Raw genomic sequence first — 60,948 nt, forward strand, 5'->3', positions numbered from 1 at the left:
TTCTCTGTTTCAAAAGTGAAACTTAAAATAACGTTTGTTAAAAAAATGATAATATATGTTTTATGGTTTCTTCTTATAATAAAATCTGAAAATATTGTTTATAACGATGATATAAATATAACTACATTCGTAATAAGTGCTGTAAAACATTAGTAAGGATTACTAAAATGTTACTAAAACTATACCTAACCCTACTCTCACACAGAACCCTCCCTGTACCTATCCCTAAGGGCCCGTTCAGATCAAAAATGCGGATGGCCATGCGTGTGGAACGCGTGCGGACCGCAAGGCGTACGAACGCATGGCCATCCGCGTTTGTGTGCGTTGCGTGGCTGATCCCATCACTGAAAAGTGAATGGGACAGCCACGCGTTTTTGCAAAATCTGCGTGCAGCATGCGTTCCCGGACCGCACAGGTCCAGAACGCATGCAGTGTGAACATCAGACATTGCACTCTATGCAATGTCTGATGTCGTGCGTTTTGGCCACCTGCACGCGTTTCCAAAACGCGGCTGGAAACGCGTGCAGTGTGAACAGGCCCTAACCCCTAGACCCCCCTGGTGGTGCCTAAACCTAAGACCCCCCTGGTGGTGCCTAAACCTAAGACTCCCCTGGTGGTGCCTAAACGTAAGACTCCCCTGGTGGTACCTAAACCTAAGACCCCCCTGGTGGTACCTAAACCTAAGACTCCTCTGGTGGTGCCTAAACCTAAGACCCCCCTGGTGATGCCTAAACCTAAGAACCCCTAGTGGTGCCTAAACCTAAGACCCCCCTGCTGGTGCCTAACCCTAACCACCCCCCCTTAGTGTTCGCTTTATTATGTTGATAATAATGTTTTACAAATAGTGACTGTAAAAAATGTATCGCAATTTACGTTACGTACTGATTGCTTTATTTTGTGAATAATAATGTTCTACAAACAGTAAGGGATAAACTTTTAAATAATGTTTTAGTTAAATAGGATAAATATGTTTAGTATTTTTATAAACGTTATTTGTCACGGGTGCATTTTCTAAACGTAAACCATCACAAGCACAGTTATAAAACATTAACCTCTTGAGGACTGCAGGCAGGGGCGTATCTGTGGAATATAGAGCCTATGGCAAACACTAAAATTGCCCCCCCCCCCCCGTCAGAGCCCCCCTCCCATCTGAAAATAGCATCCTTTCTAGCATACATGTGTTATGGTTGCCTGTTTTTTGGCTCAGGATATTGCTGAAGTAACTTTTTTGGAAATATCTCTTTTTATTCCATCTCTGTCCTCTTTTCTAACACTAAGCCAAGTGCACCCTACATATATACATTAAGTAGCCATGTTCCCCAAATAACAGAATTAATCTGATCTGAAATCTGAGTCACAGGGGAAGGAATGGCGCCCATGGTGCTGTGGCGCCCATGGCAGGAGCCATGCCTGCACCCCTCTAGATACGCCTCTGACTGCAGGGCTAAACTCCCCTAGTGACCAGGCCATTTTTAGTGAAATTGGCCACTGCAGCTTTAAGGCCAAGCTGCAGGGCCGCACAACACTGCACACAAGTGATCCCCCCTCTTTTCTCCCCACAAACAGAGCTCTCTGTTGGTGGGGTCTGATCGTTCCCCCATGTTTATTTTTTTTATAATAAATATTATTGTTCCTGTTTTTTGTTTTTTTTTAAAAAACTGTTTCTTTAAGCCCGTTCCCTCCCTCCCCACAGCCAGCCAATTACGGTGATCGGCTGTCATAGGCTACTGCCTATGAGAGCTGATCGCTCTCTTGTCCCCCAGGGGGACAGCCGTGTCACACGGCTGTCCCCAGTGCAGCGCTGCTGCTGATTGCAGTGCCGCACAGTGTAAATAGACGGCGATCATGCCGTCTAACAGTCTCCTGAGCGGCATTAGCATGCGCGCGATCTCCTGCATCCTGCTCCTGCATTAGCTGGTCCCAGGACTTTACGCCAACCGGCGTTAGGCGGTCCTGGGGCTGCTGCGGAAAGAGGTTAAAAAGCTCCTAGCGCATTTGTAAAACGTTATTTATCTCCGGCGCCCTTTTTTCCTGCTCGCGCCCATTAAACGTTATTTATTATGGAAGTGAATGGCTGCGCCCTTTTTGTCCACTAGCTGCCTGCGCCCTTTTTTCCCGTTTCCGGTATACATACCCCATTTATACTTAGTTTGGTTTCAATCTAGAACAGACTTGGATTAAAAGAAATAATTTATAAATAAGCCTGAGTATTTTAGTCAATAAGAAGAATGAAGGAATGTTCAAAAACATTTATACACAAATATTGAGTACCCCTGACAAATACATATGGGTCAGGGGGGGCTTGAGGTGATGTTATTCACAATGGGGAAGTACATGGAAAACGTCATCTATCATAAAGGGGTGTATGATGTAATAATGTTGAGAATCACTGTTCTACATCACATGACACAGGGTAACCAATCACATGGAAAGGGATGCAGGTTAACCGCGCTGCGTAATATGTTGGCGCTTTATAAATACAATAAATAAATAATAAATAAATAACCTCTTGAGGACCATGGTGTTAAACCCCCCTAGTGACCAGGCTTTTTTCTTTGGCCACTGCAGCTTTAAGGCCGAGCTGCAGGGCCGTACAACTCTGCACACAAGTGTCCCCCCCCCCCTTTTCTCCCCACCAACAGAGCTCTCTCTTTTTTTTTTTTATAAATATTTATTTGTTTATTTTTAATATATTACTTTTTTTTTCTACCAAATCTCCTCCCTTCCCTCAGCCTGCCAATCACGGCGATCCGCTGTCTTAGGCTTCTGCCTATGAGAGCCGGTTGCTCTCTTGTCCCCCAGGGGGACAGCTGTGTCACACGGCTGTCCCCAGTACAGCGCTGCTGCTGATCGCAACACAGTACAAGTAAACACACAGCGTTTTCGCCGTGAAACAGTCTTCCGAGCGGCAATGGGCGCTCGGAGACTGAAGGCGGAGCTCCGTCCACCAAGCAGGAGATGCGCGCGCAGCCTGCGCGCGATCTCCTGCAAAGCAGAGCCCCAGGACTTTACGCCAATCGGCGTTAGGCGGTCCTGGGGCTGCCGCCGCAGCCACGCCCATCAGCGTGACGCAGTCAGCAAGAGGTTAAACCGGCGCCAAAAAGGAGCCAAAAAGTACAGTAAAAAAAAAAAAAAGTATAAACAGAGGAGACCATGCACTGAGAGACTTCTCACAGTTACTCCCATATTGCCTGAGAAAGTGGGCTCCCCCCGCAAAACGTGTCACTAAAAAGTGGAATAAAATTGTGTTCTATACTGAAATAGACCCATTGGCCCATATGCAATTCCAGTTTTCTCCTATGTTTTCTCCTAGGAGATAATTTTTCATCTTCTATTTTAAATAATTTCCCAGCACTTTTCAACTGAAAAAGTACTGAGAAGTAAGTGCAAAAGTATTTTCAAAATTATTCTGAGTATTTTCTTGCTTGCTGGTGGCTTAAAAGGCATTTTATTGACACATTTAAAAATATCACCTAGGAGAAAACTCAGGTGAAAAAGTGAATTGCATATGGCCCAATGTGTCATCTGTTGGGAGGCAAGTCCACCACTGTCTCCCACTTCTAAACTGTTTTTAGTTTATTTTATTCTTTCTGGTGCCTCTGTTTATCCTGAATCTGTCTAGTTTGTCCACCCTTGAAGAACGTAAGAATATAATAAACTAATTTTAGTAATTTTTTGCTTAGTGGGAGCTTCACAAGTATTTCATTGAAAAAAGATCTACTTGGAGGTAACTCAGGAAAAAAGTTAATAGGATATGGCTGTTGAAAGTGAAACTAAAGTGTACCAGAGACGACACGTGCATCATGAGATAAACGTGTGTGTGTACAGTTCAAAACATTAATAACCAGGCTGTTTTACTTGTTTAATTTTGCTGCCTGAAAGAGTTCATTTTTAGGCATGGAAGTGGCAGCTTCTGTCTTGTCCAAACCTTGTTGGGAATATAGTAAACATGACCGATTAGCAAATTACAGCCATAAAAGTGTTACTGGCAGAATACAACTTCTGAGAGCAGAGGGAGATAAAAAAGGAAACTAGTTCATGTATTTTTATTTAGGGACACAGAGTATCCGAGGCGCTGTGGCAGATGGGACACAGAGGCATATAACCTGCTGCAGTACATGCCTCTGTGTCCCTCCCACGCTGATCTCTGACCCTCCACCGCCAAGCCATAACCCCCCGAAATTGGCGACAATGATTGTTGCTATTCCGGAGGTTAAGGGAGGAGAGAGGTATCCCCTGCTTAAATGCCCACGGACCTGAAGACTTTCACAGCAGTCCTGTCTCTCCGTGGCCGCGCCCCCTGCTGTTCCCCCGCTTCCTGCGCACTTCTGTGTGAGAGTAGCTTCTTCTAGCGTTGTGACCCCAGGGGTCATGAAACCGAAAGTGAGGGAATGCAGGCCAATAGAGCGGCGGAGATGCAGCTACCTGATCCACCCAGCTCCCCGGATAAGGTAGCATATTTTTTTTTTTTATTTGTCCCCAACTCAGGTTCCCTTTATTAGGCTGCCACTGAGCAGAAACAACCGAATATTCAATCTACCTTAAATATTTAAATATAAAATAAAACCATGGGATTTAGGCTGCCACTCAGCAGAGACAACCAAATATTCAATTTACCGTAAATATTTAAATATAAAAAAAACTGTGGGACACCTAAGAAAAAAATAAGTTATAAGAAAAAATAAATCATTTTTAGGGGTGGGAGGATAAATGCAATTGTTTATCTCATCAGTTTATTTTCACCTCGGGTTTACTTTAAGTGAAAATGAACTGATGAGATAAACAATTGTATCTATCCTCCTGCTACTAAATATTGCTTTTAAATATCCCAGGGTTCAAGTTATGGTAAAAAAAAAAAAAAACTTAAAGTAGATTTTTTTTGTCTCAGCTCAACAAAACTGTCCCGTGTCTCAGTCTGCTAAAATATATGAACTATTATCATTTTTCATCTCTTTCCTGCTCTCAGAAGCCCAGTTCTCTTCCAGGAAAGTATTTTATGGCTGTAATTCCTTATCAGTGAGAGACGCTATAGTCCGACTGGGTCCCAACTACCAGAAAAACTACCAGTTGTATAGCTTAATATCTCTTTCATGCAGAGGAAGAAGAAAAGCAACACGCCGTATTTATTTGTGTGCTTATACGGTACATGTCTATCTCACCATGTCACATGTCACTTAAGATTCCCTTTAAGGACCAAGCCAATATTTACACTTCTGCCATGCCTTTGCTTGAGTTGACAGATCTAGGGCATTTTTTAGTCTACACAAACACATTTAGTCCTGTTCTTTTCAGGACAAAGAGGACTTTCTTTTGACATAATGTAATTATAATAAATCTGAAAGTTACTTGTGTTTTAAGAGAAAAGAGGCCTGATCCAATCCTAGGAGATATTTTTTCCATCTTCTGTTTAAAATAACTTTTGCATTCTGCAATTGAAAAAAATACCAAAATGTAGGAGGAAAAGTACTGTAAAAATGATTATTTCCTTGCTTGCAAATGAATTAAAATTATTTTCTTGCTTGCTGGTGGCTTAATAGGCATTTTATTTATAAAGTGAAAATATCCACTATGAGAAAAATGAGGAGAAAAAGTGAATTGGAAAAAAAATACATTCTAAATTTTTCAACCAAAACTATAGTAATTATCTCAAATTGCGACAGTAAAACTTTCAACAGATTATTCCATATATTTTCAGTCACAATAGTTTTTATTGAAAAATTTTTCAGCATACAAGTTATGTAAGTATCTAATGGCATAGTGTGCAATATGTGTAAAACAAATAACAAATAAACAATATATAAAAAAGTTTTTCCCACATTAACATATAAATTTTCACTATAAAAATAAACTCAGTCGTATAACTAGCTTATTATTAAGTTAAATGTCACTTTGAAATAAAGTTGCAGCTTATAATCATGGTGTAGAATAAAAAGAAACACTTAATAATACTGTGTGGATTGTAAATCCGCTTAAATCTGCATTAAATCTGCATAAAGGTACAGAATCCGCATCCAGATGCGTAAATTCAATGCTACCATGCTGAATTCCGCGTTAGAATTTAAAAAGCTTCAAAATCGCGCAAAAACGCTAAAAAAACGCGCAAACTCACAGAAACGCGCGAAAAACGTGCAAACACGCCGAAAACGCGCAAAAATGCGCAAACGCGCAGAAAGCGCGCGAAAAACGCGCCAACGTGTAGGACACACGGAAGATGCCAATTGGTGCGAAAACGCGCCATATATTTTCTATGCAGAGATGTCAACATTATGTAGATTATATATTTTTAGGTACACTGCAAGGGCACTAAATAGAGGTGGAAATTAAGATTTTAATAAAGAATAAGTGATAATTATGTGATCATAGTGATGAGGTGATCAGGAGCCGATCCACATCGCTCCTCAAACATTCCAGAAGGTGTCCGATTTCAGAGCATGCAAGACTGCTCCAGTAAAAATCTACTGTGTCAGAAACTAGCATGCATCTAATGCTGGGCATACACAGCTCATTTTTGCCTCTCGTTTCTCCCGCTCGATCGTTTCGCCGCAGTCAATTCTCTTATCTTCCACTCGTTTTTCTTATCTTTTTCCATTCACTGCTATCCGGAATAGAGCAGTGAAACCGTCGGGCTGGAGATCGGACATGTCGGAAATTATCTATCGAGCTATCTTAATGGCTCAAAAACGAGCCATGTATGCCCAGCATACGGTTAGTTAATTTTACTGTGGGCGGTGCTGAAGTGGTTTTAACAACTTCACCACTGAGAAGTTTTACCCCTTGAGCACCAGAGCAATTTTCACCTTTCAGCGCTCCTTCCATTCATTTGTCTATAACATTATTATTACTTATCGCAATGAAATGAACTATATCTTGTTTTTTCCGCCACCAATTAGGCTTTCTTTAGGTGGGACATTATGCCAAGAATTATTTTATTCTAAATATGTTTTAATGGGAAAACAGGAAAAATGTGGGAAAAAATTCATTATTTTTCAGTTTTCGGCCATTATAGTTTTTAAATAATGCATGCTACTGTAATTAAAACCCATGAAATGTATTTGCCCATTTGTCCCGGTTATAAAACCGTTTAAATTAAGTCCCTATCACAATGTTTGGGGCCAATATTTTATTTGGAAATAAAGATGCATTTTTTTCAGTTTTGCATCCATCCCTAATTACAAGCCCATAGTTACATAGTTATTTTGGTTGAAAAAAGACATACGTCCATAGTTTATAAAGTAACAGTGTTGTACCCTCCTGACATAAATATTTAAAAAGTTCAGTCCCTAAGGTAACTATTTATGTATTTTTTTTAATTGTAAATTTTTTAATTTTTTTTTAATTACAAAAAAAAAAAAAAAAAAAGGGGAGTGTGGGAGGTAATGATTTAATTTTTTGTGTATAAGTAATGTATTTGTATGTGAAAAATGCTTTAGGGTGTAGTTTTACTATTTGGCCACAAGATGGCAACAGTACCTTTTTTGTTTAATGCGATCTCCAAGCGTCCTTCCGGACACTTGGAGGAAGTACTAGGAGGCAGGGAAAGTGGTTTTTTTTCACAATGATCGCGCTGCTTATCGGAGAAGCAGCGGATCATTGCGGGGCTTAGATCAACGAACGGGAATGGATTTTCCCGTTCATTGATCTCCGGGCGAGCGGCCGGCGGCGTGTTTACGAGTGGGAGTGCGCGCTAGAGCGAGCGGGAGCGCGGACAGCGGCGGGAGCGCGGAAAGTATGGATTTCTCCGTCCCTGGGGGTGAAAGGATGGAAAAAGGGACGGAGAAATTCGTATGGGCGGGGGTAAAGTGGTTAATAATGAATAGATTTGTTTTTAAAAATGTTATAATGCTGAATAACATTAGTAGTTTGTTAGATAGGGAAGAAATTATTATTTAGTTCCTGTATTTTTTATAAATTTACTGTAATTAAATTGTGGTAGATTGTGTGAAAGTGAAGTCATATAAATGGTTAGCGTGTTAATTTTTTTTTTATTATTATTATTTAGTATTTATATAGCACCGACATATTACGCAGCGCTGTACAATGTATATATATATATATTGTCACTAACTGTCCCTCGAAGGAGCTCACAATCTAATCCCTACCATTGACATATGTCTATATTATGTAGTGTAAGTACTGTAGTCTAGGGCCAATTTTTTTTTTTTTTAGGGGGAGCCAATTAACTTATCTGTATGTTTTTGGAATGTGGGAGGAAACCGGAGTGCCCGGAGGAAACCCACGCAGACACGGAGAGAACATACAAACTCTTTGCAGATAGTGCCCTGGCTGGGATTCGAACCAGGGACCCAGCGCTGCAAGGCGAGAGAGCTAACCACTACGCCACCGTGCTGCCCATTTTCAAGAAAATTCAGGTTTGCATCTTAGGAACCAGTAGGCATCGGAGACTGTAGATATGTACAGCTAGCTAAATGCAGTTATAACTGGTTCCCTTCGAGAGAACAAACCAATAAATTCCAGGCAAGAGGGATTGTCAATAACAAAAGGAGTTCCACAAACAGGATGATTCTCCACATTTACAATATAAGTAGAACAAGCTATTTAAAAGTGCTTATTTTAGCCTTAAAAGTGAATGGGAACCGATGATTAAATAAAAAAGTCAGATACTCACCTAAGGAGAGGGAGGCTCTGGGTTCCATAGAACATTCCCTCTCCTCTCTCGGTCCCCGTTCTTGGGCTGGCTCCCTCGTAGCGGTATTCGACCATTTCAGTCAAATACCGCTGTTTCCCCGCCGAAGGGAGGCTTCGGAAATGCTTCGGGAGCCCGAGTGCTCCCAAAGACCGGCCACTCAACACTGCGCACACGGGAGCGCCCTTCTATGACGCACTCACACGTGCGCAGTATGGCACCGCCTGTCTTTGGGAGGACTCGGCTCCCAAAGACTTCCTAAGTCCCCTGCGGCGGAGGATTTGAAAAGGAGAGCTGCGGTCTGAACGAGGGCGCTGGGAGAGGAGAGGGAAGGCTCATTAGGACCCGAGCCTTCCCTCTCCTTAGGTGAGTATCTGACTTTTTTTATTTAATTATCGATTCCCATTAGCTTTAAGGTCATCAAACAAATAGAATGCCTCGTGCCTCACTCGGCTGCTTGACTCATTCATCTTTCTTCCCGCTCTTCCTCTGCTACTCCTCTCTGTAGAGCTCTGCATTGGCTACCAATTAACCATAGAATCCAGTTGAAACGCAATGCTAACTTACATAGCTCTCCACAATCTCTCTCCGTTGTACATCTTCTTACTAGTTTCCAGATACCATCCCAACCGCAATCTTAGATCTGCATATGACCTTCTTGTGACCTTTAGAATCACCTCCTCCCATTCACCTATACAAGACTTTGCACGTGCTTCACCCCTCCTCTGGAATCCCCTGCCACAACACATCTGTCACTCCCCAACCTTTAATATCTTTAAATGTGCCCAGATAACCTAAAACACACTGCCTCTAGGTATGAATATTAACTTTATTATTAATATTATGAATATATAACTTGAGGCAGCCAGTATTTATGTCAGGTGATGACTGGTCAGAGCACACATCTCTTCAATCTTGTTACTATGCATTTCATGTGTCTCTTCTTGGATGTTGGTGTGTGTGTGTGTGTTTGTCTTCTGGGGGGGGGGGGGGGAGTGGATGGGTCCCCCACCAGTGGTAGTGCCGGGGGCTTGCCTGCGCTGACTCGCCCCTACCTTTGGTGTGTTTGCTCCCAGGACGTGCATTTTGCACTACAGGTAGGTAATAATAGCAGAGGTATGGAATCTATCCTTTAGGGGGGTGGCGTGGGTGGTCCCCCCTGAACATCAGACAAGTCTGGGGATGTACCGGCCATGCTCCCTTCCTCCCCCCGAGGGGCAGTTGCAGCGCTCCCGGGCAATGGATGCATTGTGGGGGTGTCTGCGCTGCCCCCCATTTCTTGGGGGTACAAGGAGGCCTACACGCTACACCCCTGTTCAGATGCAAAGTATTTTGCGTGAGCCAACTCCTGCAGGAATGGCCGGGAGGTAGCTTTAGATCCTGCATATTCTGGTAGGTGAATGCAACATGCAAACACTGTGCCATTTTAATTAGACAATAATCAATTTCAATAAGTCAATAGCCTTGAGGCAGCCAGTATTTATATCAGGTGAGGACTGGTCAGAGCACACATCTCTTCACTCTTGTTAGTATGAATATTATATACTAACCCACCTCTTGTTTCCCCTCCTATTCCTTTAGATGGTAAGCTTGCGAGGGCAGGGCTCTCTCACCCTTTTTTGGATTTTGTTACACCTTTATTCATATTAATTCTGTCACTGTTAATACCGATTCTGTACTTTGTACTGATTCTGTATTTTGTACCAACTCTGTATTCCGTATATTGGTGTATATCATTGTCTGTATTATTTTGTACCCCATGTTTGTTTCTTGCTTTGTACAGCCCCACAGAATACAGTATGTTGGCACTTTATAAATCACTAATAATAATAATGAAAAACATAAGCGAATACAATTTATCATAAACGCCACAAAGATATAGCCTCCCAATGGCTCCAAAAATCCTATACAGTCGTTCTTGGTCAAATACGATTAACGAGAAAATTAAAGCAAATCTGGTAGACAGGAACCACCTGTTTCAAAGAGTCTGGCTCCCCTGGATGCAGAATATCTCTTTTCTGGGTATTAGGTGTGCTTTATTGAACTCTTTAAACATAAATACTTTAATGGCTTGATTCAGCAATACCTGATATATCAATGCTGCAACAGGAACTCCTCTATGTATTTAATATGGAAAGATTAAACAATCTACAAGCCAAGGAACTCAAAACTAAAGCTTTTTTCAAAATATGGAGGAACTTTATACTGCACCAATTCACTCGTCAACAAATCAAAGCTCTGATGGGGGACTTTGTTCTAACCTCCTGATATTGTTTGGAAGACATTGAGGACACTCTTGGGAGACTTAATGTCCAGTAGGCTATCTAATACTTTCTTCTGGGTGATGGACATAGACTCTTTGGGGTACTATGGCACAGTGTGAACAGGGTGGGGGTTGTTTTTTCTTTGGGGGGAGGGGTTGGGGGGGGATGATTTACTTAGTGTGTGACAATTCTCTATGCTAACCATCATTCTTACATTCATGTTCCTTTGACTAAAAAAAAATAAACAAAATTGTTTTTTTTTGTTTTTTTTTTTTACATATGATTCGGGCTGATTGCTCATATTATCATATTTGTGACCTTTTTGCCTTTTGAACTTCATTAACATCATCTCTCATGTAATTGGAAATTACATGCCATTTTAGATATTATACAGTGCAATTATTTGCGGTTGATGATTTGTCTGTTTATGACAGCCTTTACTTTTGAATTTTGTGGCAGATTGGCCTATTGTAATGTACTATTAATACACATTTCTATTTGTTTTGTTTTTTTAAACTAAAATGCCTCATTTATGCACATATTCCCTCCCTACCTATGATACTACCCCAGTATTCCTTGTGTGGGAATCCCTTTTGTTATTGAGGAATCTGTTACAATCAGATATGATAAATATGGCTCAGTGTATTAACCCTTTTGGGACGGGATGCCTAACCCCCCTTAAGGACCAGGCATTTTACATGCGGGCGGGGGTGTGTGTGTTTCTGCTACCGGGGCTTGCTGCGCATGGTGTCCCCCGTTTCCAGATCTGTGTCCCCCCCCCCCCATAGCCAGCAGCATTTACTCACCTCCCAGGCTCCAGTGATGAGCCGCTGTGGACCCCTACGCTCCGGCCGGCATCCCTGCTCGCACTGACGCTAAGTTCCGGGTCATGGCTTGATAACGTGATCAAGCCGGGACCCGGCACTTACGTCAGAGCAAGCGGGGATGCCGGCCAGAGTGGAGGGGAGCGCCAATCACCGGGGGAACAGCAGGAAGGTGAGTGGATCCTCTTCTTTCCCCCCTACCGCCGCAGCTCTTACTAGTGATCACTATGATCTGCCAGCAATCATAGTGATCATGTGATCAGAAGCCATACGCGATGGTTTCTGATCACTGTTGGCTTCTGACAGCTTAAAGGGAAGGTCCAAGCAAAAAAAAAAAATGAGTTTCACTTACCTGGGGCTTCTACCAGCCCCATGCAGCCATCCTGTGCCCTCCTAGTCACTCACTGCTGCTCCAGTCCCCCGCTGGCAGCTTTCTGACCTCGGAGGTCAGGGCCGAATTGCGTACATTTTTACACATTCCCGCTAGTGCAGGAACATTAACACATACATTTTTACGTGTTAGTGGTGCAACGCGTAAATTTTTGTTCCTGCACTAGCTGGAATGCGTAAAAATGTATGCAATGTGGCCCTGACCTCCGAGGTCAGAAAGCTGCCAGCAGGGGACTGGAGCAGCAGTGAGTGACTACGAGGGCACAGGGTGGCTACATGGGGCTGGTAGAAGCCCCAGGTAAGTGAAACTCATTTTTTTTTTTTGCTTGAACCTTCCCTTTAATCTCCCCTCTCAGGTGCGCACGATCCCAGCAGGACACTTCGTTTTCGCGGACGTTGAATCCACATCCAGTCAGAGCGGCAGCACCACCTAGTGGGAAACTATGTGAGTGACTAGTCACTAGACTGAAGAGATACTTTTAGAATAATATAATAGGCAGTAGTCTCTACCTAGTATTAGTCACCTTCTTAATGTGGAGCACCCTAATTGGGGTAACCCATCAGTATGCAAATTGCCTTATCAGTGTTGTCCTTTATGCTCATTTTTATTTGTTCAATATAGGTTCTGTCTTAGTTTTGCATATAGGGTTTTTATCTTAGTTGCTAAAGCGGCACAATGATCATCCTTACCACCATCGTACTGCATTATTTCATCAAAACCGTACTTCACTGCCTCCTGAGGGTTCTCTGAAAACACAGAAAACTATGTTGCCCACGCCCTGACCAATATTTAGTCTAGAATTGAACACTGGGACCTAGTCGCAGGCCAACCTCAATGTCTACTAACCACCTTCCTCCCTTTTAAAGTTCTGAGGGGTGGGGAAGGGTTTTAGAGAGGGGTTTGACAATTTTAATAGCTCTGAGGCCAGAATTGGCCCGCGAGCTGGAGTTTGACATGTGTGTTCTAGATACAGAGCGCATAGGCTGGGGGAGCGGAACGCATACATTTAACATAGGCACTGCTGAAATTTGGGTGCTGGAGATAGCCACAAGTAGCATATCAGTAAATTACAAACATTCTAGTATAAACAATGCCTAACTTCGACAGAAGAGTATCTGTAATCTTTACTGATATTTTACTTCTACCTAATCTAACCTTCCTCTCACAAAGCCCTCCCTCTCGATGCCTAAACCTAACCGCCCCCTCCCCCCTGCCAATGCCTAACCAACCCCTACCTACGCCTAATCCTAACCAACCTCCTTCCACCCATACTTAACCCTGACACCGCCCCCCTCTCCCCCAGCCAATACTAACCCACCAACCCACTGATGCCTAGTCATAAGTGACTGCAATATCTGCCGATACCAGTGCCTAACACTAACTTACCACAACCACTGCTGAATATGCTCTCATTTATCAGGTGCCACCTGCATCTGAATTACCCTCAAACATAGCGCAGACAGTGACCATATTAACTGTTTTAAGGCAGATCATTCATACACTCAATTTCAAATGGGGACTCAGTGGAGCCCTGCTTTGTTAAATATTGCACTAAGCATGGTGCTAAGGTTGCCAAGAGAGCAGATCTCAGCTGGTTATAAAAAGATAACATTTATGTAAAAAGAATGCAAAAGAAAAGTACTTGCTACAAAACATTTTTCTTATATGTCTGAATAAGACTCCAAAATTGGCCTGGAAATAAATCATTATGTACATACAAAATGTATACAACTTAGATTCTCTTAAGCAAAATGGAACAGGTAAATTGAAACTCCCTTTTTCCCCAACAAGCATTTTTGTAGACGTTCCTCAAAATAAACCACACATTTTATTCCAAATCCAGCTATATATATACAGCCAAATATTGTTGACTTTACATTTAGCACATTACAAAACCATTTTTTTCCCTCTTCAAGACATGGATGAGGAAAATTATCATCAAGTTCAAACACACATTTCCTGCTGCAGTTATTATTGCCTCATTATTTTATGGATACGACAAACCAAATAGGAGTGATCACAAAGAAGACACATATAAACTTAAGGAGATCCGTGCTGGCTGAGACTATACAGCGCTAACAGTCTCGGCTACAAGGCTGCCTCCAGGCTGTCAAACAATCCTTCCTGATCCTCTGTTTATTTTAAGATTATATAATTGCAGTCATAAATCATGTATAAAACCACTCATAGCTTTATTAACCCCATTTTGTCTGGCAGACTGCCAGGAAAGTAGGTCATAATTGGCAAGGCTGCACAAATCATTATGGACGTCGTCACTGAAGCAGGTACTTGGACAAGACTTCTCTGACTTTGTCAACGATGGTGTCAACTTCTGCCATGGCTCCAAGACCTGTGGAATGCAAAAGATTCACCTTAGCTGTACATCACAGAATAAGAGGCTGTGCAGAATGGTGAGCATGTGGGATTTAGAATTAACAGGGTAGCTAAGAATTATGGGACGGAGCCAAGAAAAACTGGTTGCATAATCCAGCTTCACAAGCTTTCACACGTTTTACTTGCTTATCACGGTTCTATAAATAAGCCCTGTCATTTTTTCCAGGGTTAAAACCAAAGTTTACACAATTTAGAGATGGACATGATTTGCACAGAGGCAACTGCATGTTCTCCCACTACATTCAGACTCCAGTTTAGAAAACTTATAAGGACTGTGGAGCGATTCTTTAGTTCTGAATACAGTATTTAAGTACTAAATTGGCGTTTCTTATATATGTTACAGCCACATCTCAAAGTTGGTCACTTCGGGATGTGGCCGGCCACGTAATGGCTGATGCGAAGTTTCCATTTTGATGCAGCCAATTCAAGAATTACTTACTTATTTTGGACTTTGACTGACCAGAATGCGATCTGACAAGAGCTGGCCGGCCAAGTGGAGTGCAGCGACAGAGGAGTAAACAGCTTTGGCATCATCTCCTTTACCCGCCTCCTTCCCCTGCCCCTTACCCCCCTGTGTACTTTTACATCTGTCTGCAGGGAGGAAATATACAGGGCAGCCTATGTCTGCATTCTCTCCTTCCCTGGTGTGTGTGTGTCGTGTCTACAGCTTTCATTGCAGCCTGTGCAACGGCAGCTAATACCGGTTATACAGGCTGCAATAAAAGCTCACGGAAATACCACCTGCACACAGCAGGGAGGGAGAGAGACAGGCGACTACAAGTGCCACCTGCAAAAAAAAAAGCAGCTCATCACCTGCCGTTCTGGTTGGCCAAAGCTTGAAAAAAGTAAGTGGAAAATAATATGTTTTGAACATTGGCCGCAGTAGCCGGCCACTCCACATATTGGCAGGTCAGAACCTAAAGTGGTCAGGCTTTGGGTTCTGGCCGTAACATATACGGTATACGTTCCTTTTTCTTTGCAAATGAATAAATTAATTAGTTCCTTAAGTCATAGTGCTCACCTCCGATCATCTCTTTGGATGCCTGTCTTTGTAATCATTATTGAACGACTTCAGGACCACGCTTATTGGATAATCACATCATGTTATTCCCCCCCCCCCCTCTCCCCGCTGCTCAGCTCAACTCAGAAACTACCGTAAACAAACACAAAAGGTTTCACATAGCTTGGTGCCAAAGTGGTTAACATATAATGCTGCGAAATGTTAATTCTAACAAGGAATAAGGAATGATTTATAGTTCTATAGCACAGTGCTAAACTAACTGACAATATTTGTAAGTATGTAAGTCCAAAGGGTTATCATTCTTTGCATGTTTCCTTGTGCATATCTGAAACAACAAGATTCCCAAGATTGGCCTCTCAGCTTAAAATATGTCTGACATGTTAAAATATGGCAGTCTTGCCCAACTTCTAGCCGTGCTATAAATCACACAGGAATGCTGGTAGCAGGAGCACAGCAGACACGTGGGAGAAGCATGTATGGGTCACCACTAGCTGTGTCTTCTCTGCAGTGTAGCACTATTATTTAATACATTGTTGGCAGTACTGTTAGTGGTTTTCAAAGCATTATAACTTGTGCTTCCTGCTTACATCCTGCAACGCTCTCTGTTCTTCTGTGCTGGCAGCCAAAACTACCATTGTGAAATCTTGTGAAAAACAATTTCAGAATCTCAATCAATGTAGAGCCACACTACAGCATTCATTCTTATAGTCGCCAGCTCATAGAAGGTTGCATTTCCTGGGCTTACTGCTCAAATCAAGCGAGAAATGCTCATCACAGGAAGCTCTTGCCTTTAAATAGCTCCACAGTTCCTGTTCCTCTTTCCATCTTCATACCTAAATACTCCCCTATCCTCCTCTCTGCTCCTCCATTAAGCTATGATGACTGCCTCATTCAAAATATTTTTAAATGCATGGCTCCGAGATGATATGAAGGTCATCTGTCTACAACAGTTTACAATACATTCTAAAGCTACCAAAATAGAGGATTTGGATCTTATTGTGAATGGTGATGCCTCAAGACACAGGGCAGATATTGCCAAGTAATGCAACACCTGGAGGGCACTCTATACATCAACATGCCATCCCCGACACTAGGGGCCACAGTAGCAGAAGTCGCCTGTGCGACTGGGCTGCTCGTAGTGTTGGGCGAACAGTGTTCGCCACTGTTCGGGTTCTGCAGAACATCACCCTGTGCGGGTGATGTTCGAGTTCGGCCGAACACCTCATGGTGTTCGGCCTTTTTAGTTCGGGTTCGCCCGAACAGCTCAATGCCCAGCCGAACAGGGGCCCTGTTCGGCCGAATACTGCCCCCCTATGGGGTCGCAGGCATAAGGGGGGAGCATGCCCCGGTCGCGGGGGGGGGGGGGGGGAAATTCCCCCCACCCCCTGCTAGCGCTCCCCCCTCTGCCCGCTTCCCCATACAAAAATTTTCCGTAAAGTTCAATAATACCTTCAGTGGCTGGCCTGGCTTGCACTGTGGTGTGAGTGAGGAGGAGGAGGAGTCCGAGTAGGACGCGTTGAGGCCGGGCAGCGGGCGGTTCAGCGGTAGTACCCTTGTGGTACTTCCGCCCTTTCTCTGACCTCACGTCCTCTACGTGATGACGCGTACCCTCGTATGCAGAGGACGTGAGGTCAGAGAAAGGGCGGAAGTACCACAAGGGTACTACCGCTGAACCGCTCGCTGCCCGGCCTCAACGCGTCCTACTCGGACTCCTCCTCCTCCTCACTCACACCATAGTGCCAGCCAGGCCAGCCACTGAAGGTACTATTGAACTTTACGGAAAATTTTTGTATGGGGAAGCGGGCAGAGGGGGGAGCGCTAGCGGAGGGGGTGCGGGGTATTACCCCCCCCCCCGCGACCGGGGCATGCTCCCCCCTTATGCCTGCGACCCCATAGGGCCCCCAAAAGCGGGATGTTCGGGGAGTTCGGGGTTCGGGCCGAACATGCCGAACATCTGGCCCATGTTCGGCGAACGGACTCGAACCCGAACATCCAGGTGTTCGCCCAACACTAGCTTCTCGTCCTCCCCACTTGCTGCCGCTAAGGGATTCAGATACTCACTTCGCCACGATCCAAGTGCTGCAGCTACAAACTTCTTCCTGTTCTGGTGTTCCATCTCACAGTAAGAGTGCCCTATAGGGGGTGCTCTTACTGAGAGATGGAACACAAGAACAGGAAAAGGTTTGTAGCTGCAGCACGTGGATCATGGCAAGTGAGTATATGATGACTGCTGAGCTGCTGCTGGTTCTGCTGCTTTGTCCCCCGTCCGCCTGGCTATCCTGACTACCTATACTGAAGTACCTATTCCTGACTATCTATACTCAATCATCTAATCCTAGCTATCTATACCGAGGTACCTATTCCTGTCTATCTATACCGAGGTACCTATTCCTGTCTATCTATACCGAGGTACCTATTCCTGTCTATCTATACCGAGGTACCTATTCCTGTCTATCTATACCGAGGTACCTATTCCTGTCTATCTATACCGAGGTACCTATTCCTGTCTATCTATACCGAGGTACCTATTCCTGGCTATCTATACCGAGGTACCTATTCCTGGCTATCTATACTGAGGCATCAATCCCTGGCTATCTATACTGAGGTACCTATTCCTGGCTATCTATACTGAGGCATCAATCCCTGGCTATCTATACTGAGGTACCTATTCCTGGCTATCTATACTGAGGCATCAATCCCTGGCTATCTATACTGAGGTATCTATTCCTGGCTATCTATACTGAGGTACCTATTCCTGGCTATCTATACTGAGGTACCTATTCCTGGCTATCTATACTGAGGTACCTATTCCTGGCTATCTATACTGAGGTACCTATTCCTGGCTATCTATACTGAGGTACCTATTCCTGGCTATCTATACTGAGGTACCTATTCCTGGCTATCTATACTGAGGTACCTATTCCTGGCTATCTATACTGAGGTACCTATTCCTGGCTATCTATACTGAGGTACCTATTCCTGGCTATCTATACTGAGGCATCTATCCCTGGCTATCTATACTGAGGCATCTATCCCTGGCTATCTATACTGAGGTACCTATTCCTGGCTATCTATACTGAGGTACCTATTCCTGGCTATCTATACTGAGGTACCTATTCCTGGCTATCTATACTGAGGTACCTATTCCTGGCCATCTATACTGAGGTACCTATTCCTGGCCATCTATACTGAGGTACCTATTCCTGGCTATCTATACTGAGGTACCTATTCCTGGCTATCTATACTGAGGTACCTATTCCTGGCTATCTATACTGAGGTACCTATTCCTGGCTATCTATACTGAGGTACCTATTCCTGGCTATCTATACTGAGGTACCTATTCCTGGCTATCTATACTGAGGTACCTATTCCTGACTATCTATACTGAGGTACCTATTCCTGAATATCTACTGATGTATCTATCCCTGGCTATATATACTGAGGCATCTAATCCGGGCTATCTATACTGAGGTACCTATTCCTGACCTGCCTATACTGAGGCATCAAGGCCCCGAGGTTTGTAGCTACACCACCTCCTGACACACCTACAGACATGTCCGTGTCGGTGAGATGATTAGTTCACGGCTATTCTGACCCTGGTGTTATCTGCCATTTTTTTTTTAACTTTTTGATTAGATTTGTTGGTGTCCATCGAATAACAACAAAGGTGAATCCTGAAGGACCGCACCACACAACCAATTATATAAGTGATTAATGAGCTTTATTGAGCAAAAGTTGTACAAAAATATTAAAAACAATTAAAACAATAAATCCCAGGTTGACACAATGTATAAAAGCCAGTGGCTAAAAAAGTGGACAATCAAGGCTTGAATGCATAATTGTTATAGCCCAACCCTTCACTCACAACCACAATAGTAAATAATTAGCAACGGAGATGAGAAAGTGACATGTGCAAATTGTATGTGCGAGGCACTCCTGGAAGGGAATGAACCTGCGCAGAGAAGTGCAATAGTGCATAAAAATTTGGCAGTAAAACAGTAAAGCAAAAGACCCCAAGAATGAGGAAATAACCGCAATGTGTAAAGAATAAAGAGAACGACAACCAGAAGTGAAAAATGTGGGAGGTCCGCTGGACCAAACAGCAAGTGCACCAAAGGGAAGACTCACCAAGGTTAGGAACTGGAGGAGGAAGGGCTGCGTCAGCCTGGGAGATGTGCCTTCGCGATTCGCCGCATCCAGCAGCTTCTATCGGGCATGCCCGGTACTATTGCACTACTCTGCGCAGGTTCATTCTCTTCCAGGAGTGCCTCGCACATACAATTTGCACATGTCACTTTCTCATCTCCGTTGCTAATTATTTACTATTGTGGTTGTGAGTGAAGGGTTGGGCTGGCTTTTATACATTGTGTCAACCTGGGATTTATTGTTTTAATTGTTTTTAATATTTTTGTACAACTTTTGCTCAATAAAGCTCATTAATCACTTATATAATTGGTTGTGTGGTGCGGTCCTTCAGGATTCACCTTTGCTGTTATTCGATTGATTGTTTGGAATCCTTTTCTGCACACACAAAATAACTGATTAGCAATCATGTTATGAGCTTTACTTAATTGAACTGGTGCTGCCCATAGGTGTTTGTTTAAACTGCTACTTTTGTTGGTGTCCATAATGCTGGGAATACACGTTTCGTTTTTGCCTTCGTTTAAACCTTCGTTTCGATTGTGCCTTTTGTCCTTTTCGATCCCGAAATAATCGACCGTACGGTTAATATCACCACCCACGGTTTCGTTTTTTTTTTTTCGATTCTGATGGTTTCGTTTTTCCAATGATCGAAGGCTGCAAAGAAACGAAATGTAGTACAGGGACGGACGGCATAAACGAATATATAATCGATCTGAACAGCCATCAAGCCTACCAATGGCTCGATTAGATGGATAAAGAGAGATAATATCAAACATGTTTCGATCACTAGTCGTTCGTTTTTGGGGTCTATTAATCGAAACTATAATGAGATTATGACTATTTTCACATACGTTTTCAACACTCGATTCGTTTACCGAACGAATCGAAGGCTAAAACTAAGGCAAAAACGAAACGTGTATTCCCAGCATTACCATTACAGCAAGCCCTTTGTCTACTGGCTTGATGATGGTATATTTATTAAACAAATACAGACACTTCCAGGATGTCCTCATCAGGCTGCAGCAATTCCTGTCTCTTATAATCATTAAAGGGAACCATAAGTGACCCAAAGGCATTCAGTTTAATTTACCTGGGGCTTCTTCCAGTCCTGTAGTCCATTAGGTCCCTCACTGTCTCCCCCAATCCTCCGTGTTCTGCTGCTGTGCCCCTCTGAAAGCTGTCTAACTGAGCCCTGTCACAGGCTACTGCTCATGCATGGCCTTGGCTTTAATTGCACTCCCATGGACGATTTACAAACTTCGCATGTGCAGAATGCTCCTGGCTACGGGTGCGCCATTAAGACTGGGGCCGTACATGCGCTGTAGCCTGCAACAGGGCTCAGTCAGACAGCTTTCAGAGGGGCACAGCAGCGGAATGTAGTGGGCTGGGAGGACAGCGAGGGACCTCATCAACTATGCTATGGTGAGCAGGAAGAAACTTAAGGTTCCCTTCAAAGGCACAGGTGTATTAGGCACATGAAGATGGAATACAGTAGCATGTTTAAAGAAATACATACTTATCTGAGGAAAGGGAAGCCTTTGGATCCTAGTGAGGTTTCTCGCTCCCTGTCCTCTGGTCCCACATTGCCACTCGCTGACTCTCCAGCTGATTGAGCTCACGCTCCTCTTCTGGCACAAGCTTGGCTGCTTCTGCGTAGTAGGACAGAGCCGATACTGCACAAGTGGCTCCGGCTTACTATGCAGCGGCTGCTGTGCTCACTTGTGCTGCAGATTACTGACAAGCCCTTGTCGGTAAACTCTGGAGTGCCTGTGCTCTGCAATGGGGGACCATAAAACAGCGAGGAAAGCCTCTTTATATTAGGGTCAGTGTATCACTAGGTTAGGAGTGATCAGGCAGGATATGTAACAATGGTGCAACTTGTAGAATTCCACTAGAAACAGATCAATGATAACAAAAACAGCGCTCACAGTATGTTCAAATGTGGCTCAAAACCAAATTAACAGGTCTCACCTGATTCTGTAGGGCTGCTATGGTGAAATGTCACCTGATTCTGTAGGGCTGCTATGGTGAAATATCACCTGGTTCTGTAGGGCTGCTATGGTGAAATGTCACCTGGTTCTGTAGGGCTGCTATGGTGAAGTGTCACCTGGTTCTGTAGGGATGCTATGGTGAAATGTCACCTGGTTCTGTAGGGCTGCTATGGTGAAATATCACCTGGTTCTGTAGGGATGCTATGGTGAAATGTCACCTGGTTCTGTAGGGCTGCTATGGTGAAATGTCACCTGGTTCTGTAGGGCTGCTATGGTGAAATATCACCTGGTTCTGTAGGGCTGCTATGGTGAAATGTCATTTGGTTCTGTAGGGCTGCTATGGTGAAATGTCATTTGGTTCTGTAGGGCTGCTATGGTGAAATGTCATTTGGTTCTGTAGGGCTGCTATGGTGAAATGTCACCTGGTTCTGTAGGGATGCTATGGTGAAATGTCACCTGGTTCTGTAGGGCTGCTATGGTGAAATGTCACCTGGTTCTGTAGGGCTGCTATGGTGAAATGTCACCTGGTTCTGTAGGGCTGCTATGGTGAAATGTCACCTGATTCTGTAGGGCTGCTATGGTGAAATGTCACCTGATTCTGTAGGGCTGCTATGGTGAAATATCACCTGGTTCTGTAGGGATGCTATGGTGAAATGTCGTTTGGTTCTGTAGGGATGCTATGGTGAAATGTCACCTGGTTCTGTAGGGCTGCTATGGTGAAATGTCCCCTGGTTCTGTAGGGATGCTATGGTGAAATGTCACCTGGTTCTGTAGGGATGCTATGGTGAAATGTCATTTGGTTCTGTAGGGATGCTATGGTGAAATGTCGTTTGGTTCTGTAGGGCTGCTATGGTGAAATGTCACCTGGTTCTGTAGGGATGCTATGGTGAAATGTCACCTGGTTCTGTAGGGATGCTATGGTGAAATGTCACCTGGTTCTGTAGGGATGCTATGGTGAAATGTCATTTGGTTCTGTAGGGCTGCTATGGTGAAATGTCATTTGGTTCTTTAGGGCTGCTATGGTGAAATGTCACCTGGTTCTGTAGGGATGCTATGGTAAAATGTCACCTGGTTCTGTAAGGATGTTATGGTGAAATGTCACCTGGTTCTGTAAGGATGCTATGGTGAAATGTCACCTGGTTCTGTAGGGCTGCTATGGTGAAATGTCACCTGGTTCTGTAGGGATGCTATGGTGAAATGTCACCTGCTTCTGTAGGGATGCTATGGTGAAATGTCACCTGGTTCTGTAGGGATGCTATGGTGAAATGTCACCTGGTTCTGTAGGGATGCTATGGTGAAATGTCACCTGGTTCTGTAGGGATGCTATGGTGAAATGTCACCTGGTTCTGTAGGGATGCTATGGTGAAATGTCACCTGGTTCTGTAGGGATGCTATGGTGAAATGTCATTTGGTTCTGTAGGGCTGCTATGGTGAAATGTCACCTGGTTCTGTGGGGCTGCTATGGTGAAATGTCACCTGGTTCTGTAGGGCTGCTATGGTGAAATGTCATTTGGTGCTGTAGGGCTGCTATGGTGAAATGTCACCTGGTTCTGTAGGGATGCTATGGTGAAATGTCACCTGGTTCTGTAGGACTGCTATGGTGAAATGTCACTTGGTTTTGTAGGACTGCTATGGTGAAATGTCACTTGGTTCTGTAGGGCTGCTATGGTGAAATGTCATCTGGTCCTGCAGCGCTGCTATGGTAAAATGGCAGCCAGTAACTGCATTTGTCTGGATTTCTGTGGTTTGGCGGACTTCCGCTATTTTGGTGGAAATCCATAATTTGGTTGTTTTTGGGTGGAAATTATCCTCAGGTTATGTTTGGGCAGAAATTAGGCAGCTTGTTAGTACAAGGGAACGGGAAACAATTTGTACAAAGGCTAAAGTTCAAAGTGCTATTGATACAGTAATTTAACCAATAAAAAGCATCCAAGCTGCTATGGTGGAAAGGCAGTAGTCAGTAATCCCATTTGTCCCACTTGTGGCTAGGGACCAGTCTCTAGTCATAGGCAGCTTCAATGGACAATTAGTGTACCATGTTTTATACGGGTTTGGTGCAATATATGGGGGGATTCTTTTGTAATTCATATATGTGTTGTAATATTTTTATAATACATTATAATGGATAAGCAATTGGTCTCCATCAGTTTATTTAAAACACAAACACATGCCATTCTAGTTTGATATGACTTGTGGTTTTAATGCTGATTAGAGACAGGGGCCCATATGCAATTCACTTTTTTCCTGCCGTTTTCTCTTAAAATGATAATTTTTTATTTTCTCTTTAAAACCATTTTTCATAATTTCACAATAGAAAAAGTACCAAAAGTAGTACGAAAGGTACTGAAATTATTTTGAGCATTTTCTTGCTTGCTGGGGGTTTAAAAGGCATTTTATTAACAAGGTGTGAAAATATCAACTTGGAGAAAACTAAGGAGAAAAAGTGAATTGCATATGGGCCCGGGAGTGCTGTAGCCTGGACTGTCTGTCTATGTGTGTTTGGTTGAGTCCGATGCCTGATCTGGGTGTGGCTGTCAGTCCTGTTTATAAGCACGTCCCAGAATTAGCAATGTTTGTGGTGTTTATTTCAGGTTATGAATGGCTGCCTACTCTAAATGGTTAAAGCATCTCATTAACTGTAGAAGGCCACCTACAGTGCAGCCCATAATTATTCAAACTCCTGGCAAATTTTGACTTAAAGTTACTTTTATTTGACGGAAAACTACATAGGTGCCTACAAAAAGATAATAAGATGATGTACAAGAGGCATTATTGTGGAAAAATTAATTATCAGCTTTTATTTACATTTGAGCAAAAAGTGTCCAGTCCAAATCTATTCATACCCTTCACAAACTACCACAGTCTGTGGGAAAATCCAAAGTTCTATACCATTCCAAATAATCCAAGATGTTCTAAAACATCCTAATTAGCCTGATTAATTGGGAACAGCTGTTTTAATCAACTCAACAGGTAAAAAACAGCAGCTCTCTGCAGTTGGTTTGTGGACAGTCATGCCTAAGACAAAGGAGCTCAGTGAGGACCTGCGGCTGCGCATTGTGGCTGCTCACAAGTCACGAAAGGGCTACAAGGCCATTTCTAAATGTTTTCAAGTTCCAATGGCTACAGTGCAAAGTATTATTAAAAACTACAAGATTTTCCGCACTGTGGAAAATCTCATAGGACGTGGTCAGAAGCCAAAAGTGACACCTGTGCTGGCCAGGAGGTTAGTGAGAGAGGTGAAAAAGAATCCAAGGGTCACCACTAAGGCCGTCCTGGTGAATCTGGGCTCTGCTGGGGCAATGTCTCAAGGCAGACAATCCACGGCTATTCTGACCCAGGGTTCCACGGATGCAGACCAAAGAAGACGCCACTTCTCCAGATAAGGAACACAAAAGCTTGCTTGACCTTTGCAAATGCTCATCTGGACAAAGAAGAAGACTTCTAGTCTTCTGTGTTATGGTCAAATTGCATTGTTTGGTCACAATGATGTTTCCTTCATTTGGCGTAAAAAAAGGAGAAGCCTTCAAGCCAAAGAACACCATCCCCATTGTCAAATATGTTGGTGGGGAACCTAATGCTTTTGGTGTTTTTAAGCCAATGGACCAGGGAACCTAATCACAGTAAACGGCACCATGAAAAAAAGAGCAATACATGAGTATTCTCAACGACAACATCAGGCAGTCTGCAGAGAAACTTGGCCTTGGGCAACAGTGGACATTTTAGCATGACAATGACCCAAAACACACAGCAAAAGTGGTGAAGAAATGGTTAGCAGACAACAACATTAATGTTTTGGAGTGGCCCAGCCAGAGTCGTGACTTGAATACGATTGAGAATCTGTGGAGGGAGCTAAAGATCAGGGTGATGGCAAGAAGACCCTCCAATCTGAAAGATTTGAAGCTCATTGCTAAAGATGAATGGGCAAAAATACCTGTGGAGACATGCAAAAAGCTGGTCTGCAATTATAGGAAGCATTTGATTGCTGTAATAGCCAATAAAGGCTTTTCTATTGATTATTGAGAAGGGTATGAATAATTTTAGACTGACACATTTTGCTCAATGTAAATAAAAGCTGAGAAATGTTTTTTTTCCCCACAATTACCGCATGCCTTGTGTACATCGTCTTATCTTTTGGGACACACCTACAGTATGTAATTTTCGGTAAAAAAAAAATGACTTGCTGGTTGAATAAAAGTAACTTTAAGTCAAATTTTGCCAGGGGTATGAATAATTATGGGCAGCACTGTATATTCAAAAGACAATAAGGCAGAGCTAGAGGATCCACAAACTGGAAACAGGCTGCCAAAAATACATGCGATAGGAAAGTCATATCTTATGAGGTATAAATACTACAGAACCAACCGATCGAATGCGTTATATACATGGCGTTAATTATTTCAGATTCTTTGAGATCTGTACACCTACTACATTGATTCACATATGGAAAAAGTTATTTATTATTATTATTTAGTTGTTATTAATGCCATATTATACCTGCTATCTTATCTTGATGTGTACATTTTACTGATTTATGTGTGGTTGTACAGAACTGTTTTACAAACCTGTGTGGGCTATTTTCTCACGTTTGCATGTTTTCACAGATTTTTTTTTTATAATAAACTTTAATAGGGGAAAAAAATACTACAGAACCAGGGCTGTGGAGTCAGTACAAAAATCATCCGACTCCAACTTCTCTGACTCCTTGACTGAGACTCCACGGCCCTTGCAGGGCTATGGAGTGGGTACAAAAATCATCCAATTCAGCTGATCTATGTAACCACAACTCCGACTCCAGGTACCCAAAAATTGCTTAGACTCCGACTCCACAGCCCTGTATAGAACACATATCTGGCATAGTAGAAAAGGTTCTGAAGTCAGGCATTCTGCTACTTCCATACAGAAGATTACATAAACATTAAACAATTACCACCAAATGCACTGCTTGTTACAATGGAAGTGAAATTTCTGTTCTGTAATGTGTGCCACACAGATGAGGTTGAGGCATGTCACAAATTGTTAAAATCTTTTCCGAACCAAAATACAGGGAGGCTATGAAAAAAAGCTCATTCATTTTATCCTAAGCCATAATTACTTCACTTTCCATAATGGCATCTAGCGCCAGCTCGTGGGGAGAGCTATGCAAGAAGCAAAAAGGCGCCACAGCATGCAAACCTGTTAATGGCTTATAGGAGAGATTTGTCAATACTTTACAGCAATAACAGCTTTTTTTTTTTTACCACTACCACATAGAGAATATTTTTATTATGCTGACTGCAGGAGAAAACAGTGTAAAAAATTGACTGACTATTTAACACATTCCAGCCATCAATCAAGTTAAGATTGGACTATGCTGTGAATTCTGTGAGTGCCTTACTCTACAGTGCCCAGCAAAGATTGCCAAACAAACACAAACAAATATGTTATATTGGTCCAGCATCTCAGGAATGGTATGCAACTCCTCTGCTACTAATTTATATACAGCCAGACCACCTGGTATCTTCTGCAGTATGCACATAAATGCCTACAGTCCATGACTAGGTGTGTAACATTACTTAAGAACTACAGCCCTTTATAACAGAGGATGAGTTTGTAAAATAAATCTTTCCAGAGCCCCCTTTTCTGGCTTCAAACCACCACCTAACCTCAGGAATTGTCATTTTGATTATGGCAACATTACCAAGGCAACTAACCATGCAAACAGTGCTTCCATATAACCCAATCATCTAGTGTCACACATACCATGAGGTTCTTTAACCACTTCACCTCCAAGGGTTTTTCGCCTTAAAAACCCAGAGCAATTTTCACCTGTCAGCTCTTCTTCCATTAATTTGCCTATAACTTTATTACTACTTATCACAAGGAAACAATCTATATGTTTTTTTCGACACCAATTACGTTTTCTGTGGGGGTTACTTTTTGCTAAGAATAATTTTATTCTAACTGCATTTTAATAGGAAAAATAAGAAAAAAAATAGAAAAAAATTATTATTTCTCAGTTTTCAGCCATTCTAGTTTTAAAATAATACATGCTACCATAATTAAAACCCCCACATTTTATTTGTCCATTTGTCCCAGTTATTGCAACGTTTACAATTTTTCCCTAGTACAATTTATGGCACCAATATTTTTGGGGGAAATAAAGGTGCATTTTTTTCAGTTTTGCATCTATACCCAATTACAAGCCCATAATGCAAAAAATAACAGTAATATACCCTTTTGACATAGAAATTAAAAAAGTTCAGTCCCTAAGAAAAATTTTGGGGGGGATAACTATTGGGGAGTGTGGGAGGTAAGGGGTTAATTTTAAATGTAAAAAAAAAAGTCTGTGTATGAAGAAAAAAAAAAAAGTTTGTAGATGTATTTTTACTATTTGGCTACAAGATGTCCTCACACATTACTTATTACTGTATACCTATAGTACGCTAAATAGGAAGCAATGCACGCATGGCTTCTGCCGGGTGTAAACAAATGATCGCGGCAACGCTTTGATGCCTGTGACCATTCATATGGGGACAGAGATTAATGAATGGGAGCTGCGTTCCCATTCATTCATCTCCCGGCTAACTATCAGCGGCACTAACGAAAGCGAGGGGTGCGAGCGGGAGTGCAAGGAGGGGAGGGACGTAGTAGCTACGTCCCTGTGAGGAGATATGGGTTTTTGTAGGGACGTAGCTACTTGTTCCGGAGGAGGGGAAGTGGTTAAGATCACAGGGTCATACTGCTGCGTTTATTGAATGTGATGTACCTCAAGCAATAAGTATAACACGGAATGTTACATTGGGAAAAGTCACATAAACAAAAAAAGAATAAACCTACACAGACACACAATAAAAAAAACACAGGGAACATGACTGCTGACAAATACACATCCTTAGTCCTAGTCAAGCCCCAACGCCGAGGATCTGAAGGTTATGGTTTTGGAAAGTTTTGAAATGTGGATAATAATCTTGATAAACTGTGACAGTTAAGTAATACTTTGTAATTACTTCACTAGGGCTGCTCCTACTCTCTGGAACTCTCTCCCACCAGCCATCATGCTCACCCTATCCTTAAAGGGACTCCGAGCTCTGAAAAAAAAGGAAAGTTGTACTCACCAGGGGCTTTTTCCAGCCCAGTGCTGGTCGGGAGGTCCCACGCCGGCGTCCTGGCTCCTCTCCTTCTCCCCGCTCCGGAATGGCTGGCAGGCCGCAGCCCGGGCGACACTCTCCCGAGTGTCGGGCTGCTTCTTCCGCATATGACGCGGATTACGTCACACGCCAGCCGCCTCGCATCATCACGGCGGCCGGCGTGAAAGTACTGCGCATGCGCGAACAAAGCGCGCATGCGCAGTACTTTCACGCCGGCCGCCGTGATGACGCGAGGCGGCCGGCGTGTGACGTAATCCGCGTCATATGCGGAAGAAGCAGGGAGAGTGTCGCCCGGGCTGCGGCCTGCCAGCCATTCCGGAGCGGGGAAAAGGAGAGGAGCCAGGACGCCGGCGTGGGACCTCCCGACCAGCACTGGGCTGGAAAAAGCCCCTGGTGAGTACAACTTTCCTTTTTTTTCAGAGCTCGGAGTCCCTTTAAATACCTTTAAACATGCCCTCAAAACTCACCTTCCCCCCACATCAGTACCATAATATGTTCTGCTGGGCATGCTCTTAACAGATGCACCTATTGTGTCTCTATCCCCACAATCTATCACTAACAACCACCTCAGCAATGTCTTGAGACACTTTTGCAAACTCAGCAGAGACAACCATGAAGAACAATTTTAGGAAAAAAATAAAGTATGTACGTTGTGTACACTTATGCCAAACTTAAGCATAGGAATGCAGTTCTGATCACTGACCTTTGTCTCCACACACTAATGTCTTCTCAATACACGGTATCTCAGTGTAACCAAAGCTGCAAAGATGTTCAATTTGCTGTGCTGTGATTGGATGATTCCACATGGCTGTATTCATAGCTGGACAGAAGAGCAGTGGCTTTTTCATGTCCCATGCACGAACCACACAGGTCTGCAAACAAAACACACAATCATATGTGCACTAAATAACTTCAAAGCATAACATTTACAAATACTCCCAAGATAAAGGGCACCTGTCAGTATAGAAAAAACAATGTATTTATAGTTCATATTTACATGGCAAGTTCTACAAGATTTTATGGCAAACAATGAATAATTCACATCACTTAGGGCAGGTTCACACGGAACGGACGCTTGGCGGCGTCTACCGTCAAGCGTTCGGGACCCATCGGCTAAACTCTCCCATTCAAGTGAATGGGAGCGTTTAGCATTGCACGGTTACCGTCGATTGCATAAACGCGGCGTTCTGATCCCGATTTAACGCATTGTTTCGGCCGTCCCTAGAAGCCGCATGCAACGTCCAGGGATGGCTAGCTGGCATGGCTCCATGTCCCCCTGCGGGGACGAGAAACGCCGATCGCGATGATCTCCGTACTGCCGCCACCGAACAAGACGTCAAAGGACGACGCAACTTTCTGGCCGCCCCAACGCTGCCTGCCGCCCGTGTGAACCGGCCCTAACTGCCTCTCAAACAATGTAACACTTTATAGGTAGACATACAATATGCAGTTTAGATCAGGCAAATGATTCATATCTCTCTGATGTTGTATTGACAATTTACCACCTTGCACTACTTGATGTTGTCACAGGCGCAGTAATTGGGGTTGGGAACAGCCGATTCTCATACCCTGATCACAAAAGGAGGGGAATGCGACAGTGAGGGAAACGGTGTGGGGATCGCGAACATGGCAGTAAGTAAACAGTACGCATATATATGCCCCTGATCCGCATGAGAATTATACAGGGGCATAGATATGCGTACCAAAGATCCTGAAATAGTTAAAGAACAATTTCTGTACAGACACATTGGGCTTGATTCACTATGCGGTGCTAACCTACTTAGCACGTCTAAAGTCTTTAGGCGCGCTAACCAGGGTGCTAAGTAGGTTAGCACAGGTTTTCTCAATCAGATCGCGCGCAAAGTACTACGCACAAAGTTTTGCGCGCAAAGTACTGCGCGCAAAGTCTTGCGCGCGCTAAGTCCCATAGGCTTTCATGGGCACTTCGTGCGGAGCACCCTGCGCTCTGTGCAGTGCGTGCGTAAAGTTTTACGCACATAAAGTTTTACGCGCGTAAAGTTGTGTGCACGAAAAGGTCGTTTAGACGTGCTAAGGGTGTTTTCACAGGCGTGCTAACAGTTAGCACCGCTTTGTGAATCAAGCCCATTGTGTTTCTCCTGGCTGATTTTAAAAATGTTAGCACTTTGAAAAGCGCTTGGCTAATGTATTTGAATGGGATGGAGCACACCAGAGCGATGTGCTTTTTTCCTAAACGCCGGTCCTGCAGGCAGTTGGCTGAAGGTGTAATGGTTAAGGGCTCTGCCTCTGACACAGGAGACCAGGGTTCGAATCTCGGCTCTGCCTGTTCAGTAAGCCAGCACTAATTCAGTAGGAGACCTTTGGCAAGTCTCCCTTACACTGCTACTGCCAATAGAGCGCGCCCTAGTGGCTGCTGCTCTGCTCTGGCGCTTTGAGTCCGCAAGGAGAAAAGCGCAATATAAATGTTATTTGTCTTGTCTTGTCTTGCAGGCGATTCAGCCTCAATGTTAGTGAAGGAAAGTGGAAAATCGCTCTCAAAAGTGCTAGATCAGAGTGATTTTTCAAGCATTGTTGTTACAGAAGCTGTTCAGTTCCAGCTCTACATATATAAATGTACACATATAAATATATACGGTATAAATATAAAAAAGCTACACCAAAACGCTCCATGCATGCTTGCACGCATGCTTAGAAAATCGCTAGGCACATACCTAGAATCGCCTTCAAAAATCACTTCAAAAAGCGCTAAGTGTTTGCTTTTACGCTAACGCTTTTTGGTGTGTGCACTGGCCCTATGGAGCAGGTAGAGGGAGACATGCAAGCACTTACACGCTGCACAAAGCAACCAGCAGGCATCAAGGAACATCCAACCAAGACAGATCACTACTAAGGAGGTCAACAAGATGAGGAGACACCAATACACAATGTAGATTTCCAACCAAACTATCATGAACGCTTGTTACTAGGGAGGAGGGACTATGGCACAATGCACAACGGAATGGCTTCTGGTGGGCAGGGTAACAAGGGGAATATTGCACTCGACCAAGATAATCTAGCACTTTGGATATTTCTGGGATGCATCAGGACAGCTATACAACTACAGGTCCTTCTCAAAAAATTAGCATATTGTGATAAAGTTCATTATTTTCTGTAATGTACTGATAAACATTAGATTTTCATATATTTTAGATTCATTACACACAACTGAAGTAGTCCAAGCCGTTTATTGTTTTAATATTGATGATTTTGGCATACAGCTCATGAAACCCCAAAATTCCTATCTCAAAAAATTAGCATATCATGAAAAGGTTCTCTAAACGAGCTATTAACCTAATCATCTGAATCAACTAATTAACTCTAAACACCTGCAAAAGATTCCTGAGGCTTTTAAAAACTCCCAGCCTGGTTCATTACTCAAAACCGCAATCATGGGTAAGACTGCCGACCTGACTGCTGTCCAGAAGGCCATCATTGACACCCTCAAGCAAGAAGGTAAGACACAGAAAGAAATTTCTGAACGAATAGGCTGTTCCCAGAATGCTGTATCAAGGCACCTCAGTGGGAAGTCTGTGGGAAGGAAAAAGTGTGGCAGAAAACGCTGCACAACGAGAAGAGATGACCGGACCCCGAGGAAGATTGTGGAGAAGGACTGATTCCAGACCTTGGGGGACCTGCAGAAGCAGTGGACTGAGTCTGGAGTAGAAAAATCCAGAGCCACCGTGTACAGGCGTGTGCAGGAAATGGGCTACAGGTGCCGCATTTCCCAGGTCAAGCCACTTTTGAACCAGAAACAGCGGCAGAAGCGTCTGACCTGGGCTACAGAGAAGCAGCACTGGACTGTTGCTCAGTGGTCCAAGTACTTTTTTTGGATGAAAGCAACTTTTGCATGTCATTCGGAAATCAAGGTGCCAGAGTCTGGAGGAAGACTGGGGAGAGGGAAATGCCAAAATGCCGGAAGTCCAGTGTCAAGTACCCACAGTCAGTGATGGTCTGGGGTGCCATGTCAGCTGCTGGTGTTGGTCCACTGTGTTTTATCAAGGGCAGGGTCAATGCAGCTAGCTATCAGGAGATTTTGGAGCACTTCATGCTTACATCTGCTGAAAAGCTTTATGGAGATAAAGATTTCATTTTTCAGCATGACCTGGCACCTGCTCAGAGTGCCAAAACCACTGACTGGTAAATGGTTTACTGACCATGGTATTACTGTGCTAAATTGGCCTGCCAACTCTCCTGACCTGAACCCCATAGAGAATCTGTGGGATATTGTGAAGAGAAAGTTGAGAGATGCAAGACCCAACACTCTGGATGAGCTTAAGGCCGCTATTGAAGCATCCTGGGCTTCCATAACACCTGAGCAGTGCAGCAGGCTGATTGCCTCCATGCCACGCCGCATTGAAGCAGTCCTTTCTGCAACAGGATTCCCGACCAAGTATTGGGTGCATAACTGAACATAATTATTTGAAGGTTGACTTTTTGTTTTAAAAATACTTTTCTTTTATTGGTCGGATGAAATATGCTAATTTTTTGAGATAGGAATTTGGGGTTTTCATGAGCTGTATGCCAAAATCATCAATATTAAAACAATAAAAGGCTTGAACTACTTCAGTTGTGTGTAATGAATCTAAAATATATGAAAGTCTAATGTTTATCAGTACATTACAGAAAACAATGAACTTTATCACAATATGCTAATTTTTTGAGAAGGACCTGTAAATACACCCACTAAACAGGACCTGGGCCACTTCTCTGGTAATGGCTGCTGCAATTAAAAAACATAGAAGTAGAGTATTCTACTGTGTTAGTCATCAGTAAAAGCAAGAAGTTTTGAATCGAGGTGAGAACCTTTATTGGCTTACACCTGTAAGGGGAAAAAAAAAGAACCCCTGGGTGTAGTTGCCTCAGGAGGGGGAAGATTCTGGATCCTAAAGAGGCTTCCCTTGTCCTCCGCAGCAGTGGGGATCCAGAACCAGAACCCCCTTCAGACCTCCTTGCCAGCGCTTGTGGAAGTGTGCGCATGCGCAGTAGCACCTCTCCACTCTGGCAGAAATAGCCGAGCGCGATTATGTCCACTCTACTACGCAGGCGCGAGCCGTTCGGGTCTGCGCAGTAGAGCAGACCCGATCGGGCTCGGCTATTTCCGCTGGAGCCCAAGCGGAGAGCCACTACTGTGCCTGCACAGGCGTGCAAATGTAAATATTGTAGTCGGCTTATGCTGCCAGCGCTGGATCGGGCTGGCAAAGGGAGAGAGGGAAGCCTCATTAGGAACCAGAGGCTTCCCACTCCCGAGGTAAGTACTGCCAGGGACACTTATTTCCCCTTAGGGCTCATTTCCACTATCGCGAATTCGCATGCGTTTTTCCGCGTGCAAATTCGCATAGCAATGCAAGTGAATGGGACTGTTTCCACTTGTCAGGATTCCTTTGCGTTTTTCTGTGCAGAAAACATTCGCATGGCAGAGCCATCAGAATTCGCATACCGCATATCGCTATGCGAATCGCACACAATGTATTTAATAGCAAATTCGCATGAGGTTTGGGTATGCAAATTTTTATGCGAATTTTCATGCGAATTCGCACAGAAACAATAGAAAAGCACACCAGCACTGCCATGGTTAAATTCGCATACATCGTCGAATTCGCATGAAAATTCACATGGACCCGCACAATTTTTACCGCGGCGATTCGCACCGCACAAGTGGAAATGCAGCCTGACAGGTTTATTTTAAAGGAAAAAGAAAAAGCTTTTGGCTAATAAGCCTACTTCAGACTCGGGAGCATACAGGTATTGAGTCTGAAGGAGGCTTATTAGCCTAAATGTACTAGTTTTCTTCTGTGTTGTAAATGGTATCATCCTGAAACAAAACTTCTAGCAAATAAAAAATGTAAGCTACCAAATAGTAAATTGGCAGCTAATTTATCACCTGCCTGTTAACTGTTCAGCTGCTTGTGGCTTTGACTGGACCACAGCAATTAGAGATGACATATTTGGCACATTTTGTGCTCTAATGTACTAGAGACTAAAATGACTCATTTTACCTACATACACATGTGTGCAGCAGATTCCATTCACAGCTGTGCTGTATAATTAAACACATGATAGAATGGTATATGTAGCATGTGTATATTTGCTTTTCAAAAAGGTTGTGGCTTTTTAAAGGTCACAGTTATGTAAATTTCCAAAGTAATAACTGTTCCTCTGAAGTTATTACAAAAGCATCAGGAACATGCAAAATAGGCTAAATAGAATATGAAAAGAAATGATGAAAAAATGTTTTGTTTTGCTGTTTAGTGCTCCCCCTTGTGGTGCAGAGTTGCTGTAGCATCATGGATGATCGTGTGCAGATTAACATTTTAATAAAAGTGGCTTTTATAAACGGTTTATAAAAGTTAGTGATCTGCCGATCGCTAGAAAAAGGTAGTCACACCTCTAACAGTAATGTCACTTATCTGGAGAACTGCAAATAGCCATAGTTATAAAATGTGTGATCAGCTATAATGATTGCTGCAATTAGTGACAATTATGGGAAATGAGAAACAATGGTCAGAGATATAAGGCAGCGATCAGCATCATTGCCATATTATAGATCACCAAACAGCACACCCCACTTCCATTGCTGTGAATGCCATAGGTTTCAGTACAGAAGGACAACAGGAGTGTTTTATACAAACATTCTCTTTGCAATTTTTGCTGTGGATTTGTGGCCACAGTAAAAATTATCGGGAACTCCTTTTCTTTGGCAAATGGCCCCGTAACCTCTTCAGGACTACAGGCCTTTGCCCCCCCCCCAAGACCAGGCCATTCTGTGTGAAATAGGCCACTGCAGCTTTAAGGCCAAGCTGCAGGGCCGCATGACACAGCACACAAGTGATTACCCCCCCCCCCCTTTTCCCCCCACCAACTGAGCTCTCTGTCGGTGGGGTCTGATCACGCCCAGGTTTGTTTGTTTGTTTATTTTTAAATAAATATTTGCTGTGTCTTTTTTAAATACAATTTTTGTTTTTTTTAATATGTAAATTACCTTCCCTCCCCCCGTCTGCCTATCATAGCAGATCGCTTCTGAGTCCCCCAGGGGGACAGCCGTGTCACACTATTGTCCCCAGTACAGCGCTGCTGTAGATCGCAGCTGTGTAGACGGTGGTTTCGCCATCTAACAGTCTCCCGAGCAGCGGTTGCCGCTCGGAGACTGAAGGCGGAGCTCCGCTCTGCCCACCAAGCAGGAGTTGCGCGAGCAATCTCCTGCAAAACAGAGCCCCAGGCATTAGGCGGTCCTGGGGCTGCCGCCGCTGCCACGCCCATCGGCGTGACGTGGTCGGCTAGTAGTTAAAGAGGAGCTGTCAGCCATACTATCTCAGAAAGAAGCAAACACATATATAAGTAGATACATACTTGCTCTGCTTACATAAACACATGTATTGCACTGTCCACGTTTTGATTCTAGTGATTTTTCTACAGTAAAAAAAAAAAAAAAAAAAAAAGAGAAACTCCTTCTTAGCAGTTCCCATATTAACCACTTAACGACCGCCTAACGCCGATAGGCGTCGGCGGGTCGTTAGTGGTATAGCATGGAATGCCAGTTCACGGAGACTGTCTCCGGGAACAGCGTGCGATCGCGGCTCGCACGCATAATGTAAACCCCGCTGTTCACATCATACGGCGGTCCTGCGCAGCAGCGCCGTGACGTAGATCAGCGATCCCCGGCCTCTGATTGGCCGGGGATCGCCGGCATCTGATAGGCTGAAGCCTATCCTATCAGGCGCAGGACGGATATCCGTCCTGCGCTGCTCAGAGGGGACACCAGAGGGAGGGAACAGAGGTGAGGCCAGAAAACGCTGCGGAGGGAGGCTTTGAGGAGCCCCCCCCCCCCCCCCCGCGAATCAATAATAGCCGGCGGCGATCAGACCCCCCCAGCAGGACATCCCCCTAGTGGGGAAAAAGGGGGGGGGGAAGTCTGATCGCCCTGGCACATACCTGATCGGTGCTGCGGGCTGTAGAGCCCACGCAGCACCGATCACTGGAATATCCCCTGGTCCTTAAAGAGACTCTGAAGCGAGAATAAATCTCGCTTCAGAGCTCATAGTTAGCAGGGGCATGTGTGCCCCTGCTAAACCGCTGATATCGCGCCGCTAAACGGGGGTCCCTTCACCCCCAAACCCACCCCCGCAATCGTTGGTCGTAGAATTGGTCGTTCCGGGAGGCAGGGCTAACGGCTGCAGCCCTGCCTCCAGTCGAGTCTATCAGCGGCGCATCGCCGCCTCTCCCCCGCCCCTCTCAGTGAAGGAAGACAGAGGGGCGGGGGAGAAGCGGAGATACACGCTGACAGACGTGCGTGGGGCAGGGCTGCGGCGGTTAGCCCTGCCCCAACCAGGAAGAGGGGATGCGCTGCACGGAGGGGGATTTGGGGGTGAAGGGACCCCCGTTTAGCGGCGCGATAGCGGCGGTTTAGCAGGGGCACACATGCCCCTGCTATCTATGAGGTCTGAAGCGAGATTTATTCTCGCTTCAGACTCTCTTTAAGTGGTTAACTGTGGCTATTTTGAAGGCAATCCTGATGTAATTTCCTCCCTTTACTCGGCTCTGTCTGATTTGCCAGTCCTTCCCTATAGAAAGTGCATTGTCTCAGCATGAGAAATATTGGCCAATCAGAGAGGAACAGAGGCGTGGGAGGGGAAAACAGGAGGTAAAGAGGCTTCAGCCAATCAAGCTGTATTAGTTAAGTTTGAGGGGAAGTAGAGGACAACCCAGCATGCCCTGCAACTTCCTTTTTGTGTACCAAATTTTGTGTGTAGCAAATAAGAGCCAGGTAAACTGGGGAATGATCATTTATCAACAAGAAAAGTAATGGTGATTTTAACTTTTAGATTGCCTGCTTAGGATCCTTATTACTTGTCTACCACATAAAAATAAAGAATTGATTTTTGATTTTATGCCCAACAGTTACACTTTAAATGAATACAATAAAACAAATGACAGTGTTCTCCCCAGGACTAATTAAGTGGGCGGGCCGCCCGGCTGTTTTGAAACCCCGCCCACCTGTTTTGAAACCCGGCCAGCACCATTATTCAAAGTATTTTCTCATCCTCAGCGGCGATCCTCGAGAAAATGGCGGCCACTCAGGGGACACTTTTCAAGCAGAAGTTCCCTCACAGTGGAGTAAGCCGCTCTCCCAGTCTGTAGCAGCGATAGGTGAACTGGGTGGTATGAGTCCGCCCCGCCCACCGGCTAATAGGAGGCCGCCTCGCCGTGGACCCGCCCCGCAGTGGTTGGCGCGTGCGCACCGCTGGCTGGCTGAGGCGCAAGATGGAATCCTGGCAAGCAGCAGGGATGAGTGCCCCGGCCTGCGCCCTGTCTGAAAGCAGCCGTGGATCGGATTACATACCATACTAAAAGGAGCGACCTGCTGCCCTGCTATCTGAGAGGGAGGGGGGACCTACCTACCTACCCACCCACTCACCAGCACAACCTACTCAAACCCCCCCCCCCCCCCAAAATCCACCATCCTGATCTATGTACCCACCCCACTAGCCACCAGCCTAACCTACTCACCCACCCACCCCAGTAGCCACTAGCCTGACCTACTTACTCCGCCCACCCCACCCCAACACACACACACTACCCACCAGCCTGACCTAATTACCGCACTAGCCACCAGCCTGACCTACTCACCCACCCACCCCACTAGCCTGACCTCCTTACCCCACTAGCCACCAGCCTGACCTACTCACCCACACACCCCACTAGCCACCAGCCTGAACTACTTACCCCACTAGCCACCAGCCTGACCTACTCACCCACACACCCCACTAGCCACCAGCCTGACCTACTTACCCCACTAGCCACCATCCTGACCTACTTGCCCAACAACCCACACACCCCACTTGCCTCCAGTCAGACCTACTCACCCCCCCCTCCACCAGACTGACCTACTTACCCACCCACCCCACTAGCCACCAATCTGACCTACTTACCCACCCCACTAGCCACCAGCCTGACCTACTTGCCCACCCACCCACCTCACTAGCCACCAGCCTGACCTACTTGCCCACCCACCCACCTCACCAGCCTGACCTACTCGCCCACCCACCCCACTTGCACCAGCCTGACCTACTTACCCCGCTAGCCACCAGCCTGACCTACTCACCAACACACCCCACTAGCCACCAGCTTGACCTACTCACCCACACACCCCACTAGCCACCAGCCTGACCTACTTACCCCACTAGCCACCAGCCTGACCTACTTACCCCACTAGCCACTCGCCTGACCTACTCACCCACACACCCCACTAGCCACCAGCCTGACCTACTTACCCCACTAGCCACCAGCCTGACCTACTTACCCCACTAGCCTGACCTACTTGCCCAACAACCCACACACCCCACTAGCCTCCAGACAGACCTACTCACCCACCAGACTGACCTACTTACCCACCCACCCCACTAGCCACCAATCTGACCTACTTACCCACCCCACTAGCCACCAGCCTGACCTACTTGCCCACCCACCCACCTCACAAGCCACCAGCCTGACCTACTTGCCCACCCACCCACCTCACCAACCTGACCTACTTGCCCACCCACCCACCTCGCCATCCTGACCTACTCACCCACACACCCCACTAGCCACCAGCCTGACCTACTTACCCCACTAGCCACCAGCCTGACCTACTTGCCCAACAACCCACACACCCCACTAGCCTCCAGCAAGACCTACTCCCCCCCCCCTCCACCAGACTGACCTACTTACACACCCACCCCACTAGCCACTAATCTGACCTACTTACCCACCCCACTAGCCACCAGCCTGACCTACTTGCCCACCCACCCACCTCACTAACCACCAGCCTGACCTACTTGCCCACCCACACACCTCACCATCCTGACCTACTTGCCCACCCACCCACTTCAGCATCCTGACCTACTCACCCACACACCCCACTAGCCGCCAGCCTGACCTACTTACCCCACTAGCCTCCAGCCAGACCTACTCACCCCCCCACCAGACTGACCTACTTACCCACCCACTCCACTAGCCACCAATCTGACCTACTTACCCACCCCACCAGCCTGACCTACTTGCCCACCCACCCACCTCACTAGCCACCAGCCTGACCTACTTGCCCACCCACCTACCTCACCATCTTGACCTACTCGCCCACTCACCCCACTAGCCACCAGCCTGACCTACTTACCCCTCACACTCACACTAGCCACCAGCCTGACCTACTTACCCCGCTAGCCCCCAGCCTGACCTACTTGCCCACCAACCCACACACCACACTAGCCTACAGCCTGACCTACTTACCCACCCACCCCACTAGCCACCAATCTGACCTACTTACCAACCCACCCACCCCACTAGCCACAAGCCTGACCTACTTACCCACCCACCCCACTAACCACCAGCCTGATCTACTTTGCCACCCATCCACCCCACTAGCCACCAGCCCGACCTACTTACGAACCCACCCCACGAGCCACTAGCCTGTTCTACCTACCCACACCACTAGCCAGCAGCCTTATGTACCTATCTACCCCGCTAGCCAGCAGCCTTACCTACCTAACACACTAGTCCAACTCACCAGCCACCAGCCTGACCTACCTACCCACTCCACCAATCTGACCTACATTTGACATTGGGGTAATCGTTTCTGCATTTTACATTTTGAGTAATGGTTTATGCATTGAAAATTTTGAGTAATGGTTTCTACATTGGACATTAAGGGTAATGCAAATGCTGCCTTAATATATATGTGCTTTTTGGGAGAAAACGTTGTATAATTACCTTTATGGACAATTTGCCTAGCTGCGCTTTGGGGGAAAAAAAAAAAATCAGGGCCCTTTGGAGTTACACTGTTACAATACAGTTGGCTACGCCCATGTCATGGCCACACCCATTTTTCCAGTATTTGTCATGGCCATGCCCATTTTACACCACCCAGCTACTTTTTCATGCCACCTGGCTGGAAAAAAATTCTGGGGAGAACACTGAAATGATATATGTGCTCTGCTAAATGCTACGTTATTATGATCTGTAAAAGTAAAGATGCCTTACCAGTAAATTGTCACAAATCCCGCTGGATATCTTCCCCAATGTGTTAGCATCAAGAGGAGCGAGAAGCATGACATCTGCCCACCGTCGCAGCTCAATGTGAAGCACGGGGTCCGAGCGCTGGCTCCACATCTGTATACAGAGAAAAGCATCACAAGTTCTAACCAGGGCTTGTGTATGGCTATGGCATTATCTGCCAAACAGAAACTGCACTTTCCATACTAACACCATAATGCTACATACACACTTGAAAGATAAATGAAAGATATCAGACCAAACTCTACACAGTCTATTCTATGGAGCTGAACTCCCCATCAGGTAAAAATCTTTGCAAGATGCTGCTTACAAAGATCGCTGTACACATTCAAAAGATCTGTATCTGCAAAAGATCTGTTCTTGCAAAAGATCCGTCCTTGCAAAATGCATTCATAGTCTATGATATCTGCAGATCATCATACACACCTTGTTTAACAGACATTCATCTGCAGATAATCTGCAGATCAGATCCACCAGGATGGATTTTTAGATCTGCAGATGATTGTCAGATATGCAGATGAAGTCTGTTAAACAAGGTGTGTATGAGGCTCTGCAGATATCAGACTATGAATGCATTTTGCAAGGACGGATCTTTTGCAGATACAGATTTTTTGAATGTCTACAGCATCTGTGTGTGCAGCATCTTGCAAAGATTTCTGTCTGATGGGGAGTTCAGCTCCATAGAATAGACTGTGTAGGTATGGTTCTCATACTACATGAAAGGGGGTAAAATTGGTCTGATATCTTTCATTTATCTTTCAAGTGTGTACACACCATTAGGGATGATCAATGATATGCAAATACTTCCAGGTTAAAGCAAATGTATATACATTTTTATCAAAATACATGCAGCTTGAAAATGGACCAATGAAGTCCCACCCTGGTTAGTCCGATTTCAAGCTGCATATATTTGCATAAAAATGTACATACATTTGCATAAACTCTGAAGTATTTGCATATAATTGATCTTCCCTAATCTGTATCTCTTTACTTTAAAAGAAAACTTCATGAAGTGTACTTGGGCCAAACATTACAATATAACATCTGTGATACATGCATACATTCGGAAAACGTTCTGCTTTATCAAGATACTAGGCCTAAGGCCTGTCTGGCTGCAACACCTGCACTCCCTGCCGCACTTCCTCACACGCCTGCCCCCTTGGCCCTGTCCTTCTCCTGTCTCAACAGCCGCCCCGTGCTACACATGTGCAGGAGCGCAAAAGCACGGACACAGGGACAGGATGGGACGCAGGGGTTTTATAGTATAGGATCCAACTCACCTATTGGAATGAGTTAGAACATAACTAGAAAGCTTCGTGGACAATAGTGTTGTTCTGAAATATAACACAGTGGTCGGGCCCTGCATGAGAGAAGCTACTTATATGTAAAAAAACAAAGGAAGAAAGGTTTAAAACAAATTCTGAAAATCAGTTTAAACCTCTAGCTTACAAATGCAATGCACAAAATATTTTGCAAAACTTAATGTCATATGAATTAAAAGATGGGAGGCAGAACAGGGACTAATTCCACAATGTATTATTTTTTCAGTAGCAGTTATGATGTTTTTTAGCAATCTTGCAAAACATATAATAGGCGTGGGAAACACAGTACTGAAAGATGAATCGCAACATCTGATAGAACTAGAGAGACACTTTCAATACAATCTGATGATGAAGTGAAAAAGATATAGAGGCTGACATATTGACTTCCTTTTCTATTTCAAACCGTTTTATTATATTGACTTCCTTTTAAACAATGCACATTGCCTGGCTGTCCTGCGGATACTCTGCCTCTAATACTTTTAGCAATAGTCCCTGAGCAAGCATGCAGATCAGGTGCTCTGACTAAAGTCTGACTGGATTAGCCACATGCTTGTATCAGGTGTGTGATTTAAGGCCCATACACGTCTGATTTTTCGGAACGACGGGTCGTTTGAACGTCCCGTCGTTCAGACATCCGCCCGCTAAATTGGGCGTGTGTACAGACTGTCGTTCGCGTGATAAGACTGAGTTTGAGCGATCCATCGGGCGGATCGCTCAAACTCAGTCTTATCACGCGAACGACAGTCTGTACACACGCCTGATTTAGCGGGCGGACGTCTGAACGACGGGACGTTCAAACGACCCGTCGTTCCGAAAAATCAGACGTGTGTATGGGCCTTTAGTCACTACTGAGGTGAGAAAGATAAACAGGACAGCCAAACAACTGGGTAGTTCAGAGGCTTCCCGCATCTTCTTACATCCCACCATTTAACCTCCTGGGCGATTAATCCCGAGCTGAGCTCGGGGTATATTGCGCAGGAGGATTTCTCAGGCCCTGGTTGGCCGATTTGCATAATTTTTTTTTGTTACACACAGCTAGCACTTTGCTAGCTGCGTGTAACTTCCGATCGCCGCCGCTACCCGCCGTGCAGCCCCCCCCCCGACCCCTTGTGCAGCCTGGCCAATCAGTGCCAGGCAGCGCTGAGGGGTGGATCGTGACTTCCTCTGACGTCACGACGTCCATGACGTCGGTGACGTCATCCCGCCCCGTCGCCATGGCGACCGGGGAAGCCCAGCAGGAAATCCCGTTCTGAACGGGATTTCCTGCTTACTCTGATCGCCGAAGGCGATCGGAGTGGGTGGGGGGATGCCGCTGCGCAGCGGCTATCATGTAGCGAGCCCAGGGCTCGTTACATGATTTAAAAAAGAAAATTTTTTAAAAAAAAGTGCTGCGCCCCCTCCTGGGCGATGCAATTGTATCGCCCAGAGGGTTAAGCAAAGGTTCCTTCTAATCTTCAACTCAAGCCAGTTGAATAAATTTTCCTGGCCACCCTCCTGGCCGAGAATGTGCAAGTAAGGTCTGTGCATACCCAGTAGAACTAAGTGCTCATAAAAAGAGGAAAAAAGCAGTGCATGAGTGGCTTCGTTCTACTGAGCATGTGCAGACCTTACTTGCGCATGCCCAGTTGGGATGCACTTTTCCACGACTGGGAGCCCAGCCAGAAGATGGAGGGGCCCTGCTCTTGAATGGTGGGCTATAAGAAGGTATGGGAAACCTCTGGACTATCCAGAGGCTTTCCAATTCTGAGGTAAGTATCTAAACCTTTACTTTTTAAATGCTTCAGGGGTACTTGAACTTGCAGGTGGGAAGATTCCCAACAATGGTTTTAAAAGCAAAGGGGAGCTTTTTGGAACTGGCGAGTCCTGCTGCACTACTACAACCACTGGATAAACAAAGAAGATGTAAGCAGGTAGGTTGTTACTTCTGAACATATATTGTACTTCCTGTAGTGCATATTATAGTCAAGTCTCACCTTCCATTCATCATCATCACTGTAAAGTGGCACAGATACATCTTCCACATTGTAGAAATGTTTTGCCTTCTCTGTAGTTACAACCTGTATTTGGACCTGCAGGGCAGACATGTATATAAAAAGTTTCACATAGTAGAGCAGAGACAGACATACCACCCAACTTTTTGAGATAAGAAAGAGGGACACTTAAGCCAGACCCCTGCCATGCCCCTAACCACACCCCAACACACCCCTAGTCACAAATACAATAAAGAAAAATATGTTGTTTTATAATTGAAACCACACTGGTCCTTTCTATCCTGGTTCATTTTCCTGCATATTATCATCTGAAAATAAGAAATATATCAATTTAAAGGATGGGACTAAAGACTGGAGTGAATTAAACACATTTGTTTCAGTAGAAAAATACATATATTTATATAGATCTGTACATCAGTCCTGAAAGTGGGACAAATGAGGGAGGTAGAAAAAGGGACAGAGGAACAGGGTACACAAAGAGGGACTGTCCTTCCAAAAGAGGGACAGTTGGGAGCTATGGACATAGATGATAGTACAGACTGTATGACAAGCCATCTTCACATGAAGAAGGAATATGCAGAATAGTAAATGCGATTTGCAAACGGTCTGATACTATATAGGCAAATGTGTCACTACTGCTAGTAATAAAACTATTCATTCCAGCTTTATTTATGGAAATGTTTGCCCTGTCTTATGTAATTTGCAAAAAGTCCAAAGTCAGTTAGCACACCATGAGTTACTGCAGAAATGTTTTATTCTTCAGTGCATGTGTCAACACTATAATTGACAATTGTTTCTGGGCCATGGAGGGTCCCCTTCTTCAGAAACTGCAGACATACAAACAGTACATTGTTGTGCACAGTATTAAATACAATGATACACTATTAAATACAAATGTGCGGAAGAATAAAACACTTCTGCAGTAACTCATGGGCCCATAAGCAATTTACTTTTTCTCCTGAATTTTCTCCTACCTAGGAGATATTTTTACACCTTAAATCACCAGCGAGCAAGAAAATACTTAAAATTATTTTTGTTTTTATAAATCACATTTTTATTATTATTATTATTATTATTATTATTATTATTATTATTATTATTATTATTATTACGTCAAAAGTTATAAAGTGTACATTAACATAAAGTATCCAATCAAATAGTTACAATACATATATCCCACATTAATGAAGACAACAAATATTTCTATAAATTATCCTCTTTTAAAAATAACCTGATCTCCATCTTAAATCGAAATTAGGCCTTTTGGTTGGATTCCTGTATTCCTATATATGTATCTCCTATGACTGCAGCTCCAAGTCAAGAGGGGCACACACAGCTGCAGGTCGGGAAAAAGAAAGAAAAATAAATAAATAAAAAGATGACGAACAGAGAAGGAAAAAAATAAAAATAAAAAAAAAAAGGGGACGAAAGACCTTTCTCTCATATATACTATTATTTATATAGCACCAACATCTTCTGCAGCGCTGTACAGAGTTTATTGTCCTGTCACTAAATGTCCCTCAGATGAGCTCACAATCTAATTCCCTACCATAGTCCCATGTCTATATATGTAATGTGTAGTTAAGAAAAGGTGGGGGGAAAGGCTGCGCGTCCCTAAACACATGCTGCAATTGAATGGTTAATCACACAGGCATACACCGCCTCTGCCAGACTGAAAAATGCATGCCCTGCATCCAAGACAAGTGCTATCATTTATTAAACTAGGAGGAACTTTAGCTTCCAATATGGTTTGCATGCAAAATATATTATACTAGACACTTGCGCCACGGTGAGGCAAACCTCCGGGCAAGTGACCTAACCTTAATTTAAAATCTTGGGAGCAGCTAAGCAAAAACAATGTGTAACTTACATTTGGTTGAACAGCGAGGAGAACGCCAGCGCATACCACTAAGGCTGCATCGGAAATGACCACCAGCTCAGTGTGCAGCACCTAAATAGATTTTCTGCACACTTTGCATTCAATTCAGATGCAAATCATATGCAAATCTGCTACTACTTATTATGCAAACAGGAAACTCAGGAGGAGGGGCTGGGAGCAGCTAACCTGACAGTTACATAGTTACAAAGTTAAGAAAAGGTGGGGGGAAAGGCTGCGCGTCCCTAAACACATGCTGCAATTGAATGGTTAATCGCACAGGCATACACCACCTCTGCTAAATTTAGGTTAGGTCACTTGCCCAGAGGTTTGCCTCACCGTGGCGCAAGTGTCTAGTATAATATACTTTGCATGCAAACCATATTGGAAGCTAAAGTTCCTCCTAGTTTAATAAATGTTAACACTTGTCTTGGATGCAGGTCATGCATTTTTCAGTCTAGCAGAGGCGGTGTATGCCTGTGCGATTAACCATTCAATTGCAGCATGTGTTTAGGGACGCGCAGCCTTTTCGGTTAGGTTTAAAATGCCATATATTCCATTTCAGGTTCCCCACTACACACATACCGCTAGAGATATATATAGAGAGAGATGGAGATATATATATATATATATATATATATATATATATATATATATATATATATATATATATATATATATATATATATATATATATATATCCCCGGACCTACACAGAGTCTCTCTATATAATCAAGCCAGGATGACCACTGTCCGGAAAAAAAGGGGCCCCTATTTTGTGCCGATAATACCAATTCCTCCATTCTCATAGTATTGTTCATTGCATCTGCTAGCTCCGCCTCCCCCAGATCTATTCTTTCCAATGTTTAGCTATTACATACCTAACTGACCCCATAATATGCCCAAGGGTTGACTTCTTTACACCACTAAGTTTACCAGGGAACATAGACAATAAAGCTATTTCCAGAGAATATATAAAGTCAGCGCAGGTCTATAGTAATACAGCTTTCGTCATTTTCTGGTATACAGGATCTTCGAACAAAAAGGTAAAGAAGCAAGGCTTACCAGATTCCAACAACCCACATTATAAGGTTGTAAACGAGTTTGATAGATGGTCCGCAGAACTTTCAAATGGTGCCCCGGGAAGGCGACAGGCGGCACCATTTTATTTGAGGTCTTCTATTGACCATTTTATGAACGCTACTTTTTCGGGGTTCCCAGTGCACGGGCCCCGTATGTGAGTTTCTTTAATCCTTATTTTTAAATTGTTTTACTTGTTATGTAATAAAGACGGTTTACACTTAGATGTGCCGTACATCTCTTTCATGTTACTATCCTACTGGACTCCCCTTTGGCGAGTCTCTACGATCTCAGGATATCTAATATATTCCGGAGGAATTTGTGGTGTGCAACATCGCTGGTGAAACGACACCATTTGAAAGTTCTGCGGACCATTTATCAAACTCGTTTACAACCTTATAATGTGGGTTGTTGGAATCTGGTAAGCCTTGCTTCTTTACCTTTTTGTTCGAAGATCCTGTATACCAGAAAATGACGGAAGCTGTATTACTATAGACCTGCGCTGACTTTATATATTCATTGCTTGTGTGGACTTTTGGACATTGTCCTTCTCGGCTGCGGTCGCCTTCTGCCTTGGCGCTGACACTTGTTGTTTATTTCCAGAGAATGGTCGATCTGACACTGGTTCATTTCCTCATACCACCTAAACCCATTTCCCATAATCTTAAAACTTAAAATTATTTTGACAGTATTTTTTCACCAATTTTTGGGTACCTTTTCAATTATAAAATGCTGAAAGTTATTTTTAAAAATTAATATGAAAATTAGCTCCTAGGATAAAAAGTTAATTGTATATGGGCCATGTTGTGCTAACCAACTTTGGACATTTTGCATGCTACATTGGGTGTTGCTTTGCGTCCTTGTTATGCACCCATCTACTAAATGGTAAGGTGTAGTCCACTTTCAAACCATCTACTTTATTGCCTTATGTAATTGTGTTGCTCTGTTTAAATTAACAGTGCAGCTACTAGAACAGCCTATGAATCATTATGAGTGGAGAGTGCAAAGGGCACTGTGGATATCAGTAATGAAGTTTGTGTTCCTGGACAGTCCTAGCAAGGCCCCCAACAAACTACAGTCTTGCCCATGCATAAAAATACCAGGTATTCAGGTTTACATGACCCTTAAAGGGAACCTAAACTAAGAAGGATATGAATTTTTCCTTTTAAAATATTACCAGTTGCCTGACTCTCCTGCTGATCCTGTGTCTCTAATACTTTTAGCCACAGCCCCTCAACAAGCATGCAGATCAGGTGCTCTGACTGAAGTCAGACTGGATTAGCTGCATGCTTGTTTCAGGTGTGGGATTCAGCCACTATTGCAGTAAAAGATCAGCAGGACTGACAAGCAACTGGTATTGTTTAAAGAGTAACTGTCAGGCTGCAGAAGCTAATTTAAACCTCTATTCTCCTGTGTTAAACAGTTTAGACAGAAGCCAAAAAGACATTACTAAAGATAAAAATTTCTCTTACATTTAATGTGTGCTTATCACCAAAGCTAAGCTCCTAAGGAGGACGCAAGCCGCATTCCATACTGCAAAGCATTCTGGGGCCCTCCCCTCGGCTGCTAAGGAGAAGACGGGATCAAGTTTCAGCAGCTTCTAAACTCACAGCACAGATAAATCTCCGGGAAGAGTACTCTGCAGGAGTCCGCTATTGTTCCTAGCCACATGGCTCATTAATATTCACTGCACACTGTGTTATTCTGTACGAGCTGTTCTGTGATCAGAAGCAGGCAGGACATGACGACACATTTGGCTTCACAAACATGGAACCTGCCATGGGCTGTCAGGAGCATCATTCTCTGCATATACTATATAAAAATTCTGTGAAATCCAAACGTGGACAGTGAAATGCATATGTAATGTAAGTACAGCCAATCTTTAGCTACTGATATATGTGTTTATTTTCTCTGAGACCTTATACCTAACAGCTCCTCTTTAAAAGGAAACATACATATCCCTCTCAGTTTAGGTTCCCTTTAAGAGGTGCTGTCTGCTGCTGCAGACCATCCCCTGCCATGGGCAGCAGCCAGGCGGACAGCACTCTTGACTTGCAGCCCCTAAAGGTCCCTGGTTCAAATCAGAGCCGTGGCACATTGAGTGTGTAGGTTCTAATTTGTAGCAAATTTAAGTGATCTTTCAATTCAAAAGGTCTGGCAGTAATCAGGTCTGGGTGTGGCTAATGAAATTATACTCTGCTTTCAAAAAAATCTGATTTACCACAGTCACTTCATCATTTAACAAGGGTGGGTGTAGAGGGGCAATTATTTTTTTACATAGGGCCACGTAGGTTTTAATAGGTTGTGTCCCCGTCTGAACTCTCACACAGGACAGAAGGAAAACATAGAGAAATGCACCCTGGATGTATTTAGAGAGTTTAGCCTGTTTAACCTGCCTGGCGTTCTGATAAGATCGCCAGGGAGGCTGCGGGAGGGGTTTTTTTTAATTAAAAAAAAAAAACTATTTCATGCAGCCAACTGAAAGTTGGCTGCATGAAAGCCCACTAGAGGGCGCTCCGGAGGCGTTCTTCCGATCGCCTCCGGCGCCCAGAATAAACAAGGAAGGCCGCAATGAGCGGCCTTCCTTGTTTTGCTTCCCTCGTCGCCATAGCGACGAGCGGAGTGACGTCATGGACGTCAGCCGACGTCCTGACGTCAGCCGCCTCCGATCCAGCCCTTAGCGCTGGCCGGAACTTTTTGTTCCGGCTACGCTGGGCTCAGGCGGCTGGGGGGACCCTCTTTCGCCGCTGCTCGCGGCGGATCGCCGCAGAGCGGCGGCGATCAGGCAGCACACGCGGCTGGCAAAGTGCCGGATGCGTGTGCTGCTTTTTACTTGAGCCAAATCGGCCCAGCAGGGCCTGAGCGGCAGGCTCCGGCGGTACTGGACGAGCTGAGCTCGTCCAGACCGCCCAGCAGGTTAATTCCCCCTCATTTGTGTCTAATCACACGTTGTAATCTGACCTCTCTTCTGTCACATGACTGCCTATGGCAGAGATGGCAGATAAGCCAATTTTAAAGCACAGGCTGTTAACAATATGTCTGCTTCAATGAATCGGGAAGTAGAAACAGTGCAGCTTTATTTTAGGAATTATATCAGCTGTAAAAAAGTTTTTTTGTTTAAAGGTTTTTATGCTGTTGTGTAGCTTTTAGAGCAGAGCAGAGTTCTGAGTTCAGGTCTGCTTTAAAGCGTACCTGAAGCAGCATGATTAGATATAGATATACACATATAGTAATATCTCTACAAAGAAATTATCTGAAGCCCCTTTCTGTTTTCCAGTACAGCAAGAGTTAAACAAAACTTGATTGTTGTCTATGCAAAAGAGCTTATTACATTTAGTCTGGTTTCCTGAGAAGTAAATACACCATTGACAACCTGTTGTAAGATGTAGCTTGGCTATAGCAGATGATCTGGAAGCCCACTGCTGGCACACTCTGCTGAGCCATACCTTAGATATTGCTCGGCTAATGAAACCTTGCAAGTTTACTCAATGCAGCAAGACCAAACAACATACCCAGCACATATTAGGTTTTGTCTAATACATGGCAATTACTTAGCATTGGCAGTGCTTGTATACACCCACGTCAGGAATCTGTAGAAGGCCAGACACTAGAAGTGGAAGCTTCAGTGCCGCCACGCTGCCTGTCACTCCCACAAGCACATGGGCTTCACGGCTTTTAGGTGCATCCACGCACTCCATAGGATCCCTGGGGGCATCTATGTCCTTAGGAAATCCATCCTTTGTCAAATTCTGTACAAAGAAAGACAAAATACAAGATATATAACAAAGCTTGAAGTTCAAGACTATGTAGCCTTAAAGAATAAAAAAATAATTATGATATAATGATTTGTATGTGTAGTACAGCTAAGAAATAAAACATTAGGAGCAGAGACATGTCTAATATTTTTTCCAGTACAGGAAGAGTTAAGAATCTCCAGTTGTTATTTATGCAAAAAAGCCATTGAGCTCCGCGACTTCTTTTTCTTTCCAGAGGACAGGTCAATAGTTCACAGGGCTGCTCTGTAAAATCATTTAGAATGCGGAGTAGTGTGTAAACTGCAAATATTAGATAATGATGCAATGTTATAGAAAAAACTATATAACTGAAAATAAAAATATGAGAATATGTTCTCTGCTACTAATCTTCTAGTAATTATCCATACTAAACATTCAATTCATCATCATTTTTTTTTCGCTTCAGTGTCTCTTTAATTCTGTGTAAGGTTGTACAACGTTCCATTTGATCTCTGAGATCAAAAATAAAATTTAAAAAGCACACAACATTGCACAGATATTTTTCTTTGTCTTGAGTTTCGCTGCTTCAAGCCTATCTCCAAGAAAAGATCTATAAACATAATCTTATAATAATACAATTGCGACAGCTTAGTAACAACTTAGTGCTCAAATGTCATGTTTCTCTGTGATCTAAAGCTTTTGCAACTAAGATTGTAGATTTAGGCTCTGTAGGTGGGGCTCCTGCAAATGCCTGGATTGCATCATCTTAGTGCTCAGAGTGCACACAGGCAGGCACAGACTAGACAGCTCTGAGAAAATTGCTGACTATAGCAATGGCAGTCTGTGATGAAGGAAGTGTCGAGCTCCTGAACAGGTAGTCTGAAATAAATTTTTTGACACCAGCTAATCAAGAAGCTTTGGGACAGATAAAAATAAGTGCCTACACAGGTTTAGGAATTTGCCTGGACTGGGGCTATAACTTTCTCATGATCAGATCTTATGGATTTGAAGTTTCCAATCATTTTTAGGCCCCTTTCACACGGGCAGCTGAACTGCGCGTTTGGTGAGCAGTTCAGCCTCCCGTCTGCCGCCCGCCAGTGTAATTTGGGTGCAATTAAAATGCAGCCAGATTGAAGCGGTTGTAACACGCATGTCAAGCATTGACCAGGGATGGGCTTTCGAGTAAGGAACTACTCGAATTCAAAATTAAAATGATGCTTGATTGCCTCAGGTGTGACCACGGGAGACGGGGGGTTACTTACCCAGAAGTCCGTCGGCTTCTATGCATCTAAACTCACTTGCACGCAACTTATTGGACACATTCCATGACTGGAAGGAGGAAGTCTGGTAGTGAGTCGTGCAACGCGTCCTATAGGTCGCGTGCGAGTGAATTGAGACGCATAGAAGCCGACAGACTTCTGGGTAAGTAACCCCCGTCTCCTGTTGTCAAACCTGAGGCAATCAAGCCTCATTTTAATTTTGAATTCGAGTAGTTCCTTACTCGAAAGCCCATCCCTGGCAATGACACGCAGTGGCGTTACTGGGTGGGGGGAGTACGCAACATGTCGAGTCTGAGCGAGGCTGTGGTAGTGGTAGTGCCCAGATCTCACTCCGTGCTGCCCGTACAGCGCCAGCACTGGGTGCTAATAAGTGCCCAGCCGGTGCAGGAGAACAGATGACAGGCGGTGACTTGACCGCCTGTCAGCTGCCCATGTGAAAGAGCCCTTACAGAAACCTAATCACAACTTTTTATATTTAAATCTGGCTAACATCGCCAAATAGTAATTAACGGCACCTAAAATTTAAACTACGGAACATATACATCAATATTGCATTCAGCAGCATACCTAAATCAAATTTGAATAAAATTGTACCTATTCTTTTCCAAGCAGTAACAATGTACCAAGTGAGGCACCCAGCTCACACTGTTGGTAACCGCTGTGTTGTGCAGTGTGGCATAGCCACATTTAAAAAATCTAAATGGGATTCAGGACATCAAAATGATGTTGGACATTTTTTTTAAGCTTATTGCATTGCACTGCATGGGTGTTAAGACCTGCTAATTAGATTTTTGTTGAACAAGGTGAACCCTTTACAAAAATGTCACCTTTGATCCAAAGTTACATTAAAAATATTTCAAAATAAATCAGATGGATACCAGTAGATAGGAGAATGAGTATACTCTGAAATATATATTATTACTTACCGGTAGATGGCAATCAAAATAGAACATTACCTTAAAATACAAAATGTGAGAGTTCACGGCCCTACCTGATGACTGCTTGTTTAAGGGCTCGTTCACACTAGGGGCATTTTTCGGCCTTTTCTCAAGCGCAGGCGATTTTTAAAATCGCCCACAAAACGCTTGTGCAATGAATCTCTATGAGAAGGTTCATATCAGCGCAGTTCATGTGCTGTGCGTTCAGCAAAGCGGTGCCTGTACCATTTTTGGGGCATTTTTGCTATAATGGAAGGTATAGGAAGCACGCTAAGTACTCACAAAACCGCTTTATGCGGTGATTGCGTTTGCGTTTTTTTATAATAAATACATTGCATTTATTCTTTTCCGGGTCAAAGAGTTCACTTCCTGAATTGTGTCAGGGAATTAATTACAAAACTGCTCTGGAAAAGCGCTTAGAAAAGCGCTTTTACCAAAAACACAGCGCGCAGTGGAGCGCCGGGAGAGGGGAAAAGCGCAAAAAAGCTTTTAGGTGTTTTAGGTGTGAATGAGGCCTCAAACAATATTCTCTGGAACTGAAAAACAAATAATTTGAAAAAAAGTTTGCAGCAAATAACTGAATGCTGCCCATATTGCCACAACTGAAAGAAGATTATTATTACATTTACTTACATAAACTCACTTAGTAGACGTGGAACCCGAGGTGTGAGACCTATATATAGAGGCTGCCATATTTATTTCCTTTTAAACAATACCAGTCACCTGGCAGTACTGCTGGTCAGTAGGGTCTACCTCACACTTAAAACAGGCATGCAGCTAATGTTGTAAGACTTGTCATAGACATGTGATCTGCATGATTGTTCAGAGTCTATGGCTTAAAGTATTACAGGCAGAGGATTAACAAGGACAGCAAAGCAATGTGCATTATTTAAAGAGAATCTGTACTGTAAAATTCTTACAATGAAAAGCATACCATTCTATTCATTATGTTCTCCTGGGCCCCTCTGTGCTGTTTCTGCCTCTCCATGCTGCAATCCTGGCTTGTAATTGCCATTTTTATGCAGTGTTTACAAACAAAATACATAGCATGTGATACGCTGAGAGTAGCTCAGTGTGTGAGTCATATAGAGTGTGCAGGGGGCCTGGAGAGGGTGTGTATAGTTTCTATACAATCACAAGCAGCACATCACATTCCAGCCTGACTGCCTCAGCCCGACAGAGGGGAGAAGATTAGATCATATAACAGAGATAATACAGCCACTGTGCAAATAGGAAAGGCTGCAGTAAGACATAGCACATTAGAACAGCTATAGGAACTTATAGGATAGAAGAAATAAGGCTCAAAATTTTTGTTACAGAGTCTCTTTAAAAGGAAAAAAAAAACATCCCTCTTATCTCGGGTTGCCTTTAAGGTGCCCATGAATTTTATTAGATTTTTGACTGCTAAAGCTTTAAGCTATCAACTTTATTGGCCAATTAACAACAGCGTGGTAGATCGAAAGTCGATTGACTAGTGGCCCACACACAGCAAGCAAGATCCTATGAGAGTCTCCTTCACTTATCGAGCTGAACAATGTGCCTCCAGGTTTTGAAAACCAAAAATCCATTCTGTGTCAGTGAAAATCATGTGAACAGTAGCCAATTCCTTTAGGGTTGACCGACATTTTCCATTCGACCAGATATCAGCCAATTTCCATCAATCAACCAGGAATCAACATAATCTATTCTCCCCAATTCGATAAATTGATGAAATCAAATGGTCAATCAAGCAGGAAAATTGCGTAATGAATGGGCACCTTAACCACTTAAGGACCGGCTGATTATTCTGTGATCTGTGCTGCGTGGGCTCTTCAGCCCCCAGCACAGATCAGGAATCAGCGAGGGCGATCACACTTCCCCCCCTTTTTTTCCCCACTAGGGGGATGTCCTGCTGGGGGGGGGTCTGATCGCCGCCACTGCCTTGTGCCTAGCGGGGGGGGGGGCGCTCCTCAAAGCCCCCCTCCGTCTCCTTTTCTCCCTCCCATGCTCAATGTAGGTGGTACAGGACAGCGATCCATCCTGTACCGCCTCAGATAGGCTTCAGTCTATCAGATGGCGTGATTCCCGGCCAGAGGATCGCCGATCTCCTTAGCGCCATACGATGTAAACACTAGGGATTACATCCCCGGGTGTTTACATTTAGCCTGCGAGCCACGATCGGAGGCTCGCAGGCTGTTCACTGAGTCCTCCGCCGTGAACTGACAGGAAGCGGCCGTTTCCATGGAAACCCACATGCGACCAGCCGCCGCCTATCGGCGTTGGCTGGTCGTTTAGTGGTTAAACATGTCAATTTCAACTGTTACCTGGTATGTGCGTCCAATAGATGATGCCATTGTAGGCTGTTTTCAATACTGGGCTTTTAGACTGCACCCATCTGTTTCTGCTATCATCAAAGTTCTTTAAATAGACAGAAATAATTTGCCATGGTTAAATTCATGGAGACTGAAAACAAAAAGATGAACAATTGATTAGTGTCATATATATGATAACAAGAATCTACTTTCCAAACTATAAAGGTTCCAATGAACAGGCTTATAAAATCCAGTGTAAACTGTATTGTACACTCAGCTTTGGAGTTTTTCTATTCTAGTTTATTCTGCATGTAAAGGCTCGTACACAAGTCGGATTTTTGCAAACGAACGGTCAATTGGACGTCCAAACGGGCATGTTTACAGTCTGTCGTTCAGCTGATAAGACTGGACTTGAGCGATCTGCCAAGCGGACCAGAAAGATTAGCGGAACAGTCAGACAACTAGTATTGTTTAACCGCTGATGGCGCTAATTGAAATTGAAGCCCTGTTTGGGAGCGGTTATCCCTGCCAGAACATAGATTTCAATTAGCTTTTCGCATGGACCTGCCACTTTTCCACCGCTACAGCCCACTCGCCCTGCTGTCGGTATGACAGCAGAACTGCGTGAGTCGGTCAGGAGCCAATTTCATTGGCTACTGACACCATGATCACTGTGAGCCATGATCACAGGGTCAGGGGACAATGAAATTATTATTATTTATTGTATTTATAGAGCGCCAACATATTATGCAGCGCTGCACAATAGACAAGGAGCTCACAACAAAACAAGATCATGCAAATTATTTGATAACAGTTCAGTGTCTGGTCAAAATAGAGACTGTTCTAGTCCACAAGAGGGCTCCTGACTGGCTCAAAGAGCTCTGCTGTCACAGTGATGGCAGAGCTAGAAGCATCAGCGACAGGAGAGTGGCGCGAACGGTGAATCCATGGCATTGGCAGGCCTCGTTTTTCGTAACATCAGTCTCTGGTCCTTAAAGGGGCAAGAGACCACTGATAATGAAGTGGTTAAAAGTAAATAAGTATGGTAGCCTCCATATGTCTCTCACCTCGGGTTCCTCTTAAAGCAGTAGGATCAGCCATACTATGCCAGGGAAAAAAAACACATATGTAAGTAGATAAATACTTGATCTACTTACATAACACATGTATTATACTGTCCACGTTTTCATTTCAGTGAATGTTATATAGTAAATGATGAGAATTCTGTTCCTGGTGGGGGCCATGTCTTTTGCCCACAGTAAAGGCTAACTCGTGATGTCATTTCTGCCCTTTACTTTTTTTCTTGTCTCCTCCAATCGCTGAGTCGCCTCAGCCTTGCTTGTAAACACAAGTGAGTAGGAGATTAGGTTTCAGATAAGGAGCTGGCAGGGAAATAAAGGGAAGAGGAGGAATAGATTATAGATAAAAAGAACCCCCAGCATGCAATTCTTTGGCACCGACTACTAAAGGGCCATTGCTCCTCAGGTATGTGATAACTCCAAATCATAACAGTAGAAAAAGTTTTGAAAGTTTTGAATGCAGGATTAGCATCTTTATCACTTAATACACTCAGACCAGTTGCTGTTGAAATTTGATTTTTATGGTGACAATACCGCTTTAAAGGAATTGTATAAAAGATGGAAGTACTCTGTTGTGGAATGACCGCAATCTTCCAGAACTAACGGATTTTGATTCTACAGGATGGAAGAAGCAAGAGATTTTGTGGTTGGGTAAACTCCCTGGGGACTCTGTATTTTCCACATTTGTAAAATTAAATAATGAATCTGCTCTCATTTTAGGCTGTATAAATATAGAAGAGAATTCCAATTCAAATATGCTTTTTGCTCGTTATTTTTACAGTTCATAAATCTGAGCATAATATTATGTGTGCTTTTTATTAGCAACAACAACAACAACAACAAATAACATTTGTAAAGCGCTTTTCTCCCGTGGGACTCAAAGCGCATAAGCATGGCTCCGACCATCGTGGTACAGGGGAAGAATTTTATAAATCTGGAAATGCCAGGCTAAACAGGTGGCTTTTCAGTCTGGATTTGAATAGCTCCAGGGATGGTGCTGTCTTTACTGGGTGTGGTAGGGAGTTCCAAAGAGTAGGGGCAGCATGACAGAAGGCTCTGTCTCCAGATTTTTTGAGGTGCACTCTGGGAGTGACCAAGTTTATAGAGCTTGCTGATCTGAGGTTGTGAGGGGTGTGGTGCAGCTTCAGCAAGTCCTTCATGTATCCAGGGCCCAGATTGTGCAGGGATTTGAATGTCAGCAGTCCAATCTTGAAGAGTATTCTCCATTCTACTGGTAGCCAGTGCAGTGAGCGAAGGATCGGTGTAATGTGACAGTGGCGAGGCTGGTTTGTTAGCAATCTGGCAGCAGCATTCTGCACTAATTGCAGGCGACGCAAGTCTTTTTTGGGGAGGCCAGCATAAAGGGCATTGCAGTAGTCCAGCCGTGATGTGATGAAGGCGTGGACTAGGGTTGGAAGATCCTCTGGGGGAATCAGATGTTTAATCTTTGCAATGTTCTTCAGATGAAAGAAGGAAGATTTAACTACAGATGAAATTTGGTTTCTGAAACTCAATTCCCCATCGATTAGTACGCCAAGGCTGCGCACAAGGTTGGAGCTGTTTATGTCTGAATTCCCAATCCTGATTGGTGTTGCTTTAGGATAGAGCTGTTTTGATGGCGAGCACTGGCTTTGGACAAACAGGACCTCAGTTTTGTCAGCATTCAGTTTCAACCAGTTATCATTCATCCATGCCTGAAGCTCAGCTAAGCAAGAGTTTATTTTTGGGGTAGGGTCTGTTCCACCAGGTTTGAAGGACAGGTATAGCTGTGTGTCATCGGCGTAGCAGTGGTACGTCAGGCCATGTCGTTGGATAAGTGTACCGAGTGGCAACATGTAGATTGCAAACAGCAGAGGGGATAGGATTGATCCTTGTGGCACTCCGAATTGTAGAGGTGCAGGTTTGGACATTATAGGTCCTAGGGATACTCTCTGTGTTCTGTCAGTCAGGAATGATCTGAACCACTGGAGGACTGATCCACTGATGCCACAGTACTCCTGCAGTCTGTTAAGCAGGATTTCATGGTCAACTGTATCAAAAGCAGCTGAGAGATCCAACAGGATTAGGATGGAGCATTCCCCTCTGTCCCTTGCCATGAGCAGATCGTTGCAGACTTGGATGAGGGCTGTTTCACAGCTGTGGTGTTTCTTAAAGCCAGATTGTAGAGGGTCCAGGATGTTGTTTACTGACAGCCTGGTTTCAAGTTGCAGATAGACAGCCTTTTCAATAACTTTACCTAAGAAGGGGAGGTTGGAGACAGGTCTGTAGCTGCTCATAGCATCTGGATCCATGGAAGGTTTTTTGAGAAGGGGCTTGATGATTCCTTCTTTTAGAGAGGTAGGAAACCTCCCTGCTTGCAGAGAGCAATTTACTATTTTGTGAAATGCTGGACCAAGCAGGTCAGGGCATTTCAGCATATGTTTAGTTGGTCCAGGGTCCAGGTCGCAGGTTGTCTGGTGGAGACGACAGAGGGTGTCTGAGATCTCTTCCTCACTAATACTTTTGAAATCAGTCCAGGGTGTTAGGTTGTTTTTGCAGCTATTTCCATTAGTTGCATGAGTCTTGGGTGCTGTGGACTGAATGAGAGACCGAATAGAAGATACTTTGTCGGCAAAGTAGCAGGCAAATTTCTCACATAGCTCCTTTGAGGGAGTTATAGTGGGTTTTAGACAGGATGGATTGCATACTCTATCAACTGTGCGGAATAGTTGGGCTGGTCTGTTGGCGGCCTTTGCGATCACCTGTGATAGGTAGGAGGATTTTTTCTTGGTGATCGCATTTTGGTAGCTTTCCCGGTGAGAGACAAGGGTGTGTTTATCTTTTGAATTCTGAGATTTTCGCCACTTCCTTTCTAGTCTGCGCACTTCTTTCTTTAGGTCCTTTAGTGAGCTGTCAAACCACCGTGCATGGTGAAGTGGTGTAGATCGTTTGATGCGAACTGGAGCGAGGGCGTCATAGGCAGATGACACTGCATGGTTGTAAATCAGGACCATGGAGTCTGGGTCTGCGCAATGATTGGTTAATGCGTCGAAGTTGAGGATATTCTGAACGTGCTGGGGTGAGACATCTTTCAGTGAACGGTATTTTATGAGTTCTTTCCCTCTGTGTTTTATCGCTGGTGCTGTCAGAGAGAAGTGGATGGTGTGGTGGTCTGACCATACCACTGGGTTTATATCCATGTGTGATATTAAAAGTCCGGAATGAAATATAAGATCCAGGGTGTGCCCTTTCGTATGGGTGGGGAGGTTGATAGCCTGAGAGAAACCCAGTTCATTCATTATGAGAAGTAGTTCACTTCCTAGCTGGGAGTCGTGATCATCCACCCATGCATTGAAGTCTCCCAGGATGATCCATCTAGGGTGTTCCACTGTTACGCAGGATAAGAGTTCAGATATTTCCTTAAGAAAGGCTGGACCATTTTTTGGGGGGCGGTATATGAGCAATATGTTGATGTTTACTTCTGCTGACAGTTGAGCTGGTGTAGTTTGTGGAACTGCCATGTGCTGAAAAAACAGAATCTAGGGCTCCAGTTCCTATAAGTTCCTGAGACAGAAGTACAGCCCAGGGACACTGTGATGAGAAAGGCAATAACGTGGGGAGAAAGGCACATTAGGGAGACACAAATATAGAGCACTATAATGTGGGAATAGCTAATAGGGGGACAAGTAGGGGAAATATCTAGAAGCCATTAATAAAGGCACTGTAACTGAGTAAGGTATTTATTGGGGCACATAGGGGAGTCATTAACAGTGCAATAGCATTCCTTGAAAGTTTCACAGTGCACTAAAAGGTACATATTTGCTAGTATTTTGAAGTCTCTGTACATGAGAAAGGGGGATGACGTGACATGTACATACAAATAAGGGTGTGTGCAAAAAGATCACTTTAAATAAAATGCTGAAAGAATATCCTTATAAAATGAACAGAGAATAAGTGAATTTATATTCTGTGTAAGCGATATACACTTTGTCTGCATACAAGATATTAAAATTTGAAATATAAAAGGCTATATATATTTACTATCTATTCCAGTATCGAAGGTGTTAACAGCTACACAAGTCACTGACCTCCGAATACACAGAATATATATGTGTTCACAGAGCCAATGCACTTCTCTTCACCTGAATGCTGAGCGTGACATCCTAGGGACTCGGTTCCATTCAGTGTCCTGTAAACAGCTTCCACACAGTCGCTCTCTCTCCTCTCATCATCTCTCTACTACTCTGCACTTCCTGGTCACGTGCTCCGGACAGCTACCATCCTGCAGACTGTTGCTATGAGACGAAAAGCTTACAGTTGAATCCTAAGCTTTATTAAACAGACAATGTAGAAAACAGCATTAAAAAGACAAAGACAAACACTTATATCGCGCTTTTCTCCTGGCGGACTCAAAGCGCCTACGTCACAGAGATATGCTCTCTGTAGTTATGGAATTCAGCTCCTCACTCCTGATTTGTCAGCAGACCACTGCAGATTTGGATGTTGTTATTAGTGA

At 44.1% G+C, this 60,948-nt stretch overlaps 1 protein-coding gene across 4 annotated transcripts; it reads right to left on the minus strand.

The window, feature by feature from the left end:
* Window positions 1-14,298: 14,298 nt before the first annotated feature.
* Window positions 14,299-60,684, minus strand: PPCDC (phosphopantothenoylcysteine decarboxylase). 4 transcript variants are annotated; one of them, XM_068272559.1, is made up of 7 exons: window positions 60,575-60,684; window positions 55,387-55,525; window positions 50,713-50,880; window positions 44,158-44,253; window positions 40,830-40,958; window positions 29,503-29,671; window positions 14,299-14,473 (listed from the first exon to the last, which is right to left on the minus strand). In XM_068272559.1, exons 2-7 carry the CDS (start codon window positions 55,414-55,416, stop codon window positions 14,397-14,399), a joined length of 669 nt encoding a protein of 222 aa, XP_068128660.1. In that variant the 5' UTR covers window positions 55,417-55,525; window positions 60,575-60,684; the 3' UTR covers window positions 14,299-14,396. The 4 variants fall into 4 exon arrangements, with proteins under 4 accessions (XP_068128660.1, XP_068128661.1, XP_068128662.1 ...); XM_068272560.1 differs by having other exon boundaries at window positions 60,521-60,684; XM_068272561.1 differs by lacking the exon at window positions 55,387-55,525.
* Window positions 60,685-60,948: the final 264 nt, after the last annotated feature.

The sequence above is a fragment of the Hyperolius riggenbachi genome, chromosome 3 (genome assembly GCF_040937935.1).
Source record: "Hyperolius riggenbachi isolate aHypRig1 chromosome 3, aHypRig1.pri, whole genome shotgun sequence".
Lineage (NCBI taxonomy): Eukaryota > Metazoa > Chordata > Amphibia > Anura > Hyperoliidae > Hyperolius > Hyperolius riggenbachi.

Excerpts from the sequence above, each read along its gene's own strand:
- PPCDC (XM_068272559.1), bottom strand. The coding sequence starts at position 55,416 with ATGGCATCATCTATTGGACGCACATACCAG. Across the intron at positions 40,959-44,157 it reads GTGATGATGATGAATGGAAG|ATGTGGAGCCAGCGCTCGGA; the intron begins GTGAGACTTGAC and ends CTCTGTATACAG. Across the intron at positions 29,672-40,829 it reads GGATTTGTGACAATTTACTG|ACCTGTGTGGTTCGTGCATG; the intron begins GTAAGGCATCTT and ends TTTTGTTTGCAG.